At 46.0% G+C, this 72,089-nt stretch overlaps 1 protein-coding gene across 1 annotated transcript; it reads right to left on the bottom strand.

Moving 5' to 3' along the window:
- Positions 1-43,956: 43,956 nt before the first annotated feature.
- On the bottom strand, positions 43,957-65,682 carry KLF11 (KLF transcription factor 11). Its single transcript, XM_069235920.1, has 4 exons — positions 65,530-65,682; positions 60,750-61,007; positions 53,333-54,311; positions 43,957-47,604 (listed from the first exon to the last, which is right to left on the bottom strand). The coding sequence occupies exons 1-4, from the start codon at positions 65,545-65,547 to the stop codon at positions 47,306-47,308; spliced, it is 1,554 nt and encodes a 517-aa protein (XP_069092021.1). The 5' UTR covers positions 65,548-65,682; the 3' UTR covers positions 43,957-47,305.
- Between the last annotated feature and the right edge of the window lie 6,407 nt (positions 65,683-72,089).

Genomic DNA, 72,089 nt, shown 5'->3' with positions numbered 1-72,089 from the left:
CTGAATGCAGCAAGAGATCTCAAAGCCAGTATATTTGCTAGAAGTGCAGTTCAACTCTGTTTTCGAGTCCCTGCAGTGAGAAACGCTGCAGATGCTGGAGACAAAGCCCATCTAGCATAGGGATATACAGTCCAGCAACTTCAGAACTGATAATGCTGTGCAGAAGGATCAAAACAAATCTAGCTATTGCGTCAAGAATTTTCAATTCTATTAAGGACACGGAGGCGAGGATTATGCTTTAGCTTTCTTTACTGAATCAAAACAGCAGCCAATGAAATACAAGTAACTGAAAAAACTACACATCCCATGATGCTTAACATCCCATCACATGGTCCAATCACTATCCATGTCCTTGCTATAAGTCCTTTGACCCTTGATGTCACTTCCTCTTTCTTTGGTCAATACAGATAATATCAACTTGGAAAACGAAACTTCTTACGCCATCACGAACTCCGATGACCATAACTTCTAGACCTCCAGGGAAACCTTCTCCTGGTCAACTCGATAGCGGTCAACAGCCGATATAGAACATGAGAACCAAACTATTCCTGCAGAGAATAACTTCAGGAGTTTTTCTGATCAGATCCTGTAAAATAAAACAGGTCGGTAATATCCTTGCAAAAGTGAAATGTCTTCATCAACTAATGGTTCAATAAAAGACAATCAAATGGGAGGGAAAAATTGACAATAATCATAACTATTCACAATAAATTGACATTCATAATAATCATTATATACATTTTTTTTAAAACAGGGAGGGATAATCCTCGCCTCCGTGTCCTTAATAGAACTGAAAATTCTTGACGCGATAGCTAGAATTTTTTTTATTCTGTGTCAGGACCGGAGGCTCCGATTATGCTAGTTTAAAGCTGTTCCATTACCACAGTAGCTACATCCAACACTGGTTTGTGATAAAACTTACGAAAAGTATTCTCTGAAGACCAGTCTGCTGCCTTCATAATGTCCTCCAACCGGGAACCCAGTGCAAAAGATTTGGAAGCCATAGCTCCTCTCACAGAATGAGCTCCGAAAACAGAAGTGTCAATACCTGCTTCACTCATCAACCATCTCAACCATCTGGCCAGAGTGGCTGAAGTCACTGGTTTAAATGTTTTTTGCAAGGAAATTAATAATTGACCTTTAGAATCCTGTCTAAATTCTTCAGTGACTACTTCATAAACTTTTAAACATTGTACAACGCACAATTTTGAATTTTCCGTGTATATAGGATAAGATACTGACCTGCAATTTGTTTTAGTTCTTCTTGTCACTGAAAAAAAAAACCCTTCTGGGGAAAAAACTCTACCCGCTAGATCTAGCGCTCTAACGTCTGAAACCCTCTTGCAAGAGATAAGACATAAAAGCATTGTCAGTTTAGCAGAGAGTTGTTTGCGAGATAAATACTTATTAGAGGGCCAAGAGTCAAAAAAATTTAAAATAATGTTAACATCCCATAAAACAGAATATTTAGCTTGAGGAGGTTTAGAAAGACGTATACCTCTCAAAAGTTTGCAAATTAATGGATGTTCACCAATGGGTTTACCCTCAAGATGAGTGTGTCCTGCTGATATAGCTGATCTAAAATTATTAACTGTACGATAAGCCATACCAGAACTTGCCAGTTCTGCTAAAAAATTAACAATCATACCAAGGTGTGCTTCCACCGGATCGGCACCCCTTCCATCACACCAACTAGACCATCTGCGCCAGGCTGAATCATATCTTTTATGGGTACTAGTTGCCCAGGCCTGTTTAATGAATTCCGCAGCTTGTTTCGAAACATCTGGGGTATTCCATCTCGACCTGAAATTAACCAGGCTAGTAGAACCAACTTCCCTGACATGATAAGTGGATGTTGAAGGCCCTTCGGACTCAACAGAAGATTCGGACGAGGTGGAATCAGAAGAGGATAGACACAAGCTAAATGAAGAGCTATAGGGAACCAAGGCTGTGCTCTCCAAAAAGGAGTCACCAGAACAATTTCTGTCTTCTGTCTCCGCACCTGAGCCAAAACCCTGGCAATCATCAGGAATGGAGGAAAAGCATAACCTCGAAACTGGGACCAATCCTGAAGAAATGCATCTGTCTTTAGTGCATACGGGTCTGGACGCCAACTGAAGAATTTTGGAAGTTGGCAATTGATCCGTGAGGCAAAGAGATCTATCTCGCAGCTGCCCCACTCCCTGATTATCTGTGAAAAAATCAGAGGGTCCAAGTTCCAATCGCTGGAGTCCGACAGGTATCTGGAATTCCAGTCTGCTATGACATTCTGATCCCCAGGAAGGTATTCTGCAATAACCACTAGACGCTGAATTAGGCAATTATGCCAAAAATCTTTGGCAATCTCCGCCAGAATCCTGGATTTCGTGCCCCCTAGTTTGTTGACATATCTTACTGCTGATACATTGTCCATCCGTAAGAGTATGCAACAATCTGTTTTCTGAGGGGAGAGGCTCTTTATGGCAAACGATCCCGCTAGAAGTTCCAGGCAATTGATATGTAGGGTCTGTTCCCATTCCGACCATCTGCCCCCCAGTCACTAAGGAGTTGCAGCGAGCTCCCCAACCCCATCTGCTGTCATCGGATTCTATCACCACTTCTGGATGAGATCCGAAAATTGCCCTGCAGTTCCAAGCTTCCATGTGATGAAGCCACCACTGGATCTCTGATCGAACTTCAGCAGTCAACGGAATCTGTTCCGAGTAACTCAGACCCTGTTGTAGATGTCTGATCTTGAGTCTTTGAAGTGCTCGGTAATGTAAGGGAGCAGGAAAGATCGCTTGAATAGATGAAGCTAGCAAGCCCACTATTCTGGCAATATTCCTCAGGGAAACAGTCTGACTGGATAAGGTCGCTCTTAATTCCCTCTTGATGTTGCGGATTTTCTGAGAGGGAAGAATGAGTTGGCAAGATATGGAGTTTATCTTGAAACCCAGGAACTCTATCTCCAGAGAGGGTATCAATAATGACTTCTGCACATTGATAAGGAAACCTAAGTCCTGCAGAAGATTGATGGTCCAATCTAAGTGAGTCCTGAGGACTTGGGGGGACTGAGCCATCAATAGGATGTCGTCCAGATAAATAATCAATCTGACCCCTTTGGCTCTGAGCCATTCCATCATAGGTCTCAGGAGCTTCGTGAAGCACCACGGGGCTGAGGACAGGCCGAATGGAAGGACTAGAAACTCCAAGAACTGTCCCTTCCATTGGAACTGTAGAAATCTCCTGTGAGGGGGAAAAATTGGAATCGACAGATATGCATCCTTTAGATCTAGACGAACCATCCAATCTCCTTCTAATCGGATATCTCTTAACAAGTGGATGCCTTCCATCTTGAAGTGTCTGTAAAGGATCCACTGATTGAAATCCTTCAGATTTAAGACTAAACGGTGTCCTCCTCCTTTCTTGTCTACTACGAAAATAGGGCTTAGGAAACCGTAAGGATGAGGGTAGGTAAACTGTACGGCTCCTTTGTCTAGAAGGGCTTGTACCTCCTCGTCTATAACATTTTGATTTGCTAGGGAAAAACACATTTGTACAGGAGGGAATAGTTGCTGAGGGGTACTGACAAACTCCAAGTGAAAACCCTCTACTGTTTGGAGAATCCAGGGATCCCCTGATATCCGTTTCCAATTTGTCAGGCATAAAGCCACCCTGCCCCCAAGTTTGACCTGAGAAAATTGAATAATGCTCACCTGTGAAACTTGAGTCTTATATGGCTCCTTGTTGCCCTCTGCGTTGACCTCTGCGGAAATGGGGTGTCCTCCCCTAGAACGTGTGGGGTAGAAGGTGGAGTCTTGATCTCCGTACCAGCCACTTCTGCCTCTCGGATAGTAGTTCTGGGGACTATTGTAAGATCCTCGGCCTGGCATACGTCCTCCATAACGACCGGCCCTGAGAAAAAGGCCTCGTTTAAAGACCTTCTTGAGGGACATTTGAGCCTTGTCAAGTGTAGAATAAGTGGAGCAAAACTTGTACAAATCCCTAATAAAAGAAGATCCAAATAGCAGTCCTTCAGCTGAAGGTCCTGCTTCCGAAGAGGCAAGATCAGATAATTTAGGGTCAATACGCATTAACACGGACTTTCTGCGTTCTGCAGAAATGGCACAATTCGAGTTCCCAAGTAGGCAAATGGATCTTTGTGCCCATCCTATAAGAACATCAGTGTCCACGGGAGATCCAGATTCTTTGGCCACATATGCCATCTCAAGGATCTTGGTCAAGGGACCAGAAAGGTCTAACAACTTGTCTTGGCAATTATGCCAGGAACGATCCAAGCCTTTTTTGGGGTCTTTGGAAAATTTTCGCATAAATGTGACCATTGTGGGGTCTATTTCCGGGGTCTCAGAAACCTTGCCCTCTAGATCAGGTCTAGGGCATTCCGCTTTTAAGCGTGATCGCACTTCCTTGTCGAAGCTTTTACGTAGATTAGAATGTACATATTGAGCCACTTCGAGAGGGGGAACCCAATTAGATGCTCGAGGGTGAATGATTTCTGTGGGATCAAAATCTAGAACCTGACAAGGCGGCGTTGTCTTTCTAGCCTTCTTACCAGGTCTAGGTGCCTCGGAATCATCTGAAGCATCAGAGGAGGAATCTTTATCGGAAGACGAGGAAGGGAAGAAGACCTCCTTTTTTGAACTGTAGTTATGCTCCCCACTACGTTTTTTACGTAGTTTTTCAAATGCGTCTGCGTGCAGGCTACTAACTTCTGCCCCAGTGTCCAGATTTTTAGCTTTGTCCTTGACTTTTTTGGACTCGGGGAGAGGTTGCTGATCTTGTGTCCAACCTTGTGTACGGGCATAGTCAAATAATTGGCCTGAAAAGGGGCCCAATGCTCTTACCAGTGCGTCATTTACCGACTGTTGAACCCTGGAGTCAAGGGCTTCAACTATATTAACTTCTAGTTGATTACTCAAATCATCTGTATAATATTCAGCTCCTTGATCATCCCACTGAGCCATGTTCTGAACAATATGGTAAATACCTTAAATGAATAAGATAGGACTCAAGGAAGGGGGGAGTGCAAAACCCCCAGTTCAGGCAATATATAAATATAACCCCTAAATAGAATGTGGAGGGAGCTGCCTGAAAAGCACTCTAGGCAGAAGCCTATTATTTATTTATACAACCCAGACAGTCTCTCTACTGGGCGTCAGGGAGCAACACAATTGAAATCCTCAAAAGGGCACTTGAACGCCCTCGCTGCACTTCCCACGAGCTGAACGATTCAACAAGAAGAAATCGGCTCGTTGGGACATGCGCACGCGCGAGTAAAAATGGAAAGGAGACTGCCGAGGCAGCTCCGCTCCCGCTCCACGGTGAAAGGGGCTAGACAAAAATTGGCAAAACGCCAATAAAACCGAGCGTAGAAGTGCTCGAAGCACATCAAATAAAGCGCGCTAAATCGCAACGCTTAACAACATTCAAATAACATTTTACATCAAAATTAAAACATTCAAATACACGAGAGAGACAAAACATGTACTTATCTGCTGCGAAGTAGCAAAGAAAGAGGAAGTGACATCAAGGGTCAAAGGACTTATAGCAAGGACATGGATAGTGATTGGACCATGTGATGGGATGTTAAGCATCATGGGATGTGTAGTTTTTTCAGTTACTTGTATTTCATTTGCTGCTGTTTTGATTCAGTAAAGAAAGAGAAAGCATAATCGGAGCCACCGGTCCTGACATAGAATTCAAGGAAAGAACTTACAACAATGCTGTTAAACCCAGGAATAGGATTGGCTTTACTACAACCGTGGTGAGATCCCCTCTGTCTTTGCGATCCAATAGCATTCAGCACTAATTACCCTCATCAGAACTCAAGCTTGCTCAGTTTATCTCCTTGGCTTGGGAGCGGTCAGGGGTTTCTATGAATCCTAAGCATGCATTCCCTGCAAACCACGTCCAAAAACATGTATCCGTTGCTGCCTCTGTGACTCCCTTTGTGACTTGGGAAGTCCTGACTCTGTGTGACAAGTCCCTTGATATTGATCCCAAAAGACTGTGACTCTCAAAGAACTTTCCCACAATTGTGGAAACTAGAGCCAAGCTGGATTGCAATCCCAGGTCGATCGTTTCCCTGCCTCACTCAAGGTATCTGAAGTATGTGACTGTGGCCCCATTTCACCATCAGAGCCAGGGATCCTAGTGTGTGGTGCTATTGGTGTTATTCTCCTTCCATGGACTCCCCCTTTGAGACTACCTCTTCCCTCCATTTGTGACCGGCGACTGCGGAGCCAGGGTGAGTTTGTGACTTTGTTTGGGGTGTGAGGGGTAGGGTTCAGCAAGTGGCATCCGATTCAAACAGAAGGTCAAAGCTCACTAAGGACCCAAGGGTAGGCTGGAAGTACACACATCTGCTCTCCTGTGCGATCTCCAATCTCACTGCCATCTGAGTGGGGTTGTGCACACCTCATCAGGTGAGTGCAGCAGAAACAGCCTGAACAACTCAGGAGAGTTGTTGCTAAAGCTGTGCTGTCCATGTGCAGCCACCTGATTATAGAGATCAGACAGTTGTTAATGTAGGAACTTTAATAGATTGACTTCTCTGTGTGAGAATCCTTTTATGATTTCTGCTCATGTTGTTTCTTCCTGTGAGCAAGTGCATTCATACTTCATATATAGTAGTTTTTTTACGTCTAACTTGACAGCGCAGCTGATATTAGACCTTATGTGATCAACAGAAAAAAAACTTTAGAAAGCCCTACTGAGAGAGAGGATTTGGCCCGCCCACATATTGCTGGCCTTGAGTACAGATTTGTATTGCGCAGAAGCTGTGTGCTTCCACTCAAAAATACTTCTTGTACTGCATGTTTGCCAAGTGGGAAAGCGTATACTCAATAGAGCAGGACTGAGCTGGTTATGGTGACAAGCCATTGCTCAAGGCTATAAGCTTGAACTGTTAATTAAGAAAAGTTACAACAAAGGCAGTAGACTTTACTTATTTATTATGAAACGTGTATGTTCAAGCCAACAGGCAGGTGTTTTGTTACACGTGTCTCAGATTAACGTGGTAAGCAAGGGCCTTGGGATGGAAGATTTACACTTTGCTTGTGGGAAACTTATACACAATACAACGGGACTAACACAGTAATGAAGAAAAGCCTCTGATCAAGGTCTAGGTATAATCTGTTTATTATTAAAAGTTTTGACAAGGGCGATAGGACTGTCTTGTTTGGTGAGAAAAGCATATGTTAAGGTCTTTGAGGGTGGATTGTCATTACAGTGTGTAAAAGCTTATATAATGGCATGTACTTAGAGAAAATCTTACATTTCACTGTAGTAGGCAAAGGTTTTGATATTGTTCCCTGTGAAAAACCCGAGGGTTTGCACTTGTAGAATCCCTTATAGGAAAGGTTGTATATTGTTTTGTCAACTGTGAATTTGTATATATTTGTAACTTTTTGACTGTATGCCAATAGTTGCTTTGTGGCAGATCTTGTGGTCACTACAGTAGGCTTGATTTATTTTATGATGACAAGCCAGATATAAAGGCTATAGTCCTGATTGATTTATTGTGAAAAGGTATATCAGATGCTGTATGTCTGATTTGTTTCTGATGAAAATTTATGACAAAAGTAGTGGACTTGGCATATTTATTGTGACTAACATGTTAAAATTAAAAAGTCAAAAGGTCTTAAGGGTGGAATACAGTGTGTTAAAACCTGTAGATTGAGAAATATATTGTTACACAGAATCTCACAGATTACAAAAGTAGTCAATCACTTGGTGTTGGATACCCCTTTGGCAAATGCTTGGAGTAGAAGGCCCTTTCAATAAAAATAAAAAAACACTACACGAAAATGCATACATATACATAAAAAGTCATTGGGTCAGGCCTCTTCTGTTAAGTACCACTCACATTCTGCATCTTCCCATGACAGCTTAATACATGGGAATGGGCTAGCCACTTTCTGCCACTGGCTTTATTGTTCTGTAAGTAACGTCATTTTGCCTGATCACATGTGCACATTTGCCTGAAAATAAATGTACTTTAATGTTGGGCAGGTGACCAATCCCTTAGTTTTAAGTTATATTCCTTTAATCAATTTTTTGCCAAGAGCGCCATGCAAATTCTTTAACGGTCCAGCCAAGACACTCGTATTCCGCTCATTTCATGTACAGTATGCGTCATCTTGTGCGGCCAATGATTCGAAACTGGTTGGTAATCCTGGAATATTGTTATTACTAATCTATCTCTGTTTTACTGTTTCAAGATGGCTATCATGTTTAGAAGCACTATAGACACTACACACTTTAGCACTCGAAGTGGGCCATCCAGTGCAATGTTTTAACAGTAGCTATCTTGGAATGCAAGGGTACACAGTGTGCCATTGTTACCGCTCCATGATACTCAACAAGTTGCTTCTACGCATGACAACTATGTGAAATATTCACTGCTTTGCTTAATTTTATTTTTGTATTGCAAGCATATGCCTGCCAAGTTTAGATGGCGACGTTTTCTTTGTTCTATTTTTATTCTTTTAATTTATCTTCTATATGGTTGCTGAGTTTGTGTGCCTGTTTTAAAGTAGATAGGTAAGTTCGAGGACGCAGGGGTAGGTGTGTGGATGAATGCATATACAAGTGCAAGTGCAAAGAATAGTGACAGAGTGCATGTATGATACGTTATTGAGTGCTTAAACTTATTATATAAACTGCAGAGTCACGTTTTATTACAAACCAGACCTATTAACCTATTAACATTGCTAATGCCAATTCTGTATCAGCAAAATCGTTATTGCCTTCTGTTATGCTGAAATGAGTTCTAAGTCTCTAACCCCCACCTACCTGAGTAAGCCCAGACCACTTCGAGTACCTAGCTAGAGGGTCATCTGCTAGAGGAGGGTACTTAGTGTCAAGTTTTTAGATCCATTACAATGGTAGCTTCAGGATAACAAACGTAAAAATCTCCAGTTGTTGCAACTGGAGCCCAGTAACCCCTACATATCGTTGGACCCCCCCCCCCCACCACCACACCAAACTAGTTCTCTGACTTTAGTGTGTTATTTTACTTATCACATTTTTATCTAACATGTTTTAGATTTTTGTGTCTTTGAGTGTACTGTGTGATTGTACTTTGTTTCACATAACATTCAAAGCAGTTCCTATTGAGTGGGCTCATGCCTTGCTACAAAGTGAACGTAGGTTATTGCCTTTCAAAGCAGGGGCCTCATTTCACAAGCCCTATGTGCTACTGCTGCATCATATTTTTTGACGCAGCGGTGGTGCTAGCAGTGCACTATACTACTCCATATTTACAAACTGGCACATTGGGCCCAATGCGTCAGTTTGTAAAGCCTTGCCTTACATTTTACCTGCGCCAGTTAAATTGTATATAGGGTAAGCATTCCCTCAGAAAAAGCCACATAGAACTGATGCAGTAAAATTTACAACTTTTCACTGCGTAATTCTACGACTTCACTGAGTCAAAAATTGTACCGCCTGCTCAGAGCAGGTGTAAAATTGAAGCATGGCTTTTTCCTATGGAACTCTCCTCCCACTGCTAGAGCTGTGGCAGTTTAATGACACAACTCCAGCAATGTGTCAGTTTAGCACCAACATATGCGTCAGAAATACTGATGCATTTGTGAAAACGTGCGCCATTGATCTCTGTATTGTAAATGCAGTACATCCATGGATGTACGGCAGGTGATTGAAATCTGACGCATCTATGACGATGAGTCAGATTCTTGTAAATGAAGCCCTAAGTGTTCTTTGTGGTTATTCAGTCTGGGTAGCATGGGAGCTCAGTCATTACTTATACACAGCCTGTGACGTGGCTTATTAGCATGTTTTGTTCTGAATTTATAGCAATCAAGATCTCCGAAGACTTCACCCATTCAACAATAGAATAAGGCTGTCAGACGATTACTACTTTGGACCATTTAAGAATGGCCTATAAATTCCACTGGGCCCTGTCGTGGTGAATACCAGGTCCATCAGAATGACAAGTTTTGGTTTTTCACAATGAGAATTGGCTGGTGATATCAGCCGAAATATCTGTGTGAAAGAGCGGGGGAGAACATGCGGGAATCACCACAGAGACTGAGATTCCCAGATGTTAGTACTTCCAAACATATAATCCCTGTTATTTTCTATTCCCTGTTATGCTGTTATGGCATGTTGATATAATTTGTAATGCATACAAGTCATCTGAGCAGTAAGTACTTAATTAGAACAGCACTGCAGAAGGCAATAAGGCATTGCCATAATCCAGTGGACTAATTACCAACACCTGTACCAGAGGTTTCCTCTGTGAGAGTGGGAGGAAGGTACAAACTCTCATCAGGTGAATCATACAAAAGCAAGTGCCAAATGAAGAACTGTCCTGCTCTTTAGAGCTTGTTCCAAACGGGCACCCATGTTCTTGACTACTTGTTTGGGAATCGGAGCCGTGCCAAGTTTGGGGTGCCACCAGTCAGAGGTTGTTGGACCTTTCCAAACAGCATAATCTCTGTTTTGCCTGGAGGCATTTCCCTGTCATCCAGTCTGCGATTTCATTCCTGCAGAAAAATATAATTTTGCTTTGACCAGATCTTCGTCAAAGGAGATTTTTAGCTGCATATCATCAGCATAAGATATTAGTTTGAATCCAAAGGCTTTAATGATCTTGGCAAGGGATGCCACTTAGATGTTAAAAAGGAAAGGGCTAGGACAAGAGTCCTGTGCCACCCTCTTGTCCAGTTTCAAGGTACAGGATTTATAAGAACCCAGAATTATGGTTTGGGTTCTGTTGGTAAGAAAATCCTCGAACCATTGCAATGCTAAGCCTTGGATTTTAACCTCCTCAAGCATGTGTATAAGCCTGGTATTAGCCAGTCTAACGCTGCAGATAAGTCCGGCAGTACAAGCAAGGATGGAATATTGGCATCAAGGGGGCATCTAATATGGTCAGTGACTGCTACCAAGGCTGTCTCTGCACTGTGAAAAGGCCTGAACCCAGATTGTAATGGATCTAGGATCTGATTGACCACAAGATATCCATACGTTGCTTATTGGTTTGACCTTCCAGCAGCTTGCCTAGTAAGGGAAGCAAAGAAATTGGTTGATTGTTTTGTAGGAGACACACTGTCCTTTTTTGGATCGGCATAACCTGACCTACTTTCCAAAACCAAAGGGATCTTCTCGGTATTAACAGATAAATTAAGCAAGAGTATATGGCAGGAGGAAGCTGATTTGACACGATAGCAGAGATACTGGGACGGGGGATCCTGATTTGGCTGTGGCAAGTGCTTTCTGGGTTGACTCAGGTGAGAAAGTACTAAACTTTTGTTTATGGCACAGTTAGAAGAAGGTAAGCTCAAATTAGTCTCCTCAGAGACTTGGTCTGATGAGCTAGGGAAGTTCAGATGGATCACTTTGATTTTTTCTTCAAAATAGTTGGCAAGAGAGTAGCACAGTGCTTGTGACGTGAGTATTTCTTGTGAGCAGGTACAGGGGATGACAAAAGCTTTAAGCACTTAAAATTAACTCTGTAGATGAGTTACCGGCCTGGCTAATTTGGTTGGAAATATGACACTTGGGGCTCTTTTGATATTACAGTAGTTAGCCAATAAGGATAATCTATAAGCCTCATTATCACAGGAACTATGTGTCTAATGCCATTGTCTCTCCAGATGTTTGCAGGAGATCTAACGCCATTGTCTCTCCAGCTGTTTGCAGGAGACTTTCTCATTTCTCAATTCTGATTCATACCATGGTGCATGGGCTACATGTTTAGATAAGAAACAAGATTTTAGAGGGGCAATCTTATCAGATGCCAAGTTTAAGGCTCTGTGATAGTGTAATAGTGTTTGGTCCATGTCTAGATGTACGGATGCAGCATTAAACTCATAAACTTTAGCAAAAGAGTTGGGAATGATTTTACATCAGGGTCTTGATGTGTTTTTAGTAACTGTTTAGTTTTTTCCATCTTTATTTTCTTAGGAATCTGGAAGCGGATTAAGGAATAATCCACCCAGAGTGGAGGTTGGGAGGAGGTTACAAGTCAAGGATGCGGAGTTTGTAAAGATTAGATCCTGCGTATGTATGAGTAGGTCCATTGACTTTCTGATAAAGACCAAGCGTGGCAAGGTCAGAAATCAATTGTACAACCTCTGCATTTAAAGAGTCCTTACCATGAAAATTAAAATCTTCAAGTAAAAGAACTTGTTGAGAAGCCAAAACATGGGTTGCAATATATTCCATAAGGCACTGGCTGAATTATTTTTTGGGCCCTGGAGGGCGATACACTAGGGCGCCTTGCCAGTAATCATTGGGAGAGAGTTCAGGCTTGAAGATACAAATCTCACCCCAATCAGCGTGGAGAGCATCTAGGAATGATAATTTAAGATTATCTTTAAAAAGGATGGCTACTCTTCCTACTGTCCTGCTGTCTCTGTAGCATTAGTTGTCCAGATGAGCTAGCTAAATAGCTGGTAGAGTGATGGGAGTCAGCCAGGTTACTGTGAGGAAACCGTGAGGAAACCGTCCTCAGGTGACAATGAGGAAAAGAGATCCTAGAGTTCACTTGCATGCTTTGGCAGAGACCTAACGTTACAAAGAAGGCTATCTAAATGCTGAGACCCCTGGGGCTGGAAAAGTAAGGGGGAACTATGTATATGATTACTGACAGGCAATATAGGTACACGCATGTCACTCCATGTATTAATGTATTATGGAGGCACTGAAATTTGCAATTTCTACAGGTAACAGGGCTTTCTACTGTGGCCAGAATGAGTGTTGGCTCTATACAAATTGTCAATTTTAAAGAACTCTTCAAACGAATAAGTAATTCTAGCAGGGTACCTGACTTCAGATATTAAAGATGCTGGGCTCCTGGCACCTTGTGACAGCCAGGCGTGGGTGAGCATAGGCGGGCTTGCCTTTGGTTCACTACTGGTGCACCAGCTGTGCACGTCCGCTATGCTTCTGCATCAAATAGCCAACAGGATGTCAGCAAAACCAGAAGTGGGGGTAACTACAAAACTAAAGCTTTCTCCATACAAACTGAAACCACTGTAGATCGGAAAGCTGAGATGGCACAAAAATTAAACCATAAGGTAGGCATAGATTCAAACTTCTATTAGAAGCAATTTAAAAAACAATGTGACTGCTTGCTTGGGGATTACTAGCAGCACGTCGCCGCTGGCATCGGCAATAATTAGCCAACAGGATCTGAGCAGCTAGACTGATGAACTCCACTCTAGTGGCAAAACCGGAAGTGGAGTAGCTACAAACTAAAGCTTTCTCCAAAGAAATTGCGGTGGACCGGAAAGCTGAAATAGCACAAAAATTAAAATATAAGGAAAGTCTAGGTTCAAACTTCTATATAGAGCAATCCAAAAAACAATGTGACCGCCCACTCAGGGACCACCGGCAGAGCGCAGGCACCAGCACCAAATTGCCAGGTAGTGAGCGGCCAGACCAGAACAGGAAGTGGGGTAAATGCAAAAACGGAAACCACTGCAGACCAGAAAGCTGACACAGCGCAAAAGGAAAACGTCACTTACCCAGCGTACATCTGTTCGTGGCATGAGACGCTGCAGATTCACATGCTTTTCATTATCCTGCCATCTAGTGTTGGGCTCTGAGTGTTACAAGTTGTTTTTCTTCGAAAAAGTCTTTTCGAGTCACGAGACCGAGGGACTCCTCCCTTTCGGCTCCATTGCGCATGGGCGTCTACTCCATCTTAGATTGTTTTCCCCACAGAGGGTGAGGTAGGAGTTGTGTATATAGTAAAAGTGCCCATGCAATGGAGTGAGTATGTATGTACATAATGTGTATAAAAGAAGTATATATTTACAAATCTACAAATGTACAAGTTTCATCAACTTATAACGGCTACAGGCTCCTGGGGAGGCGGGAGGGCGCATGTGAATCTGCAGAGTCTCATGCCACGAACAGATGTACACTGGGTAAGTGACATTTTCCGTTTGATGGCATGTGTAGCTGCAGATGCACATGCTGTGCATAGACTAGTAAGCAGTTATCTCCCCAAAAGCGGTGGCTTAGCCTGTAGGAGTTGAAGTTGTTTGAAATAATGTTCGTAATACAGCCTGTCGTGTTGTTAACACATCTACACAGTAATGTTTTGTGAATGTATGAGGCGTAGACCATGTGGCTGCCTTACAGATGTTTGTCATAGGTATATTTCCTAGAAAGGCCATTGTGGCGCCTTTCTTCCTAGTGGAGTGCGCCTTTGGCTTAGTAGGCAAATCTCTTTTTGCTTTAATATAGCAGGTCTGAATACATTTCACTATCCATCTGGCAATGCCTTGTTTGGATATTGGATTTCCTGCATGAGGTTTTTGGAAGGCTACAAACAATTGTTTTGTCTTGCAAAATTGTTTTGTTCTATCAATGTAATACATTAGTGCTCTTTTGATGTCTAATGTATGTAAGGCTCTTTCGGCTACTGAGTCTGGTTGTGGAAAAAAGACCGGGAGTTCCACTGTTTGGTTTAGGTGGAACAGTGATATAACTTTTGATAAGAACTTCGGATTTGTACAGAGAACCACTTTATGCTTGTATTTCGCTTACTCTTCTAAGAGATGTGATAGCTATTAGGAAGGCTACTTTCCAGGTTAAGTATTGCATGTCACAAGAGTGCATGGGTTCAAATGGTGGACCCATGAGTCGTGTTAATACAATATTGAGGTTCCACGAGGGAACTGGTGGTGTTCTTGGGGGTATGATTCTTTTTAAACCCTCCATAAATGCTTTGATGACTGGGATTCTAAAGAGTGATTTTGAATGTGTAATCTGCAGGTAGGCAGATATTGCTGTGAGATGTATTTTGATAGAAGAAAATGCTAGATTTGATTTTTGTAAGTGTAATAAATAGCTTACAATGTTTTTTGCAGAAGCATGTAGTGGTTGAATTTGATTATTATGGCAGTAATAAAAAAATCTTTTCCATTTGTTTGCGTAACAATGTCTTGTAGTAGTTTTCCTAGCTTGCTTAATGACCTCCATACATTCTTGTGTAAGGTCTAAATGTCCAAACTCTAGGACTTCAGGAGCCAGATTGCTAGATTGAGTGATGCTGGATTCGGGTGTCTGATCTGTTGCTTGTGTTGAGTTAACAGATCTGGTCTGTTTGGTAGTTTGATATGAGGTACTACTGACAGGTCTAGTAGTGTTGTGTACCATGGTTGGCGAGCCCAGGTTGGTGCTATCAGTATTAGTTTGAGTCTGTTTTGACTCAATTTGTTTACAAGATAACGAATGAGTGGGAGAGGGGGAAAAGCGTAGGCAAATATCCCTGACCAACTCATCCATAACGCATTGCCCTTGGACTGAGGGTGTGGATACCTGGACGCGAAGTTTTGGCATTTTGCGTTTTCTTTTGTTGCGAATAGGTCTATTTCTGGTATTCCCCAGTGTAGAAAGTAAGTTTGTAGTATCTGGGGATGAATTTCCCATTCGTGTGTTTGTTGGTGATCTCGACTGAGATTGTCGGCTAACTGGTTTTGAATCCCTGGGATGTACTGTGCTATTAGGTGAATGTGATTGTGAATCGCCCAATGCCAAATCTTTTGTGCTAAGAGACACAGTTGTGATGAGTGTGTCCCTCCCTGTTTGTTTAGGTAATACATTGTTGTCATGTTGTCTGTTTTGACAAGAATGTGTTTGTGGGCTATTAGCGGTTGAAATGCTTTCAATGCTAGAAACACTGCTAACAGCTCTAGATGATTTATATGCAGTTGCCTTTGTTGAACGTTCCATTGTGCCTGTATACTTTGGTGGTTGAGGTGTGCTCCCCACCCTATCATGGAAGCATATGTTGTGATCACGTATTGAGGCACTGGGTCTTGGAATGGCCGCCCTTGGTTTAAATTTATAGGATTCCACCATTGAAGCGAGGAGTGTGTTTGGCGGTCTATCAACACTAGATCTTGAAGTTGACCCTGTGCTTGTGTCCATGTTGTTGCTAGACATTGTTGTGAGGGACGCATGTGTAGTCTTGCGTTTGGGACAATGGCTATGCATGAAGACATCATGCCTAGGAGTTTCATCACAAACCTCACTTGATAGTGTTCGTTTGGGTGCATGTTTAGTATTACATTTTTGAAGCCTTGTACCCTTTGTGGACTTGGAGTGGCAATCCCTTTTTGTGTGTTGATTGTTGCTCCTAGGTACTGTTGTATTTGACACGGTTGTAGATGTGATTTTTGGTAGTTTATAGAGAACCCTAGTTTGTGAAGGGTTTCTATAACGTATTTTGTGTGTAGAAGACACTGTTGCTGAGTGCTGGTTTTTATTAACCAATCGTCTAAGTAAGGGAATACGTGCATGTGCTGCCTCCTGATGTGAACAGCTACTACTGCAAGGCATTTTGTGAATACTCTTGGGACTGTTGTTATGCCGAACGGTAAGACTTTGAATTGGTAATGCACACCTTGGATTACAAACCTTAAGTATTTCCTGTGGGAAGGATGTATGGGTATGTGGAAATAAGCATCCTTGAGATCTAATGTTGACATGTAGTCCTGTTGTTTGAGTAAGGGAATCACGTCTTGAAGTGTCACCATGTGAAAGTGATCTGATTTGATGTAAAGATTTAGGGGGTCATTACAACATTGGCGGTAAAAGCCGCTTACCGCCGTGCAGAAGACCACCAATACACTGCAGCGGAAAACCGCCACAGCTATTATGACCCACATCTCGGAATCTGCTGAAATTCAGACACCCACACAACTCCGCCACACCAAAGGTCAGTGATAAACTGTCGAAAACAAATCCTCCACCGTCACGCCAACAGAAACACGCCCATGCTATCACGACCCACGAATTCACGCAGTGGTCTTTCAACGACGGTATTCCATTGGCAGTACACACCGCCGCGCTCAAAATACACACACATCTCCAAAACACCGCCACATTGGACAATTCGAAATACACACAACTGATACACATACAAACACCACTCCCACACACCCAACACAATATAAAACACACACCCATATCACCCACAAACCCCAACGACCAAAAAATAGAGACAAAGTCGACAGAGAGAGCACAGCAATAGACAACCCCACCACACAGAGGCACACAACACCATCACCCACACAACATCCACGCACAAAACACCACACACCACTACACATCACCACACTCATCACCATATACACCACCCCACACATCACCTACACCACCCCATGGCACGCCAAAGACACCCCAGGTTTGCGGAGGAGGAGCTCAGGGTCATGGTGGAGGAAATCATCCAGGTAGAGCCACAGCTATTTGGATCACAGGTGCAGCACACCTCTATAGCTAGGAAGATGGAGCTATGGCGAAGAATAGTCGACAGGGTCAACGCAGTGGGACAGCACCCAAGAAATCGGGAGGACATCAGGAAGAGGTGGAACGACCTACGGGGGAAGGTGCATTACATGGTCTCCAGGCACAACATCGCGGTACAGCGGACTGGCAGCATACCCCCACCTCCTCCCCCACAACTAACAACATGGGAGGAGCAAGTCTTGACCATTATGCATCCAGAGGGCCTCAGAGGAGTCGGTGGAGGAATGGACACTGGTAAGTCAAATCTTAACTATCATATCCCCCACCCTACCTGCATGCTATCACACACCCCCACCCTCACCCCCTCCCCTATCACTCAAATTCCTCACTAATGTACTAATTACACAAACCACCCATCCCAAGACCAAGCCCTGCATGACACAACAAAGCATGGACACCCATCACTAAAGCATGCCCACTGCACATACCCATAACAACTCCTAACCATCATCACACAAGCCCACACACAGGAATGCTAGCACTGGGGTACACTCTCACCCACCCATTGCACACCATGAGACACACACATGCAATAATCATGCTTTTATACCCCTGCAGGTCCACTACCTAACGTCACCAGACAGGAGGGTCCAGACATCTCTACCCCACCCACAGAAGAGGCCCACAGTGATGACAGCAGCTCTGGCCAACTGGATCCAGATGACCAGCCCTGACCATCGTGGGCTTCGGGACATTCGGTTCCCCTCGCACAGGCACAGCCCAACACTGACCTTCCACCCTCTGGTAACACCAGCACAGCACCCACCCAGGGGGCCCATACCTCCGTACCCAGGACACGTCATTCAGCTGTGTGTCCACCACTACAGGGAACCCAGGATAACCCACCACCCCAACAACAACAGGGACCTGGGGGCAGTGGTAGTGGGCACACGGTCCAGGGGACGGAGGCACAGGAACACAGGGGAACTGGGAGGGCTGCTGTGCGACAGGGGGCAGACAGGCCTAGGGAACCCACTCTCCACGAGGCCCTCTCCTCCATCATGGGAGCATACCACCACTCCTAGGAGACGATGGCGACGGTCCTGGCCAAGTTTCAGAAGACCCAGCGCATGCAGGACGATCTGTATTTGGGGTTCAGGGAGGAGCTCAGAACCATCAGCTCTGCCCTGGGCCCCATCGTAGGGGTGCTGAAGGACATACAGAAGACCATGAGGGACACCGTGGCACTCCAAGGGGCCCCTGACACTAGCCTGGACGATGAACTGCCCACCACCTTCGCCGGTGCTAGTGGACAGGGCGCCCCGCCACAGGACCACCACACCAGCACCCCACCCCCTGCAGACGGAGAACCACCCTGCAAGCGGTCCCTGAGATCCAGGAACAGGACAGAGCAAGATGGCAGAGGAAATGAAACCACCCTGATTGTCATCCCACTGTCCCACTTTGTTACCCTGTCCAGATTGGAATCAAATCAAATCAAATCATTAGCATTTATAAAGCGTGCTACTCACCCGTGCGGGTCTCAAGGCGCTAGGGACAAAGGGGGTGGTTATTGCTGCTCGAACAGCCAGGTCTTTAGGAGTCTCCGGAAAGTGGAGTGGTCCTGGGTGGTCCTGAGGATGGTGGGGAGGGAGTTCCAGGTCTTGGCCGCCAGGAAGGAGAAAGATCTCCCACCCGCCGTGGAGCGTCGGATGCGAGGGACGGCGGCGAGTGCGAGGCCAGAGGAGCGGAGGGGGCGGGTGGGGACGTAGAATTTGAGGCGTCTGTTGAGGTATTCCGGTCCCTTGTCGTGGAGGGCTTTGTGTGCGTGGGTGAGAAGTCGGAAGGTGATCCTTTTGCTGACTGGGAGCCAATGCAGGTGTCTCAGGTGTGCAGAGATGTGGCTGCTGCGGGGTATGTCGAGGATGAGGCGGGCCGAGGCGTTTTGAATGCGTTGTAGGCGATTTTGGAGTTTGACTGTGGTCCCGGCGTAGAGGGTGTTGCCGTAGTCCAGGCGGCTCGTGACGAGGGCGTGGGTCACGGTTTTTCTGGTGTCGGCGGGGATCCAGCGGAAGATCTTGCGGAGCATGCGGAGGGTGAGGAAGCAGGCGGAGGACACGGCGTTGACTTGCTTGGTCATGGTGAGAAGAGGGTCCAAGATGAAGCCGAGGTTGCGGGCGTGGTCTGCGGGGGTCGGTGCGGTGCCGAGGGCCGTGGGCCACCAGGAGTCGTCCCAGGCGGACGGGGTGTTGCCGAGGATGAGGACTTCAGTTTTTTCAGAGTTCAGCTTTAGGCGGCTGAGCCTCATCCAATCTGCGACGTCCTTCATACCCTCTTGTAGGTTGGTCTTGGCGCTGGCGGGGTCCTTGGTGAGGGAGAGTATAAGTTGGGTGTCGTCGGCGTAGGAGGTGATGATGATGTCGTGCTTGCGTACGATGTTGGCGAGGGGGCTCATGTAGACATTGAAGAGTGTCGGGCTGAGTGATGAGCCTTGAGGTACGCCGCAGATGATCTCAGTGGGTTCTGAGCGAAACGGAGGGAGGTAGACTCTTTGGGAGTGGTTTGCGAGGAAGGAGGCGATCCAGTCCAGGGCCTGGTCTTGGATCCCGGTGGAGCAGAGGCGGGTGATTAGGGTGCGGTGACAGACGGTGTCAAAGGCAGCCGAGAGGTCGAGAAGAATGAGGGCGACTGTTTCACCGTTGTCCATCAGGGTTCTGATGTCGTCTGTGACTGAGATGAGGGCGGTTTCAGTGCTGTGGTTGGTTCGGAATCCGGTCTGTGAGGGGTCGAGCAGGTTGTTGTCTTCCAGGAAGGTGGTCAGCTGTTTGTTGACGGTCTTCTCTATTACTTTGGCTGGGAAAGGCAGAAGGGAGATGGGGCGGAAGTTTTTCAGGTCGCTCGGGTCAGCCGTAGGTTTCTTTAGAAGGGCGTTGACTTCGGCGTGTTTCCAGCATTCGGGGAAGGTAGCAGAAGAAAAAGAAGAGTTGATGATGGTCTGGAGGTGCGGGGCGATGATGTCGTCAGCTTTGTTAAAGATGAAGTGCGGGCAGGGGTCCAAAGGGGCGCCGGAGTGGATAGAGTTCATGATGGATTTGGTTTCTTCCGTGCTTATGTGGGTCCAGTTGTTGAGGGTGATGGTCGGGGATGTGGGTTCTGTGGTGTTTGGTTGGGTCTGGTGTCCGAAGCTGTCGTGGAGGTCGCTGATCTTGCGATGGAAGAAAGTGGCGAGGGATTCGCATAGATCCTGTGAGGGCGTGACGGCGTTGGCGTTGGCGCTGGGATTGGAGAACTCCTTGACGATGCTGAAGAGTTCTCTGCTGTTGTGGCTGTTTTTGTCCAGTCTGTCGGTGATAAAATTCCTTTTGGCAGCACGGATCAGGTGGTGGTGTTCGCGGGTAGCGTTCTTGAGGGCGGTCATGTGGTCAGCGGTGCGGTCCTTGCGCCAGGCTTTCTCAAGTGCACGACAAGTTTTCTTTGATTCTTTGAGGGTGTCAGAGAACCAGAGGGGTTTCTTGGTGTTGTTCTGACGCTGCGAGCGTTTGAGGGGAGCAAGGTTGTCTGTGCAGTTGGAGATCCAGTTTGTGAGGTTGAGGGCTGCGTCGTTGGGGTCGGTAGTGAGGGTGGGTTGGTTGGCGGCGAGTGCGGAGAAGAGTTGCTCTTCAGGGATCTTGTTCCACTGTCGGCGAGGGATGGGTTGAGTGCGGAGGTGGCGGGTCTCGCGTCGGAATGTGAAGTGGACGCAGCTGTGGTCGGTCCAATGAAGGGCGGAGGCGTGGCTGAAGAAGACGTGTTTGCTGGCGGAGAAGATAGGGTCGAGTGTGTGTCCGGCGATGTGGGTGGCAGTGTTCACCAGTTGTTTGAGGCCGAGGTTGGCGAGGTTGTCGAGCAGGATGGTGGTGTTGGGGTCGTTGTTTTGTTCCAGATGGAAGTTGAGGTCGCCTAGGAGGATGTAGTCCGGTGAGGCGAGGGCGTGCGGGGAGATGAAGTCGGCGATGGCGTCGCTGAAAGGGGCGCGAGGTCCGGGAGGACGGTAGACGAGGGATCCTCTGAGGGTGGTCCTCGGGTCGGTGTGAATCTGAAAATGCAGGTGTTCAGCGGCGAGAGGGGAGTCTTCAGTGGAGGTGGTGACGCTGATGGAGTCTTTGAAGACGATGGCGATACCTCCTCCTACTTGGTTGGTGCGGTCTTTCCTGGAGATCTTGTAGCCTTCGGGGATGGCGGTGGCGATGTCTGGAGCAGAGGAGGCGTTCATCCAGGTCTCCGTGATGAAGGCGACGTCCGGTGCTGTGGAGTCTAGGAGGTCCCAGAGTTCAACGGCGTGTTTGTGAACGGAGCGAGCGTTGACTAGGATGCACTTGAGGTGGTTGATGGCGCGTGGGCTGGTGGTCGTAGTTGTTGCGTGGTGGAAGATGCGTTTGCAGGAGTTGCAGGCGAAGGGTCCATGGGTGCGTTTGGGGTGAGCTTGGAAGCAGGTGTTGGAGCGTCCTGGGTTGAGGGCATGGAGGGTGGTGGGGTCGTAGCGGATCAGTGGGGCTTGGGGGAGCTGGGGACCAGGGGTCGTGGCGCTGGGCGCGGGCCAGGCGCGGACGGGCGCAGACGGGCTTGCCTCTGGCGTGCCAGCGGCGCACCCGCTGCGCGGACGCGCAGCGGCCGCCATATGAGGTAGGAGGGGGGGGAGGGGTCAGCTGGGGGCGAATGGGAGCTGGGGGGCGGGGGCGTGCAGGAGGTCGCGGCGGGAAAGCGTGAGGGTGGGGGGGACAGGTAGAGTGAGAAGAGCTGGGGGAGGGAGGTTTAAGGGTGGAGGGGGGAGAGTGTTAGAAGGTTTAGGAGATTAGGGAGAAAGATAGGTGTAGGGTTGTGAAGATAGGGGAGGGGGGGTTGTAGAGGTGGGTGAGGGTGAGAGGTAGAGTGAGGGGATAGGAAGATAGGTAATAGAGGGGGTGGCGGGAGGGGGGGAGTGATAGAGAAATAGGTAGAGAGAAAAGGTAGATAGAGAAATCGATAGATAGGGAAAAAGATAGAGAGATAGGAAGATAGGAGGAGGTGGAGAGTGAGGGAGTTGGATAGTGGGATAGAGAGATGGAGAGATAGGTAGATAGGAGGAGTGAGGGAGGTAGAAAGTGAACGGGTTAGATAGGGGAGATAGATGGGGGATGCGAGTGGGGGAGGGGGATGAGGCAGGAGCAGGAGGGCAGGCGCGGGGAGAAGAGGACGGAGGAGGCAGAAGAGCCGAAGGCAGAAGACAAGAAGACAAGAAGAACAGAAGAACAGAAGAAAAGAACAGAAGACCGGAAGGACTGAAGACCGGAAGAGCAGAAGACCGGAAGAACAGAAGAAACACAGAAGAACACAGAAGAACAGAGAGGAATACAGAAGAACACCGAGGAAGACAGAAGAACAGAGAAGAATACAGAAGAACACAGAGGAAGACAGAAGAACACAGAGGAAGAAAGGAGAACACCGAGGAAGACAGAAGAACACAGAGGAAGACAGAAGAACACCGAGGAAGACAGAAGAACACCGAGGAAGACAGAAGAACACAGAGGAAGACAGAAGAAGACAGAGGAACACAGAAGAACACGGAGGAAGATACAAAAAACGAAGAGACAGAGTGCAGAAGACCACAGCAGAAGATGAGGAAGAAGAGAAGAGGAGAGAAGACGGGGAGAAGAGAAGTACAGAAGAAGAATACAGACGAGGAGAGAGGAGGAAGAACAGAGAAGAAGAAAAGAGGAAAAGAAGCAGGAGAGAGGGTGAGTAGCGCGGGGCAGAACGAGGGGCTGGGAGGTGGGGGGTACGTACTGTGAGGTGGGTCTCAGGAACTCAGGAACCTGGAGGAGCTGCAGCGGCAGGGGGAGCGACCTACCCTTGGGTCAAGGGTCGCTACCACTGTCGTGCAGCGGCCGCCATATGAGGTAGGAGGGGGGGGAGGGGTCAGCTGGGGGCGAATGGGAGCTGGGGGGCGGGGGCGTGCAGGAGGTCGCGGCGGGAAAGCGTGAGGGTGGGGGGGACAGGTAGAGTGAGAAGAGCTGGGGGAGGGAGGTTTAAGGGTGGAGGGGGGAGAGTGTTAGGAGGTTTAGGAGATTAGGGAGAAAGATAGGTGTAGGGTTGTGAAGATAGGGGAGGGGGGGTTGTAGAGGTGGGTGAGGGTGAGAGGTAGAGTGAGGGGATAGGAAGATAGGTAATAGAGGGGGTGGCGGGAGGGGGGGAGAGATAGAGAAATAGGTAGAGAGAAAAGGTAGATAGAGAAATCGATAGATAGGGAAAAAGATAGAGAGATAGGAAGATAGGAGGAGGTGGAGAGTGAGGGAGTTGGATAGTGGGATAGAGAGATGGAGAGATAGGTAGATAGGAGGAGTGAGGGAGGTAGAAAGTGAACGGGTTAGATAGGGGAGATACTGTAGATGGGGGATGCGAGTGGGGGAGGGGGATGAGGCAGGAGCAGGAGGGCAGGCGCGGGGAGAAGAGGACGGAGGAGGCAGAAGAGCCGAAGGCAGAAGACAAGAAGACAAGAAGAACAGAAGAACAGAAGAAAAGAACAGAAGACCGGAAGGACTGAAGACCGGAAGAGCAGAAGACCGGAAGAACAGAAGAAACACAGAAGAACACAGAAGAACAGAGAGGAATACAGAAGAACACCGAGGAAGACAGAAGAACAGAGAAGAATACAGAAGAACACAGAGGAAGACAGAAGAACACAGAGGAAGAAAGGAGAACACCGAGGAAGACAGAAGAACACAGAGGAAGACAGAAGAACACCGAGGAAGACAGAAGAACACAGAGGAAGACAGAAGAAGACAGAGGAACACAGAAGAACACGGAGGAAGATACAAAAAACGAAGAGACAGAGTGCAGAAGACCACAGCAGAAGATGAGGAAGAAGAGAAGAGGAGAGAAGACGGGGAGAAGAGAAGTACAGAAGAAGAATACAGACGAGGAGAGAGGAGGAAGAACAGAGAAGAAGAAAAGAGGAAAAGAAGCAGGAGCAGGAGAGAGGGTGAGTAGCGCGGGGCAGAACGAGGGGCTGGGAGGTGGGGGGTACTTACTGTGAGGTGGGTCTCAGGAACTCAGGAACCTGGAGGAGCTGCAGCGGCAGGGGTAGCGACCTACCCTTGGAAGCTGTTCCAGCTCCACTTCCTATGCCCTTATGGGCAGTGCACCTGTGAGACTAATAGACTGGACTCTGCCATGGACATTCCTCCACCCTCACCCATCACCATTTTGCCACCCCTCCAATAATTAGCACTTCAATAAACACCCTTGAACCACAAAACAATCTGGAGTCAGTCTGTGATTATGAAAATGTGTATTAACCATGACAATGGCCAAATCCGTTCGAAAATGTAATGTCAACATACCTATGTCACACATCACAAGTCCATGAAGGATGCAAGCAGATGACACACGTTGGTAACCACACCTGTAAAACCGTAATGGAAATGTACCACTCAGTTAGCAAATAATGCTTCAAATTGACAGACAGGATAGAGGTAGAAGTGTGAAAGTAAATGTAATAGTAAAAAAATTGTTCTCACCTGTGTGTCACTGGAAATATTGCTGTATGACTGAGTCCCTGTTATCAATGTCTTCTTCCTCTGCTTCCTCCTCATCACTGTCCACAGGCTCCACAGCTGGCACGACACCGTCATCTGGACCATCCTCCTGCAGAAAAGGCAACTGGAGTCGCAAAGCAAGATTGTGAAGCATAGAGCAGGCGATGATGATCTGGCACACCTTCCTTGGTGAGTAGAATAGGGAACCACCTGTCATATGGAGGCACCTGAACCTGGCCTTCAGGAGGCCGAAGGTGCGTTCGATCACCCTCCTAGTCCGCCCATAGGACTCATTGTAGCATTCCTCTGCCCTGGTCCTGGGATTCCTCACTGGGGTCAATAGCCATGACAGGTTGGGGTAACCAGAGTCCCCTAATAGCCACACCCGGTGCCTCTGGAGTTGACCCATCACATAAGGGATGCTGCTATTCCGCAGGATGTAGGCGTCATGCACTGAGCCAGGGAACATAGCATTTACCTGCGAGATGTACTGGTCTGCCAAACATACCATCTGTACATTCATGGAATGATAACTCTTCCAGTTCCTGTACACCTGTTCACTCCTGTGGGGGGGGACCAAAGCCACATGGGCCCCATCAATGGCACCTATGATGTTGGAGATGTGTCCAAGGGCATAGAAGTCACCTTTCACTGTAGCTAAATCCTCCGCCTGAGGGAAAATGATGTAGCTCCTCACGTGTTTCAGCAGGGCATACAACACTCTGGATAATACGTTAGAAAACATAGGCTGGGACATCCCTGATGCCATGGCCACTGTTGTCTGAAATGACCCACTTGCTAGGAAATGGAGTACTGACAGCACCTGCACTTGAGGGGGGATACCTGTGGGATGGCGGATTGGTGACATCAGATCTGGCTCCAACTGGGTACACAGTTCCTGGATTGTGGCACGGTCAAACCTGTAGGTGATGATTAAATGTCGCTCCTCCATTGTCAACAGGTCCACCAGCGGTCGGTACACCGGAGGATTCCACCATCTCCTCACATGTCCCAGCTGACGGTGCCTAGGAAGGACAACAGCGACCACAGAGTCAACCAATTCAGAGGTATGTACCCACAGCTACACAGAACACGACACAAAATACAAAAATCTTCCTGTATGTGTGTTGAGTCCAGGCCTAGGTTTATGTGACGCAGTTGTAAATAAAGCCATGTGGGTCCCTGAAATGGCGGATGCCTGACCTCTAAAGTGGGACAGTGGGATGTGAGGTAACTGCGCTGGCGTTGAACACCGTTGCGGTAGGCGGTCGAAGACCGCAACGCAATGCTGCATTGGTTAACATTGGACCCTATGGGTCCCAGGAGCAAATGACGAAGTGCGCCGGCGGTGATGATACGCACCGCCGCGGATGTGACCGCCATTTTCTATCTGTTCAATCACTCGATACCTGATCTTCGACAGGAGAGGACCTACACTGCAAGTGCTGCTGTGACCTCGGTCTGGAAGAGACAATGGCACGTGCGTCTGGGGAAAGGGCACCTGCCTTCACTGCACAGGAGTTGGAGAAGCTCGTGGATGGGGTCCTCCCCCAGTACACGCTACTCTACGGTCCTCCAGACCAACAGGTGAGTACATAGGGTGCAAGTTGTATGGGCTATGCCTGGTTGGAGAGGGCTGGATGTAAGTAGGAAGGGGGCAGAGTAATGTGAGCATGAAGGATTGTGAATGCATGTGCCACATGGCAAGGGTAGGGATGGGGGCCACTCACTTCGACAGTGCAGTTGTTAATGACTTCTCTTCTTCCCCTGTACATTTCATGTAGGTCAGCGCCCACCAGAAGAAGGATATTTGGCGTGCCATCGCCAAGGAAGTCCGGACCCTGGGGGTCCACCAGAGACGGAGCACCCATTGCCGTAAAAGATGGGAGGACATTCGCCGCTGGAGCAAGAAGACGGCGGAGGCTCAGCTGGGGATGGCCTCCCAACGTGGGAGGGGTGCCCGTCGCACCATGACCTCCCTGATGTTCCGGATCCTGGCGGTGGCCTACCCTGAGTTGGATTGGCACATGAGGGCATCACAGCAGACACAAGGGGGTGAGTACACTCACAATTTCATGACTTTGCGCGCAGTGGAGGGGTCTGGGTGGGGAAGGAGGGCTGTGGGTTTCCCCAGGCCAGGGTGAGTTCCGTAGGCTAGGCCCCTCCGTAATGCAGGCAATGTGCCACTCCACCCCACCTCTGTAGAGTGCCAAAAACAGGTATACATGCCCCTGTGTCATCTATGTGGGCAGATGACACTCATAGGCAAGTAGGAAATATCCCAGGAACTGCATCAGTAGAGGCCAAGAGCACGGCGTAGTGCATGGGGCTGCTGTGTCTGTATTGTCCACCAACGGTAGCGGTAAGCCATGCACTCAACCTGTCTTTCTTCTGTTTCCCCACCCCTTTTTGTGGTCTCCCTGTTCTTTTGTGCATCAGCATCATCAGGCGGAGGTACAGGGGCACCGGAGCACGAGGGGTCTGCGTCCCACATGGCCATGGAGGGCCACACCACGGACTCCGAATACACCAGTGGGACGGAGGGCGAGGGGAGCTTCGTGGCTGTCAGCAGATCTGCAAACAGCGACACGGACACGTCCTCCGATGGGAGCTCCCTTGTGGTGGCGGCACCATCTGTGCCCCCCACTTCTACAGGTAGAGCCGCCACCCCCCCTACCAGCACAGCCCTCCCAGCAGCCCCTCAGCCTTCGCCCCGTGCCCACTCATCCAGGAGGGTGGGCATCACCTTCGCCCCAGGCACCTCAGCCCCTGCCCCTGTCACCCCTGCTGCCCTCAGTGAGGAGGCCATTGATCTCCTCAGGTCACTCACTGTTGGGCAGTCTACCATTGTGAATGCCATCCAGGGTGTAGAAAGGGAGTTGCAACACAGTAATGAATTCCTGGAGGGCATTCATTCTGGTCAGGCTGCCCTTCATCAAACCCTGCAATCTCTGGCCTCAGCACTGATGGCAGCCATTGTCCCTGTGTCTAGCCTCCCCCCTCCAACTTCCTCCACCCAGACCCAATCCCCTGTACCCCAGCCTATCCCAGGCACACCATCAGACCAGCCTGCACACACCTCACCACACAAGGGCAGCTCAGGCAAACATAGGCACCACACATCCCACAGGTACTCACACAAGCATCACCCACATACAGACACAGCAATATCCACTGCCTCCACTGTGTCCCCCTCCTCGTCGTCTCCCTCCTCCCTCCCAGTCTCGTCTACACTCTCACCTGCATGCACTACCACAACAGCCACTAGGACTCGCACCAGAACACCCAGCACCACACCCCGCTCATCTGCACTCACCACCCCCACTACCATTTACACGTCCCCTGTGTCCTCTCCCAGTGTGTCTGTGATGCCCCCTCCCAAAGTACACAAACGCAGGCACACACACACCCAACATCCATCCACCTCACGGCAGCCTCCAGAAGATGCACCTGCACCCAAATCACCAAAAGTTACACCTCCTACAACCACCTCCTCTTCATCCACTCCCAGACCCCCTCCAGCTACCCGTCCCAGTGTTCGTCAGAATATTTTCCTGAGCAACCTTGACCTCTGTCCCATCACCCCCCCTCCAATTCATAGGTCCCATAGTAGCACCTCAGCCAAAAAGATTCTGGTACCAGTGGTGCCTGTTCGAGGTATGTGGAGTGCACCGGGCACCAGGGCAGCCAGTGTGACACGGAGCCAAAGCACAGCCAGTCCACCCCCTGTGAAGCACCAGAAGTTGGACAGTGCCCGACGGGAGAGGGGGAAGACACTTGCCAGCAAAGCCGTCCCCAAGGGTCCCGGGGGGAGTGTCGAGTCAGCTGTGACTCCTCCCAAGGTGGTGAAGGGGCAGAAGAATTCTCCAAAGTCTGGGAAGAGCAGCACGGTGGAGAAGGCCGCCATCCTCCCCGCTGCCCAAGACGACAACGCCAGCCCCATCGTCACTGGTCAGGAGACCACCGCCGGAGCCAGTGCCCAGGAGGGCAGCACTATTGTCACTGGTCAGGAGGCCACCGCCAGAGTCAGTGCCCAGGAGGGCAGCCCCATCGTCACTGGTCAGGAGACCACCGCCGGAGTCAGTGCCCAGGAGGGCAGCCCCATCGTCACTGGTCAGGAGACCACCGCCGGAGTCAGTGCCCAGGAGGGCAGTACTATCGTCACTGGTCAGGAGACCACCACCGGAGTTAGTGCCCAGGAGGCCCCCGGCTGCCACAGCCCCGCTGAGCAATGAGGGACCGCCATGGCACACACCACAGCACAGGTCAGAGACAGCAAAGTCAAGCACCGCTGAACAGGGCAAAGACCGCCATGGCAAGCACCGCTGAACAGGGCAAGCACCGCCAACTCAAGCACCGCTGAACAGGGCAAAGACCGCCATGGCAAGCACCGCTGAACAGGTCAGAGACAGCAATGTCAAGCACCGCTGAACAGGGTAAAGACCGCTATGGCAAGCACCGCTGAACAGGTCAGAGACTGCCATGGCAAGCACCGCTGAACAGGGCAAGCACCGCCAACTCAAGCACCGCTAGCCCATGAGCGGCAGGGGCAGTGACGCAACAGGGACCGCCACGGGGTGAGTGATGCACTCTGGGCACCAGTCCCCCTCCAGAACCAGTAGAGACATGCATCCACTCCATCTATCCTTGGCAGGATGAAGCACTCTGGGCACCAGTCCCTCTCCAGAACCAGTGGAGACATGCATCTACTCCATCTATCCTTGGCAGGATGAAGCACTCTGGGCACCAGTCCCCCTCCAGAACCAGTGGAGACTGTTATCCACTTGAGAGACTTTGGCTTTGCACTCCCCAGGATGGTACAGTGGGCAACCCACCCACTGTAGAGACTTGTGAGACTCTGGCTTTGCACTTCCCAGGATACAGCAGTGGGCAAACCACCCACTGTAGAGACTTGTGAGACTGTGGCTTTGCACTCCCCAGGATACAGCAGTGGGCAAACCACCCACTGCAAAGACTTGTGAGACTGTGGCTTTGCACTCCCCAGCATGGTACAGTGGGCAAACCACCCACTGCAAAGACTTGTGAGACTGTGGCTTTGCACTCCCCAGGAAGGTACAGTGGGCAAACCACCCACTGCAAAGACTTGTGAGACTGTGGCTTTGCACTCCCCAGGATACAGCAGTGGGCAAACCACCCACTGTAGAAACTTGTGAGACTGTGGCTTTGCACTCCCCAGGATACATCAATGGGCATGGAGCCCCGTCGTGGATCTGGCGTGGTGCAGTCATCCGGCTGAGGTGCCCCCCCTTCCCTTCCCCATGAGGTGCCTGTTGTATTTCTATCTGATGCCCCTGCAGTGTTCTCTCCGTTCCAGGACAGGTATCGTGTGTGGGCCTCGCCCATGCATTTGGGGCCCAGTGGTCCACGGACATTGAAATGTGCATACCTGTACTACTAATCGTGATGTATATATTTGGAATGTGTATATATTGATGTATATATGTGCTAACTGTTTTTTGATGCATTACAATGGTTGAACTCATTTCCTTTTGTCTTAGCATTCTTCCGGGGGGGGTTGGGGGTTGTTACTGTGATGTTCGAAAATGTATTGGTGTGTGTGTTGTAGTGGGTGAGGGTCGGATTGGGGGTGGGGGTGTTGCATGTGTGTGTCCGTGACTTTTGCCTCCCCCCTCCCCTATGTCGTAGGTGCAGTACTCACCGTTGTCTTCGGCGACGCTGTTGCTGATGTTCGTAGAGGAGCAGGAAGACAAGCGCAGGGAGTATTTGGAGTTCCGGCTCCATGGTGCCCTCCTTCCTCATGGAGTTTGTTCAGGTGAGCGTTTTCCCATTGAAATGGCTGTTTGCGCCGTGTTTTTATCCACGGTGAATCCGCCCCGGAAAAGGTGGTGGATTGGCCTGTTGTAATACTGTGGGCGGTACTTTGTCTTCCGCCTGTCTATTGGCGGTGACCGCCGCGCTGCTTGTCTGTACCGCTGTGGCGGTCGGACTGTTAAAGTGACTGTCTATGTTGGCGGTTTCCGCCACGGTCATAATTCCCTTTTTTTTTTCGCCGGCCTGTTTGCGGTATTACCACCGCTTTAACACCGTCCGCCAGGGTTGTAATGACCCCCTTAGTGTTCTGAGGTCTAATATGGGTCTCAGTGTTTTGTCCTTTTTGGGAATTAGGAAATACAGGGAGTAAACACCTGTTCCTTTTTGATGGTTGGGTACTAGTTCTATTGCTTCTTTTTGTAACAATGCTTGGACTTCTAGTTGTAACAGATCTAAGTGTTGTTTGGACATGTTGTGTGCTCTTGGAGGCACATCTGGTGGCAAATGTAGGAATTCTATGCAATAACCATGTTGGATAATGGCTAGAACCCACGCGTCCGTGGTTATGTGTTCCCAATTGTGGTAATAATTTGTGAGTCTCCCCCCCACTGGTGTTGTGTGGTAGGGGTTTGTGACGTTGAAGTCACTGTTTTGTTTGTGAGGTTTTTGGGCTCTGGAATTTCCCTCTTGTTTTAGGGAACTGTCCACCCCTATTGTCGGGAAAAAATATATATTCACATGTATGTACCTATAGATATGATACTTTAGTTCCAATTCTCTCCTCCATTATCTGAATCCCAGTAAGACTTCCCTACTGACCTCTCTGACACCTATGCCAGTTGTACAAACAAACCTCTCCAAGCCTTTGTTAAGTTTAGCTCAGTCTCGCACTTTTAGTTCAGCCAGTCAGCAAACCAGCCCCCTTCTCTTTAGGGACCACCTGTCGTCTGTTCACATGTTCATGCTCACACTGCATTATGTATATTTTTACACTATGGACTTTAAGTTTTGAGTATGCAGCATTTCTTTTGTATGTGCGTGCCCATGTTTGGACTGTGTTCCCTTTTGGGGTTGTGCTGTGACAGCACTTATTAACATATATAAGTGCCTGACTTATATGCTTCAGGGCAGAAGATGCCAGCTTGTAAGACGTAACACTGGGATGTGCGTCTGCCTTGTGCCTTGGCATGCCAATAAACCTTGGTACCTCAAGGCACATTTCATCTGTTCCGGAGCCTTACCTGGTGTTTGTGTTTTCTTTGCGCTACTCTGGGGAGGGTTGAAAAATAGTTTCCTAACAAATGGTGTCACATGTGGGATGCGTGAAATGCCACCACCGGTAAGTTAATTAAATGCCTGTTGTTGTGGCCTTACAACGCGTAGCTAAGAGTTAAACTGGGGATTGATGTAAATAAAAATATAGCTGGCTATTTAAAATGGTGACTGAGGAGTAACTAAGTTACCCGTATCATTACGTTAAATGATAGTGGCAAATTCGTACGGCAAATTTTAATACCACGCAGGAGAACCTGGCCAGACAGAAGATCATTTTTTTCTTAAATAGGTGACTGAGGAGTAAGAAAGTTATCCGTATCATTGCGTTAAATGATAGTGGCAAATTTGTACGGCGAATTGTAATTCCACGCAGGAGATCCTGAACAGAAAGAAGAGAATTTGGTTTTGGTTTTACGGGAATCCCAGAGAGAAAATAAATAAATTAATTAATTAATTAAAACCCTCCTGGAGTGTAGCTTGGGAAGCATTTGATCAGCTGGCACCGGAACACAGGAAATGATTTTGAAATGTGCACAAACAAATAGTCTGTCATTGATCAATGGGTGTATTTGAATTATGTGTTGTTTAAGTGTAAATGTGCTACTATGTTTCATTGCAATGTTTTTGAATTACATGTAAAGTAGTGCAGCACTGCATTAGACAAGAAAAATGTTTTATGTTGTGCCTCTAAATTGTCAACAGCTCCTGTTTTCTCTATCTCTTTGTCTATCCACCACTGCATAACTTTTTTTTCCTTGTTTAACAATTTTTTTGCAGGATACAACCATTGTGTTTATTTTTTCCAGATTGTAAAATTGAGAGGGAAGGGCACAATGGGCAGCGGCAAGTCTAAAGGAAACGTAATGGTGGTAAGCCCTAGAATGCTGAAAAAGACAAAAAAGTTGTTTAAACAGATGACAGGAGAAAAATGTTTTGACCAGATAGCCCCATAGAGCAAGGTAAGAAGGACACAGACTGTGTAACAAATGTAAACTAGTTTGCGTGCTAATGTGGACAGAAAGAGGGAAAGCAGAGTGCAGCTGTAACAAAGCCTGGGTATTAAAGACAGGCTGCATGCACACAAAACTGTAACAGCAGACAAATATCTACATTTTAGGAGTGACATTTATAACATAGTGATGATAAAACTAACTTTAATGGTAAAAGCGCACTCAATTTAAGATGAGTAAACCTCACAGTAGTGAAAGAAAGAAAAAAAAACCAACAACAACAAAAAACGAATTTGTGCGCGACACCACCAGGACATGTAAACTTAAAAGTACATGCCCCACCAACCTAGCGACTACCTTAGGGGAGACTCATATGTAATAAAAAGGGATTTTTACAGATTGGCAAACAGTTTTAAATGCTAGGTCAAAGTAGCAGTAAACTGCGCCCACAGGCTGCGGTGACAGGCCTGAGACAGGTTTTGAAAGGCTACATCTGGGGGTGGCACAACCAGTGCTACCGCCCACTAGTAGCATTTAATTTACTGGCGCTGAGCACTTGGTAAACTACTTTAAAAAAAAAAAAAAGACCTTTCAAATATATTTGTGGTTGGATGGGAAATAATTACTTATTTCTAAAGGATAAAATAAACATTTCTATGATTCAGTAAGGGATCATGTTCGCAGCAATAAAGAGATCAACATAAAATGAAAATTCTGAATAAACACTTATTACAGTGTGAAGCTACAGCTTGAAGACCTTAAAACATTATTCAGTAATGACCAAGGCTGAATATGGCCAACTACCACAATGTTTGCTCAACATACACACATGTAAATTATTCTTAAAATTAATTTTACTAAAATCGTTTTTGCATTTTCATGATGTTTATTATGTCTAATATCACTACTGTAAATATGAGCTATGTAACTAATTCCCATAAATTTTTGCAACCCTTTCTTCTCATGGTGTACTACAATGTAAGGCAACAGAAAGGCTAAGGCACATCATTAGAGTTGCATTATTCGGTCCACATAATGATTTTAAATCGTCTTTTTCATAAGTATTCTGTTATAACATCTTATTAAGAAACAGTTAATGTTTTGCATTTCAAGCACACTTTTAAGGTGCTGCTACTTTTCTGTGTCATTTTTCACACATTATACACTCATATTTCTGGATCTGAATAGGTAACTATCTTGAGTACAAAATAGGATAATTGTGAGCTCTAACAATGCCAATATTTCTGTATCTTAGAGACAAAATGAAAATGTGAGCTTTAGTTTCAATGTGGCCTCATGGCTGCACTGTTTCTCAAGTACCCCAGCTCCTGGCCTGTTTTTTGCACAGGATTTCTATGCGCATACTGGCATTCTAAATATTATTTAGCCAGTTCTTTGTAAGGTTACCTTTCCCTACTGATGTTAATTGGTGGTAGAGAGTGCATGGCACAGAAATACAAAAACAGCATAGTTTAAATCCTACCTTTCCAAAGACTGAAAATGTGGATGTTAAGCAGTCATGCTTCTGGCCCTGCAGAGCTCTGATGGGACTCTCACATAGGACAAACACTAAAACACTAAAAAGCTGTTTTTAACTGTGCTGGGACAGGGGATGTGAATTTAGGACAGCAGGTTTAAGTGTCAGATGCTAAGCTTCTGTAATTAGCCCTGACTTGCCCTGCTGTTACCAAAAAAAAATAAAAATACTCAAGGGTAGCTTTGACTATTTCCTCAAAGTTATGCAAATAAGTAATGACAACTGTGGCAGTCCTATTTTACACCAGATTTTTAGCAGTACACTGATTAAACTGGTTTTATCTAAATAATTTGAAAGGGACACATGCACATGCGTAGCTTGGCAAACTGCTGAAGGGTCTACATTAGACTGTGAAAGCATGACTGCAGGTCATCACCATATTTTAAATATGAGATAAATATGTATATATACATGTACATTTTTAATTGTACTAATGCAATTTGCACATTTAGTAAATACCACTTGTAATAATATTAAAGAAAATGAAAAGGCTCAGCTAGTTTGGGAGGACTGGCTACTTCTTTTCAGCAGTTTTGCTTCTATTTCTTATGGTTTGCAACAGATGCTTTGTGTAGGGAGGCTTGCAGCTTTGTCCTCATTTGAGACGGCTCTCTTCCACACACGTGCAAACAGTGCAGTGTCATGTTAGCCCTCACCACACTGAATGAGCACAATTTCCTAAAAGTTTTTTTTTTAAAAGGCACACTGGAGTGCAACTTGTTCTAAATAGGTACTACAGACCAAAGAAAAAATATATAATGCATGCTTGTAATTTTGAAGAGTAGGTTAAGAATAACTTAATTTCTTACATTTTCTAACTATTCCATGGTAGGAGAACCCACTTCGAGTAATATACAAACCAGAACATACTAGGTAAAAAGAGCTAATATATGAAAGAAAGTCCTTCTGCTTAGTAAAAAGAGGGTCACATTGATGCTGAATACATGTAAACTGTTTTAGAATATCATCATTAGTAATTTAAATATATTTAATGAATGGAAGAATTTTGCTGAGTTGTAGCAATACATTTCTGGCTTTGGGTCAGCCCTCTTGAAAATAAATTGAACACCATAGGTCCATTCTAGGTCCTCGAATGAAACTGATTGACCTCCTTATGATGCATTTTTCAGTGTCAATAAAACATAACTAAAAGAAGGAGCCGGTGTCTCACTGGATTGTAACTTCCTTGAGGGACCGTCACTATGCAACCAACAAGACTGGATAAAGGAAGAATTGCAGATTCTATTAAGGACAGGGCAGAGTTTTTGCTGTTTTCTTGAGGAATAGTACCTTTGTAGGAGATATGCAAGGTAGGACTTACATTATTGAATAACATTATCAAGGGGCACAGTATAGATAAGATGGAGGGCAAGGATACCAGCAAGGAGACAAGAGTAGGGATCAGTGTTATTCTTGCCCATGCCAAGAGGCTTACAGAAGAAAAAGCACTACATGAGGCACGCTTTCCAGAGAAAACAAGTAGGAACATAGGATGATGCAGAGAGAGACATGACCCATGCAGCGGAAAACCGATGAACCCGGTGCTTTATGATGGAGGTATCTGACACATCTGAAGAGAATATAGGGGCTCATTCCTAGATTGGCGGGCGGCGGTCGCCACGACACCCGTTCCCGCCAGCCAGGTTCTGGCGGTGAAAACCGCCAGAACCATGCTGGCGGGAAGGGGGTCGGAATCCCCATGGCGGCGCTGCTTGCAGCGCCGCCGTGGAGGATTCCCTGGGGCAGCGGGAAGCCGGCGGGAAACCGCTGGCTTCCCTTTTCTGTCAGAATGCCCCCGGAAGCACCGCCAGCCTGTTGGCGGTGCTTCCTCCGTCACCTACCCTGGCGGTCATAGACCGCCAGGGTAGGAATGACCCCCATAATGTTTCCAACTAAGGTAGGAGATAAAATGGTTGATTTCTTAATTTCAATATGGATGTGCCCCACCAATCAGCTGGGGGTATACCTCATCTGCCACAATTTCTGCAACAGTATATGCTTTCAAGAAATGGGATTTACTTACAAGCACCTGAGCGCAGGTTAGAATTGATTAACATAGCGCAAACTGCAGCAGTGAGCATTGACCTAGGACCACAGGAAGAGAAATTCTTATAGGGCCAGCTTCAGAACAACACGTCTATAGCTGTAGCACCACGATTCTACCCTACAAATTTGGGCCCCATGGTAACTAAGAATTTTACATTTCCTTTGGGAGTTGTGACTGTGTTGGGAGATGGAGAAGGATGGTGTTGAATGTTGTGTATGCTCAGAAACGACAGGGCTGTAGTTTTTGACAAGCTTGAAAGGAATATGACTTTACAGCTGACTGAAAACAAGGTCCTAGAACAACTGAACTCAGAGGTTTGGGCAAACACAAAAATGAGGCAAGATAATTAAAAACACACCCTCCCCATAAAGTAACGCTTAAGGAAAATGCAGAACTACCTTGTGTGCGTAGCCCGTGTAATAGTCCAATAATTCCATTGCACAAGGGCAACAGTGGGCAATATAGATTCATACAGGATTTACGCTAGATAAACAACATCGTGGTTCTCTTAGCACCTATTGTGCCTGACACCAATACTATATTATCTTCTATACTTGCAGAAGCAAAGTACGTTTCAGTTAAGTCTCGCAAGTGTGTTTTTTAGTATGAGTCCATCCAGAGAGTGAGTACCTCTTTGCCTTCACAATAAAAGATACCCAGTACACTTTCACAAGACTGGCCCAAGGTTTCACAGAGAGTCCCACGGTCTATGCACAGGCAGTAAAGAGAGACCTGGACAGCCTACACCTGGAAGGCAACAGTGTCATCTTGCAGTACGCTGATGATCTCCTTGTGGCATCCCCATCACTAGAGGCTTGTGAAAAAGACACTGTAGCTCTGCTGAACCACCTCCAGGAGAGAGGACACAAAGCCTCACTGTCAAAATTTCAGTGCTGCCAAAAAGAGGTGATTTACCTTGGTTATGTGGTAACCAAAGGTACGCGCTGCATATCACCTGACAGAATAAAAATGATTCAAAGCATGCAGCCACCGTCCACCAAGAAAGGAATGATGTCCTTCCTGGGGATAATGAACTACTGCCGCCAGTGGATCCCTGAGTTCAGATCCTATGACGCATTCTTGAGGAAATGCACACTACAAGATGCACCCAACAACATTGTATGGACTAATAAACTTGCAGAATGTTTCAAGAAACTGAAAGGGACATTATGTACTGCGCCAGCATTGGGGCACCCTGATTACAAACTGCCCTTCCATCAATATGTGTCAGAGCAAAATGGCAATGCAAATGGTGTACTGACACAGCAGCATGGCTCTGGAAAAAGACCTGTGGCGTAGTACTCTGTGACTTTGCCTTCTGCAGTGACTGGGCATCCAGCCTGTTTGAGAGCAGTGGCGGCAGCCGCTGTGATGGTAAAGAGGGCGGCTCCCATTGTGATGGACTACCCTTGTTTTGTTTATGTGCCTCATTTGGTATAGTTGTTGTCATCAGCAGCAACACAGCATTTCTCAGCAGCCAGGCACACAGGTTATGAGGTCACGTTGTTGTCTAACACTAATATTACCATTAAAAAATGCCCCCTGTTAATTTGGCAACATTATTACCTGCCATAGGTGATTCTGATGAGACCCCTGACCATGATTGTGTTGAGGTTATAGAAACATACACCACCCCCAGACCAGATTTACAACAGACACCTTTAGAAAAGGCAGACTATGAGTGGTACACTGATGGTTCCTCCAGTAGACTAACAGACACCGATTACAGAGCAGGGTATGCGATAACAACAGTAGACACCATAATTGAAAGTGCAGCTCTGCCCCCTGGCACATCTGCCCAGCAAGCTGAGCTGTATGCTATAACAAGAGCATGCATCGTAGCCGAGGAGAAAACTGTTAACATTTATACTGACTCACGTTATGCCTTTGGAGCTGTCCATGATTTTGGCCAGCTGTGGCAGTATCGTGGTTTCATAACAGCAGCAGGGCGCCCCATCCAAAATGTCCTTTTAGTAAAGAACTTGTTAAAAGCAATACTACTACCCAACAGCATAGCAGTCATAAAATGCGAGGCACATACAGGGGCTAACACCAAGATAGCCAGAGGAAACTCCATGGCTGACACAGCAGCAAGAGAAAGCATGTTACAGCCAGTACAAATGGTGCCCCTAATGGCAAAAAGCATTCCAAAAATTCAGCTTATTCAGAGACAATTGTTGCTAGCTGATGTAAAGGAAGCACAGTGGTCTGCAACACTAGCTGAGGAAAGAGTGTGGATTGATGCTGGGTGTTTGCAAAATGATGAGGGATTATGGGTCCACCAGGATGGGAGACCTGTGGCTCCACGTAGTATGTTCCTTCCCCTTACAAGGCTTGCTCATGGACCCACTCACATGGCACAAGGGGGGATGAATGAGCTAATTAGACTGGAATGGTTTGCACCAGGGATAACAGCCTTCACTGCACAATTCTGCTCCCAATGTCTTGTCTGTGCCCAACATACTAAAGGCCGGTCCCCTGCTACACATGATCACTTACCAGTACCACAGGGGCCGTTTACCAATGTCCAAATAGACTTTGCCTGTATGCCCCCTGTGAATGGATTCAAATATTTGCTAGTGTGTGTGGATCAATTTTCAAAATGGGTGGAGGCATTTCAAACAAGGAAGAATGATGCGGCAACTGTGGTGGGATTCTTGATGAAAGATATCATACCCCGATTTGGGGTCCCCCACGGTATTAATAGCGACAGAGAGGGTGAATTTGTGGCTGCAGTGGTGCAAAAGATGTGTGAATGTTTGGGAAGAGTGGAAACTGCATGCCCCTTACCACCCCAAAGTTCAGGACAGGTGGAGAGGATGAACTCCACTATAAAAAATAGATTAGCAAAAACAACTGATGCAAAAGGCCTGAAATGGCCTGATGCTCTTCCTTTAGTGCTGCATGCCGTAAGGGCAACCCCATCTAGGACAACCCTTTTGTCCCCACATGAGGTACTGATGGGGCGGCCTATGTCTGTGGGGTTGAGGTTGCCTCTCCTAGCATCTCAAGCAGCACTGCTGTGGACAGATGAAAACATTTCTGACTATGCTATAAAATTGTCATCAGTCTTGAGGCATAACCATCTCCAGGTGAAGGAAGCTTTACCCCATCCGTCCTCAGAGCCCACACATCCTTTTAAAGCTGGAGACATAGTAATGGTGAGAAAAATAAAAGATGTTTCTCTTAGTTCTAGGTGGACTGGACCACACCTCGTACTCCTGGTGACGTGGATGGCAGTGAAGGTACCGGGACGTCCTGAGTGGATTCACGGCACTAGGTGCTGATCCGCACCAACAACAACCAAGACTGACGTGCCTGCAACAGATGAGCAACTGCAACCTGTGCAGCAGCGCAACATACCAGGAGAGGGGGAGACAGACCAAACCATTCCTAAGAAACACACTGAGAGCTCATCATCAAGTGTCAGGTGACACCAACTGATGCAGTTGAGGGAAGCACACAACGTAGTCTCGAAGAAAGGTGATAGTAACACTTGCAGAAAAATAGACTGAAGAGGACACCGCAGGGCAGGTCCATGAAGCGGCCCCTGAACAAAACGACTGCAGACCAGTAGGAGAAGCAGAGGACAGCACACTGCGTGCCATTGCTTCACTGACAATTAGAGAAAGTAGCTTAGAAATGAGTAACAGAAAGACTTCATATCTATATCTATAACTTTTGCCGTGCTCCAGCAATTCTGTAGTAAAAGCAGCTATTCAATTTCTGCAGTTAAAGTTCTCCCTCCTACAGAGCAGGAGCTAGCCCACAGATATCTTAGAATACAACAGGATGTAGAGGAAGCACATAAAGAAATGTTTGATTTAATGGCTATAGACCCATAACACATGAATGCATTGGATACTAGCATATCATTTTGTCTATGTTTTAATAATGAATACCTCATAGGTGTATACCTAGATGACAAAATATGTGTTTCATCTAAACAAAATGTGTAACGCCATCCGAAGATCTGTATTTTATTGATACGTTATTACTATGCTTCTGCAATGTATATATATATTTTTTGCAATCAAGTATGATATTACTATAAAAAAGGAGAGATTGTCGGGAAAAATATATATTCACATGTATGTACCTATAGATATGATACTTAAGTTCCAATTCTCTCCTCCATTATCTGAATCCCAGTAAGACTTCCCTACTGACCTCTCTGACACCTATGCCAGTTGTACAAACAAACCTCTCCAAGCCACGTTGTTAAGTTTAGCTCAGTCTTGCACTTTTAGGTCAGCCAGTCATCAAACCAGTCCCCTTTTCTTTAGGGACCACCTGTTGTCTGTTCACATGTTCATGCTCACTTCGCATTATGTATATTTTTACACTATGGACTTTAAGTTTTGTGTATACAGCATTTCTTTTGTATGTGCGTGCCCATGTTTGGACTGTGTCCCCTTTTGGGGTTGTGCTGTGACAGCACTTATTAACATATATAAGTGCCTGACTTATATGCTTCAGGGCAGAAGATGCCAGCTTGTAAGACGTAATACTGGGATGTGCGTCTGCCTTCTGCCTTGGCATGCCAATAAACCTTGGTACCTCAAGACACATTTCATCTGTTCCGGAGCCTTGCCTGGTGTTTGTGTTTTCTTTGAGCCACTCTGGGGAGGGTTGAAAAATAGTTTCCTAACACCTATATTGTCCTCGAAAACATCCTCTCTGATATTGGCCCTGATATGTGGGTCTGATTTGTGAGGTGGAAAGCTCTGTGGTCTGGGCCCGAAACCCCCCTCTAAAGTGCGGCTTCCTAAAAGTGCATCTGCTCTGTGGGGAGTAGAGCGCGCCCATGCCTTTGGCCGTGTCAGTGTCCTTTTTCAGTTTGTCTGTAGCTGTATCCACCTCCGGCCGAAATAGTTGTTGTTCATTGAATGTCATATTTAGCACTGCTTGCTGAATTTCGGGCTTGAATCCGGAGGTTCGTAGCCATGCGTGTCTCCGAATGGTTACCGCCGTGTTTATTGTTCTGGCCGCTGTGTCTGCTGAGTCCATGGCCGACCTTATTTGGTTGTTGGAGATACTTTGGCCCTCCTCGACAACCTGTTGGGCACGTTTCTGGAACTCTTTGGGAAGGTGTTGGATGAGAGTTTGCATTTCATCCCAATGTGCCCTGTCGTATCTTGCTAGAAGTGCCTGTGAACTGGCAATTCGCCATTGATTGGCTGCCTGTGCTGCCACCCTTTTGCCTGCTGCATCGAATTTCCGACTTTCTTTGTCGGACAGTGGTGCGTCTCCAGAAGTTTGTGTGTTCACCCTTTCGGGCTGCTCCTACCACCACCGAGTCTGGAGTTAACTGTTGTGTGATGTACACAGGGTCAGTAGGGGGTGGTTTATATTTTTTCTCCACCCTAGGCGTAATGGCTCTGCCTTTGACTGGGTCTTGAAACACCTGTTTAGCGTGTTTTAACATGCCTGGCAGCATTGGTAAGCTTTGGTATTGGCTGTGCGTAGATGACAAGGTGTTGAACAGGAAGTCATCTTCTATGGGCTCTGCATGCAATGCTACATTATGAAATGTAGCTGCCCTGGAAACCACTTGCATGTAAGCAGTACTGTCTTCAGGTGGTGAAGGTCTTGCTGGGTAGCATTCGGGACTATTGTCAGAGACCGGTGCATCATACAAATCCCATGCATCCGGGTCATCTTGATTCATCCCTGTGTGCGTTGGTGACTGCATCATTGGGGGTGTTGCTACCGGAGACAGATGTGGCGAATGTCTTGGTGATTGTTGTGGCGAAACCTGTGGTGGAGTTTTGTCTTTTGCCACTTTTGCCTTAGGCTGCATTTCCACCTCTTGGAATGCAAGCTTCCATTTCATTTTGTTTGGAGGAAGAGTTCTGATTTTCCCCTTGTCCTTTTGGATATGGAGCCTTCTTTGGGTATGGTCCAGTTCATCCATGCCCAGCTCTTGTTCGAATCGGTGGCCTTGTAATTGTGTGGAAAGGCCTTGTTTTTCAGTATAGGAGCTTTGTTTCAGCTCCGACGAAGAATGTTTCGGTACCAAAATTTTCTCGACAGTCTTTTTCGGTTCCGAGGAGACCTTTTTGACTTGCGGTGTACCGAGCTCTCGGTGCCGAGTCCTTTCGGAACAGGAATCTCGTTGCCGAGTTTTTTCGGAGCCGGTATCTCAATCGGAGTCGGATGTTTTCGGCTGCTGGGAGGCCTTTTTCGGTGCCGATGTTTGGTCACCGTGTTTTCGGGTAAAGCCATGGCCTGCTGGCAGTGGCGTCCCCTGGGCCTTTAATATCTTTGAGTGGGCTTTAGCCGGGGCTGGTTTACTCACGGTTTGCTGCGTCTTCGGCTGCTCACTCTCGGACTCGTCCGAGTCCGAATCTAGAATGGAGAATGTCTCCTCTTCCTCGACGTCAGTGTGTCCTGCCGTTGTCGACGCCATCTGGAGTCTTCGAGCTCTTCGATCCCGCAGTGTCTTCTTGGATCGAAATGCCCGACAGGCCTCGCAAGTATCCTCTTTGTGTTCGGGGGACAAACACAGATTACAGACCAAGTGTTGGTCTGTATAAGGATACTTTGCGTGGCAGTTGGGGCAGAAGCGGAAGGGGGTCCGGTCCATGAGCGTTGAAGATGGATGCGGTTGGGCAGACTAGGCCCAGCCGAGGCGTGGAAACCCTGAAGGGCTGCCGGAATTTCTCTTTCTTCGGTGTCGATGTGCTAGCACTAACCCGGTACCGAACGCAGACAATACCGTCGAATTTTCCGATTTATAACTAGCTTTTCTGAACCGAAACACAGAGCGTAGAGGAACACGTCCGAACCCGATGGCGGAAAGAAAACAATCTAAGATGGAGTCCACGCCCATGCGCAATGGAGCCGAAAGGGAGGAGTGACTCGGTCTTGTGACTCAAAAAGACTTCTTCGAAGAAAAACAACTTATAATACTCCGAGCCCAACACTAGATGGCAGGATAATGCACAGCATGTGTATCTGCAGCTACACATGCCATTGAACATTAAAATATAAGGTAAGCCTAGATTCAACTTCTATAAAGAGCAATTTTACAAACAATATGACCACTTGCCTGGGGATTACTGGTCTACACTTACTGCAGTTACTGGTCTACATGGTACTGTGTAGCAGGGAGATAATGAGGATTCTAAACGGCTGCACTTAATGGGGAGTTATGTAGCCGGGCATGAGCGTACCTCTTTGCTATCTGGTTGACATCCTGAAGCCCGTTGCTAGTGCTTTTTAGATTGATTTCTGCATCATCAGCACTCCGGCAGAAGTATCGGGAACTTTTAGGAGGTGAGGGGAGAAAACGAACTAAAAAATAATCTCAGCAACATAACAGCCAACATTAAAAATACATTTACATTACTACTTATGGAGAATGTACTGTATATTACATAATGCAATATAAGATTCACTTGTATGTTCCATTCACTCCTGCAGTACTGAATGACCCTAGAGTGACCTGAGGTAAGTGTGATGGGACAACGCCCAAACGTTTTTAGTACTTGTGGTAGATTTTATGCATATATGTTTAGAACATTTTAACACTGAATATAAAAAAAATAATCAAAGATACAGTTACGCAATTTTGTTTTTTATTAAATACAAGTTTCAAAATTCAGTTAAAAAATACAATACAATTATGAAACATGTGTCAATTCCAGAAATACTTATACTGAAGGCTCAAAGTATAGATATTAAGCAAAATTGCTCAGGCTTTAAAGTGCACTAGGAAAGTTTGTCTGATCATGCTTAATCCATATACATTGTAAGACCATGAAAAAGAATGAAAACTGAAAGGGTCCTGTTTTCGTTATCTGTCTGCACTGGTAATTATGGCACTGCTTCCCAACACAAAAGAAAATCCCAGACTATAACAAAGATTTTCAACTGTAGATATTGCGTGGAACACATAACTCCGCCATAATAGTTTTAAGTACAAAGCTTGTTTAATTTAAGTAAAAGGAATATTGTGTGCCCTGCACATACCAGGCACCGATGCAGGTAGCAGCACATGTTTATTGTGCAGTGGTGGTCACATTTATTTGTAATCGGCATTCAGTCTAAACCTTGTGCGCTTTGGCAAAGATTTTGAGTTAGCGGCCCAATGTTGCGCACTAAGGCTCATTCTGAAGAGAACACACCTAGTTTTATTAGTTGCAGATGTTATATTATTAAATCGAATGTGAGATAATTCTGTAAACGATATTTAGATCATACGAATTTTGACTATGGAATTCTGGTTCCATATCTAAATTATTGGGGCCAAGGTCTCGAGTAAAAAGAAAGAAGACATGCTTAGGTAAAAGAATCTGTATAGAGTGGCATTTATATACGTTAAATGAAAGTATGTACGCATTTACAATAAAAAATAACGTGTTTTTTACATAGCCCATCAAACTGCCTTTTTGTAAGGGCTGCAAATATCAGTTCTTACTATAGCCTAATTTGATGGTACTCAGTTAACTAAACTCGGAAAGAGTAGAAGCACAGTTGGCCTTGACATGATTCAAATTGTAGTCTGCAGCTCGCAACACATCTGTATCGATGATGTAATCCAGCGAGCCATCTAGTTGGCTTATGGCATGTGTGTAGTCTACAATCTGTCATTAACATAGCCCTACTGTACTTTTTCAAAGCCAGTGTAACAAAAAAATTTCGTCTTACTTATTTTTTTGCCAGTGTAACCCAGCCATTCAGCAGCTCAAAAGTTGGACTATTTTGAAACATAATTCTTAAACCTTTACAATTTAACAAAGTATCAAAGGGAAATAAATCTAGTTTCATTTTAATATTGTCAATTTTACAAAAGAGAACTTTACAATAAAGCAATGGGTATGTTCTTTATGCCTTCGGACGAATTTAAGATAGTGTAAAGGACTGAACACCAACACGGAGATTTGCAAGCCAATGGTTGAATCCTAACAGACTGGTCTCAGCTTTTTCTTTTCATTAATGTGAGCAGCACCCATCTGGGTAACTGTCATGTCTATTACTCAAGAGTCTGCCGGAGGGCATTTAGTTTGCACAGCATGCTATGTAAAGCCAGTTGTTTTTCAGGTGTTTGGTATTTCTAATCTGTTAGGTTAAGATATTTAGCGTGACGCTTTTTTCAAATTCAAAGGCTACAACACTATTTTGTATTGATCGTCGATGCAGGTCCTTTATGTAGTCAAAGCTATAGGACATTTATATCAATAACTGGACTATGCACATGAACAACTAGTGGTAATGGCTGCCCATTCTACACATATTTCTTTATGAACAACTTTTGGGGACACCCATGTAATCATTTTTTTCTGCCTCCTACAGTATGTGTTTCCTCTAAATCAGAAGCACTTTCTTATCACATGTAAGTTGGGCGGTATCTTGAACGAAATGCCACGCTATGCACTATTTGGTAATATAAGAGTTACTGTACCACTGTAAGTGTCGGGTACACGAAGTTAAAAAATGTGTATACCACGGACTGCTTCTGTAAACATTAGACTGGGATCTCTTGCTGGTAACAAACTGATTGTGCATCGATGAATCCCCCAAATAAATGTAACTGAAAATACGCTTTTAAATATTTTTATGCTGACACCACAATTCTCAAAATTAGCATTCATTAATGTAAACAAGGATTCTGTTGTTGTATTAGGGCCCATGCACTACTAGAAATGTATAATGAAATTATTGTTTGACAAATGGCAATTCACCTATCGAATAAGGCAAGCACTTGACAAATTAAAACAGGGAAGGCAAAGTCCGATATGTTTTATTATTGGCTTGTTGTCTCCCTCTAGAACAAAAAATGGACCACTACCAACATGGGACCACATTTTGAAGACATTATCACTATCATATGTATCCTTTTAATCTTCTTGCTTCATAACCTTTAAGCATGCTTGTAGTTAAATGAAAGGGCCAATGTGCTTGCTGTACGAAATGACGGTAAGGAGAAGAAATGTGGCATGTTGGAACACTTCTGGGTCACGCTCCTAATGCTCTTTAAATGGTGCATCACAAGCCTGCTTAACCATTTATAAGATAACTAAAGGTGTCAACCTTAGCCTCAACATCTAACAATACATGCAGATCCACTTTAAAATGTATACTGAGTCAAAAAGCATGAGGGCACACAATATTCTATACCACGATACAGCTGAGTGCCAATATTTCAACTATATCTAGACCTTTGAAGGCTAAGGTGCCAACAGTTATTTGCAAAAGATGTACAAATAAAGAACTGTATCATACAACAAAATCAGTTTTCTATACATTGGAAGAGGAATAGTGCAACATACACCCTGGCCTTATAGCTCCAAGTCCCTAGAAAATGTCAGTGGGTTTTCTTCAGTTAACGGGCTTTTGTCAGTCATATTTTATGAGAGCTTCATGCTTTAAAGCATTTAGAAATATTAAAAATAACAGTGGAAGCCATCAAAACTTGAAAATTATTTTTACTATAAAGTTCCTGATGAATGACAAGATAATTTCTAAAGAGGGCTAAATAGTGAGAAACTATTTTCAAGTTAGGACTACTTGGGGAAAAAAACTGATCACCACTTTTTCAAAATTCTTTGAATAAAAAATGTCCCTTTCCTCTTAATTCATTGCAGGGCTAACTGGATGCGTTGTTGTAATGAGTTAACTTGATGAGTTGGTCTACAACGACTTATCCTGAGTTAATGAAAATACTTTGCTTTGAGGATATGGGTGGCTTCAATGCTGAAGTTCGAATGTAAATAAAAACATGGCAATTCGCTCGAGAAGCAACTCACTGAATAGGACTCAAACCGGCAGGACAGATAAAGTCATAAATATAACTTTAAAACAGAGTAAAGCTTTTAAAACAATCCCTTGTTCGGCTCTTGCTGAGTTGCTGCAGATTTGCAATACTTCTTGAAGTTCATTTATGGTGATGTTCATCCTTTGCTCTAACTCACACTGAGGACGGCATGGGAATGAGCATGCTCACTGAACTACCATTACCCTTGAGTTTGTCCGAAGTAGCAATTCTGTTCAGTTTGCCAACCTCTGTCTGCCAACTGGGGATTTTCTTTGTTGTCATGTGCCTCCGGGCATGTTTTGTCAAGTGATCACTGCGCATGAAACGACGATCACACACAGGACAGGCAAACTTCTTTTCTCCGGTGTGAGTTCTACGATGGCGAGACAGTTCATCTGAGCGTGCAAACTTCTTATCACAGCCTTCCCAACTACAGCTGAAAGGTTTTTCACCTGGTGGAAATCAAAGAAATTCAGTGTGTTAACTCTATAAATAGGACAGCGTTTATAAGTACATATGCAAAAGTATTGAAATGGCCTCCCATTCACTCATACTGGTTAAGAACTTATATGTATGGTACCCATTTGTTCTATTAAAGTTTCCGGCAACTTCCTCAAAGATATTTGTTCTTGTGCAACACTAAAACAATGATGACTTTACAAGATGTCTAGAATAATTGTGCTTCGCTTGATCCAATAATTACTCTGTTGTCAGCTGTGGATATATTTAAACAGGAGTACAAAGGGATCGGATGAATGTATGTTTAATGAGCCAATGCATCAGTAACCTACTGAAGCAGTAAAACTATACCCTCATCTACCATCGATTGTCACACTAATCCTACCCGAGCTGAACCTGTCAAAACGTCGAAGCTCCTGTAGCTGTGGTCGGGCTGCGATGCTTCAATTGCAAGTATGGAGGGTGGAATTGTTACCAGACTTTACAGACCTTGATACCGTGACTAGAGATCTACAGTGTTTTCCTAAAGAGGGTCAATTGGTTTCACAGATTTGGATGAGCAGTACTACTGCAGACAGCAGGGCACTCCTTTCAGCAATTCAGCTGGAGTCAGCTCATTATGCAATACTGCAAAGAGCCCACACCGTCAATCATATATCCAGATGAGGCCAAGTGTAGAAATGCTGGCACTAAAAACCGTTACAATATAGGAGCGACTGGAAGAGGAAATGTTGGTGAGAGTGCAGATGTGGAATCAAGCCATCTCAATCCAGTTCTTCAACAGGAGATAGGATTACAAAAAACGTTGTGTTTGACAGGGAATTGGCGTTGAAAGCTCTTTGAGAGACTATGGGCCTACAGTCTAAAACTGTGCCTTGAATGTTCTGTGCTGCACACACTGGGTGATTTGGTCATGCATATTCACAGTGCAGCATCACCAATAACCCTAACGAGCTTACCTGGATAACTATCAGTAGAGCTTAATATATACCAGCCAGTGTTTTGAGGAAAAAATAGAATGGCACAGCAGTGCACTTTTATGACATTTCACCTCGTCCAAATCCATCAGGTTTTGGCAGGGGACCAGAGTTTCTTCCTGAGTGTGCTGGTCTCTCCAACAGCAACCGTTAACTCTGGACATCAGTAAAAGCCTGAGTACCACTCAACGACGCCTTTGTCTCCTGGCACTAATGAATTTTCAGACAATCAAGTAGGTAGTCTGAAAATTATTGCAAAACAGCTCCATTTTACGTGTTACGGAATAATCGCTGATTGAACTAGTGCTTTCAACAGAATCTAAGACCATTTCGGATCATGGGATGATGCTTAAAGGTTGCTGGCCTCCACTGGTATTATAGTATGAGTTTCTAGTATAGGAGGCAAACACGCTTGGACCATAGTCTGGGAACCATACATGCAGTTTGCTTTTCATCATGGTGCATAAAATATCCAACTGATGCTTTAGCGTAGAGGGCATTCCTGTGCTGGGGTATACTCTGGGTTGAAGCCCAGCAGGGGTAGAGGCAAAACTTAAACAGACCTGATGAGGTATAATGTGGATTGGTTGTGATCATCTTGTACACGTGTAGGTCAAGGAATAGAATAACATCTTCATTAAAAAGGTTTAAAAACACTCAAGGTTGTTTCCTATGACAATAATCTCAACTCAACCCGGCCACTTGATTGTTTAATAAGTATTTTTTGTATTTGCACAAACCATTAAATGAAAGTTTGGATTATTAAAACTGTATGTTTAAGTATACAATAATGTTGTTACTGTGACCACTTAGGGATGCTAACATGGAATGTTAGCCTCTCTGTAAATAACACCAACTGAGTACCATTTACAATGCACTACAGGGGTATACATCAGTGCAAGGGGTGAGTTATTCTGACCCTTCCCCAATCGGCAGTAGTCTGGAGTGACAGGTGTCTGTACTATAGAGCCTCCTTCCTGTAGAAATAGAGGGGGGGGGGCTGTGCGTGCCTGTCTATGACTGGGAAACGCTGGGCATGACCCCTCCCCTGCCTAGTGACACCGACACCAGTACTCCGTAAATACTGTATTGGTTATATAGTACCAAAGCACCATAAATGTCGGCACTCACTGGTGAGCACGTGCCAGTGGAGATGAGTGCCAAGGTTACTGTTGAGGTCTACCTCCATTTTCTTAACTGTCCCTATCCCGCAGCTGCTATGGACCAGGCTGGAGCAGAGTTACTGAAGAAACGTATGAACTAAGAATAGTTCCAGAACCAGTCAGTTCTTCGCTCTAATGCTGCGTGTTAGTGCTGTAACTCACGAGGATTGGTGCAGTCAAAATACTCCTACATGATATACTTGTACAAATATAAAATGTTCAATATTCAATAAAGTACTCAGTACAGCAAACGGAATTTGAGAATCAGGAGGACGAGACCGATTATTGAATGTGCGGTTAAGGAGAAGGTCATACTCTGGCCATGCATTATAAGAAATAAAGTACCCCGTACCGCAATAAAAATAAAAAAAGACAGTGCAAGTTGTCTCAGTACACTCAGGTTACAACAGATGCTCAGTAACTGCCTATTCTGAAACCTGCTAGGCGGATTCGACCTTTTCACTGAATACAATATTTAGAGGAACTGAGGAAAATGCAGCTCTCTGCTGGGACTGCGTGTCACATGCCACTGTGGTCAATGCAGTAATGCTTACTGGAGTGATTATTTGCGTATCACTAGGTCTCAAATAGGTGTGAGCATCTTCTATGAAGTATTGCAGGTGTTAACTGCTATTCAAGCGGCCTTTTCCCACATTTTTGCAGCAGCAGTAGAAGTGAACGCCGATTACTGTACTAGTTTGCGCAACCACCAGAGACTCCCATGATCCTTTCTCCCCAGTCTCTTTACTGTTTATGGTTGCTCCAGACTGGCTTTACTTCATTGATTTAACAACTTGACCTTGGCCATTGTTTGCCATGCTGTACACTGTTCTTCTTATTGCACTGTTCCTACCTACCCTAATTCTAACCCACTGTTGGTTTATATGTCTGTCTGGGGCATGCATTGCTACATTTCACCCTACGTGCCGTTCTTTCTCTACTATGTTTAACTTTGCAAAGGACCCACTATGTGTTGTCGACGAGTGTATAACTCATCCTTTCAATGCAGTGGATGATATAGCGTTCTGTTTATGGGTACTGATACTGAAGGAATCATGGGCATGTCTCCAGCCATCCAACCTGTTCATCATCCAACCTAGAAGAGTGCTGTCACTGCACAGTGCGCACTGGGCTTTGAAATATTCTCGGCTACTGCTTAAGAAGGTTGATATTGAGGCTCAGTCATGAAGTAGAAAGCCACTGTGAGTCATGGAAAGAGGTTGTAATATGAGTTCAGAATCTGCTTCTAATTAGGAAGAGTTGCTCGTGTGAAGAGAATTGACCTGACAATGAGAAAGCAGTTGCTCTGCAGTGAGAAACTGCAATAAGCTTGGCTGACCAGGCGTTCAAGAGGTAGACTGATCTTAGGCCTCTTGATGCATTGAGAGGAGAATGGCCCCCACGTGACCCTGTAAGGTGAAGGGGCTGCATTGCTGATCGAAGTATACAAGACACTCCCCTGTCGAAGAAAGCTGAGCATGAGGATGTTAACTGGCCAACACCAGCAGAGATTACCAGGTTTATCCAGGGGCTGAGCATTTCCAGACGATTACCCCATAATGCCCTTTAAACTTACTGAAAGCCCTTAGTGTAATATTGCTAATGATATTGTCGGTCGTGTGAAAGGTCGACCAATGTGGTGCATGATACTGATGCATTAGTCTAAATGAAGTAAAGTCCACTTAACTACATCATTCTTTTTAAGTTAGGTAGTCTAAAGCAACTTCAAAAGCACACAACAGCAGATCGTTCCAAACCCCAAAAGAATAATTTTCAGTTCTTTTTTTAACACCCTCAAACCCGACACTCTCAAATTAGTATTGAGAAAAACACAGTGCCTAGGATGTAAACTGCATCTCACTGAGGAGACCAAATAAAGCTGAAACCAGTCTGTGGTAGCTTGTGAGCCCTTAAGTCCTCTAATTAACAGGATGCTGCTGCAGTCGCAGTAGTACCCCACAATAACCTGAACAATGACAGCACATCCCTCTTTCTTTAGGTGCGGATGGAGTTTCGAATAAAACCACATAATTCTGTCTCCCGAGGCTTCCCTGGTATTGTTATGCTCATTGCTGATAAACAAAGCCAAGGGAATTAACTTTCCTAGAACCATTAATAAGCATCACGTCAAAGCACAACTGCATGCAAGCAGAGCCCAGCTTGGCAAATGAACAACAGGGCCAGACTGGCATAAACGTGGTCATTTTAGCACTAAGAATACGACAGTTTGCATCCACTCAGTTCTTACTAACTCTGGATTCGGATGCAATGAATCCACCACATTGGATATTGTATCCTAAAACTTAAAAAATTACCTAAACCATCCAATAGCATCAACTTCCTGACCTACTCGCTCTGCATGCTATGTAGGAGGAGGTCACTGTCAGCGGACAGCACGAACAGAGCAACTGCCCACTTGTCTACTGCCCACAGCAGCTACTCCCTCTGATCGGTTACAGAAGACCCCCGACCCTCGATTGCCTGTCGTTTAAAGGGACATTTAGTTCTAGATACCACGTGGCTGTAAGCGGTACACTGTAACTTTCTCAATGAACCACTGCAGTGATGTATTGTAGGCCGAGAAGGCGGTAGGTTCCTTCTCAGGGTGCTGCTGCCAGATCATACGCATTCCGCAAGCGAAAGAGACATTTTTCATTGATGGCCAGCCGGTTTTGCACAGAGAGGCCAGGAAAAAAATCCCCTAATCACCGAAGCAAGGCTTTAATCAGCACCCTGGTTTATACATGAATGAATACAGTGGCACAATATACGTTTCTAAAGTAACATATTTACTAACCTAAACCATACCTTACGTCTGAATTGCTAACAGCTGTGGAAGCCACTGAGAAGGCAGAGCTGTGGTACACAATAAAATAAATAGATAATTAACTAATGTACCTAGAAGACTAGAAGAAGTAAAATCTCTAACCTGTCTGGCATTTGGTCTCAGCACTTTGGTACATTGGCTCGAACTACACGGTAAGCTCATAATTAGGAAGAGGAACACAGAAAACGTGGTAAATGGTATTGCAGGCTCCTATGTAATGCTTTAAATGTTAATAGATACATGGCATCATCTCCAAAGTAAGGCAAATTTTGTCCTAATGGTGGCAGGCAGAAAATGTGTGCGTTACTTTGTTTTTAAAAGCAAACTTGTTGTAAATAAACAGAAAGTAAAGACAGCAGCAATGTGGGAAAACAGTAGCTAAACTCTAAGCATAAGTGAAACGGCAATATAAATAAAAAGCTCACATAACAACACAACACAAAGAATGGAGTTGAACTGAAAGTATGAGTTGAACTACACAGTCGAAAACATCACGAGGGATATTTACTTTTACCAGATCACCTGTACGGGAACAGCAAGGTTCTTCCACAGATGATGACTCAGGCCTGATGTAATCTACTGAAACTACAATGTAAACTGAACAAGCACAAGGTTCCTCTGCAACTGAAACAATAGCATGAAATCCTGAGCAACAAGATTGCCCTCTACTGCCATCTTCTACGAAGCGTGTAACCCCATACAAATATAATAGTAGATGACAGTACGTTTCTGTGCAAAGGTCTGATATACTAACCTGTGTGAGTGCGGAGATGAGCTTTCAGATGGGAACTTTTAAAATAAGTCTTTCTGCAACCAGGAAAAGTGCAAACGTAATTCCGCCGTCTGGAGAAATCCATTTGCGGTGCACAACTTTGCCCAGAGGCAATGAAAACAGGCGCTGGGGCTAGAGGCAATAACTTTGTGTGGCCAACAGTCATTAAAGGTGGCTGGCACTGTGGCTGCGTGACAGAGGCTTGAGGAAGAACAAACATCACAGTTCCCCGAGGCACCGACGTTCCCATGAGGATTGGCTGAGAGGCTGCAGCTGGTCTGGGTATGACTTTTGTGCTATTTGTGCAGGTAGTCTGTGCTGGTGGGTTAATGAAGGCAGAAATCATACCTGCTTGTCCACCAACAGGAATCATTTGGCAGAGAAGTGGGGGGCTCGAAACAGGCACGGAAACCAGGTGCGGGACCTTACTTTGTTGATCATGTTCAAAACCATTTAAACCCTGCTCTTCCACAGGACACCTAGGTTCCTGGTTTTTAACAAAAGGATGAATAGGAGAATTGTGCAAACAAGGCTGGCATTCAGAAAAACTGTCACTAAACGAACCTTCCTCACTAGACACATCTTTTGGATGTCTGGAATGATTCAGATATTGTCCTTCACAAGGCTGAGTGGCATTATGGTTACCCAAGGAAATTCTAGTTTCCACCTGCGGCGTGGAAATGTGATGGTAAGTGCAAGCAGAACTGTCCGCGGTGTGACGTATCACGCTTGTTGCCATGGCTCTGCAAGGGTGATATGCAAGTTGTTCAGTGGTATCGAGCTTCCAGGAAGTCTGTGTCTCCATACTTTTGGCTGGTGCTTTGGCTCTATCGGCAGATATGGTTGCACACATAGCCGAGTTTGCTGTGACGGCTGCTGGCTTGCAGTATGTGACTTGTGAGGATGGAAGCATTGTTGCTGAAGGTTCCACAAATTCAGGACTGTGTGGTGGAGTCATACACTGTAAAGAAACACATTTCATAGAATTAAACGCTATGTAAAACTAAAGAAGCCAACAGTTTTCATTCTGTCTAGATACACTGTAGCAGGCAAATTGTTGAGGGTGGAGGACTCCCCCAGCTTTTCCCAACCTATGAAGAGTGTCTGCCAAGCTTATCAAAGGTCAGCTTAAGAACACCCTTCATGTTCGGGTCAGGCAGCCAGGCACTGTATATATGTGAAATGCAGAGCAGCCTGGCTGCCAGAGCTCAACTTTGCCAGGCTGAAGATTTCATAACCTTTCGGTGGGATCTCCTTAGCCCGTCAAAGCACTGAAAGGTTCTCCCCCTCAAGACGAGGTGATGCAACACCGATAGATTTGGATCTGGGAGCTTCAGTTTTTAGCCCTGAAGTGCTGAGGCTGAGTGTTCAACAGTGATGCTCGTCAAAGAGTGAGGTGCGATCAGTAGGTCTCACTGACCCAATCCCACTCTGTGACAGAGTAATGGAAAGTCCTCCTCTCTTTGGTAAACCTATGGCAATGTCAGCCATGGCAGGAGGAGGCTGGACTTTCCTGTTTTCTCTTTCCTGAAGCCTCCAATAACCACTGAGGCTTCCATCCCGCCACCTGAATTTACCGCCCCCACAGTATTTTTTTTATATAATGTTGGATGTGCACATGCATGTGTGTGTGTAGGCGTGGATGTTTGTGCATTTGTGCGTGCAAGTATGCTGTGAACGGGTGTTTGCGTGTGTCTGTGCTTGTTAATGGTTGGTGCAAGTGGGCGCACTTATGAATGGATGGGTGTAACTGTGTATGTGGATACCTGCGAGAATGTGTGTGCGTGTAGGAGACTGTGTGCATGGACTCCCCATCACTACTACTCTTTGCGGGCTGCTATTACAGTACTTTAACCTTTACAGAATTCAATGAGAAGGATCATGGAAGCAGATCAAACAAGTTTCGGCAAAGCCAATAGGTCTCGCATATGCAAGAGCTATTGACTTTGCCAATGTGTTTTAGCCATGTTGTTCAGCAGGAGGCTGCTGTTCAGCATGGCTAAAAGTTAGTGGCATAGAGGAGAGTGGTGTGGAGTACTGTAGAGTGGAGTAGAGTGTTGTAAAGTGGAGTGACAGAGATTTGTGTATTGGAGTGGCATAGTGTGGAGTCGTGTACAGTGATATACATTGGAGTGGCATAAAGTAGAGTGGAGTGGTGTACAATACATTGGCGTAGAGTGTTGCAGAGTATAGTAGCGTACAGTGCATTGGCAATGAGTGCAGTGGAATTGAATTCAGCGGTGTAGAATGCAGCACTGTAGAATAGAGTGGCGTAGATTACAGTAGTGCATAGTAGAATATAGTGGTGCAGAGTGGAGTGGCACTGAGTGGAGTGGTGCAGAGTTGAGTGATTCTGAAGGCAGTGGCACAGAGTGAAGTTGAGTGGCTTGCAGTGCAGTGGCGTAAGATGCAAAGTACAGACGAGTGGCACAGAGTGCAGTGGCGTACAGTTGTGCAGAGTAGCATAGAGTCGTGCAGAGCAGAGTATAGTTCCATAGAGTGCAGTTCCATAGAGTGCAGTGGCATAGAGTGCAGCGGCGTACGTAGAGTGGAGAAGTGCAGAGTGGAGTGATGTAGAATTTAGTGGCAGAAAGTGCAGTGTTGCAGAGTAGAGTGTCAAAGTGCAGTGGTTTAGAGAGAAGCAGAGTAGCGTAGAGAGCAGTGTCATAGAGTATAGTGATGCAGAGTGGAATGCAGTGGCATAGAGTGCAATGACAGAGTGTAGTTGTGTAGGGTGCATTGGTGTAGAGTGCAGTGGCTAAGAGAAGAGTTGCGTAGTGAGCGGGTGCATAGAGTAAGCCAATTTTTTTTTCCTTCACAACATATTTTATTCACATTTAGCAGGGAACGAGGCCAAAACAGCCACATACATGTACAGAAGAATGATATAGAGTGCCTGCATAACTGATTAATAAAACATAGTAACTGACACAGTTTACCACTTTTCACTCACCCACCAGCGCAACAATTTTACATCGGCAATCAGTTATCATGAACTTTGTCTTAGGGTATTTGACTCTCATGTAGGTCTATAGTTCCGCACTTTGGCCTCCAATAAGAAGTAAAGGTGCAAACTGGTTGTAGGATAATGCCGAGGTAGTTGGCCCAGCAGTGTCAAATATTAGGGTGCTACTAGGGGCAACCTCTAGCCCGGAACACTGTGACTTCTAAGCTCATACAATGGTCCATATCCGTCTGCCAAACCTCAACAGTTGGAGGGAATGCGTCTTTCCATAACCTGGCAATATCTCTTTTGGACACTGTGAGGCCCAGGTATTACAAATTACGTTTGTATCGGTTTCCCCCACCCCTTCTGTGCTGTGAAAAAGGATTATTTTGGGCTCTAATGGAATGGGCCAGGCAACAATTGTTCCGAGGCAGGATGCCAAAAGTGTGTCATGGCAGTGCAACTCCACACAGTGTGGAGGAAGGTACCCACTTCTACTACACATCGCAGGCATGTTGGATATTGTATCACGCCCATGCGCCACAAGCGTTGCCTTGTATAGTATGCCCTGTGTAAATATATTTTACATGTATAATTCTAAGGCAGGTGGAGGTCGCCGCCGTGCGTGAGGTCGCTAGGGCCTCTGCCCAGTCGTCATATAAGTTAGTTATGTCTGTCTCTCAGACCTTGCGCAATGTTTGAATGGTGGAGGTAATGTTAGTGAGATGATTTTTAAGTGTGAACTTGTACACGTCTTTCTGTAGGGCAGGAGTGTCTAACGTTGTTGCACTATCAACGCACTGATTCAAGATATTTAGAAAGCTACATAAGCTATGTTTACTCGCAATTAAAGAAGTTCCACTCAACAAGTTTTTTTCAGCAATTAATGTACCACAGTACAAAATCTGATCATCTTTTTCCAACGTAAATTCCTGTATTGCCAACTTTAACAGCTGAAAATGACCACTTGTCTTCTGGCATCTTTCTCCCTCCCTGCTCCCTACTTTCCCTGACACATTTAAAGTGCAAAAGAGGTACATGATACTTTGTTTTTTTATGTGGATACGCTGGCATACATAAAGCACATAAACAAAGATGGAATACTTTATTGGTCAAAACAACGTCATTGGTAGAAGTAGCAAACTGAAAAGTAGAGACAAAGAGACGCCAAGAAATGTGAAATTTGCCAGAACCTTTCTGCTGCCTTTCTACAGCATGTTGCCCATGAACATGTATGATAAACTGGCTATGGCCTCTCAAAGTGTTAGAATTATAGCAATACTTGAGGTCTCTCGACCATAAGACACTAGGGCATTCCGATTTTATTTGGAGCATCTTATTTTAAATGAGAAAACCTGTTCCTATTGTGAATACACACCTGTTATTTTTTTTAAATACATGGGTCTGATTTGACACTGAACACTGTGTGAATACTCTGTCTACTGTGGCTGCTGTCACTGACTTCCTATTCCAAACCTACAAAAATGCAAGCCTTACTGCCAGCCATGCTACACTTGGGGAGTGCAATGTGCTAAGTACTTGGTCAGTCTTACTGGAGTGAAATAACAATCAGTCCACTGGTACACCTGTACACCTGTAGTAAGCGGCAGCCCCTATGGCGGGAACCGCTCAGTAAGGGCTGACGTTCCCAGGCCTTTCAAAAAAGCCTGCTCCACCAGTCCCAAATGCTATAATGCACCATAATCTACTTTGTCAGGAGCTGCATGGTGGTAAAAAAAAAACTGTCAGAGGTTTTATACACTTTGTTTCATAAAAACGTTTCTCATCAAGGCTGAGATTGAAAATATGCCCCGAGTAACTGAAGGGTTGCTTATTAATATTTCACACCCATCTTGCTGCAGAACAACCCACTATCGGAATACTCTCTGAATCTAAACGTGTTTAAGCACTGTAGAGAAATGATTTTTTTTCTGTACAAAGGCAGGTAAATATGGCCTTGGTTACTAAATTAACTTTACAGTACTAGACACTGTAGTAAAAGAACAGCATGAAAGAAATTAACTTATGCAGATACCATGTTTTTGCTTTATGTGCAGAATAAACCTCATTGGTGCCCCTGTCCATCAAAACAACAGCGGTGTACGAAACAGCTGGTATTAAGTTGCTACATTTGTTTTTAAACGATCTTGATTTCTTGTGAGCATGGCCCAACCACTGCAAGTCCTTACTACTTCAAGCACTCAAGTAGCTCTTTTCTAAAACAATTCTCAGTGATCAGGCCCGACTTCAGGGCGTAATTAAGCTTTGTCAGGCTGAAAAATATTTTCCATTTCGGCCCCCAGGCCTTCCCTGTCAGTTACAAACTGGAAAATAATGAATGTACGTTAGAATGTCTGCCCTAAATGAGTAGACAGTTTGAAGTACTTTTACCAATGAACTAAAGCCAGTCAGTCCAGTAGTCAAAATTTCCACAGGTGAAGCCAACAGCCGCTCCACCAGCAGAAACATGATGGTTTGCCCGACATTATATAGAGAGGGTAAACCAGATGTTTGTCCAAAGGATACACCACCACGTTTGTGGTAGAGTACCAACAACAAACTATAAATTAAGGCCCTTCGGCTTTAATTTCCGGGACTAAGCCACGCCTTCCCATGGAAAAAACGCTGTGAACTAGGCCCCTAGGAAAGAAACATTAGCACTAATATGTTGTTAGCTGGAAGACCAGGGGATTGTGAATGCAGGAATGCTCTTCACAAGAATGCTGCCTAACAAATGGGGTTAGTGTGCTGAGGGACACAGCCCTAACAACTTTAAATGAGAATACACTGTGCCATTAATTTTTGTGCTCAAAAATTGTAACTCTACTTTTGTTTTGGAAAGCAATATATCAGAACTGCAGTATTTATTTGATCTGGTTTCTGTATTCATCGATGTCCATGATCAAAGTAATGCTATAACTCTTAATATTGTATGCATGAAAATTTACAGAAAGGTGATGGTTACATAAAACTGAGTTGATGGAAAGTAAGGGTGTGGGCAGTAGACATGCATGCAGACAGTAAATCATCTAGCATGTTTACAGTGAATTATACTTACACATTGGTGGTAGTCAGGACTTAGGCGGTCATTCTGACCGCGGCGGGCGGCAGTCGCCGCCCGCCATGCGGTCACCGCCAAATGGCCGCTCCGCGGTCAGGAGACCGCGGATGCCATTCTGGCTTTCCCGCTGGGCCGGCGGGCGACCGCCAAAAGGCCACCCGCCAGCCCAGCGGGAAAGCTCCTGCAACATAGAAGCCGGCTCCAAATGGAGCCGGCGGTGTTGCAGGGGTGCGACGGGTGCAGTAGCGCCCGTCGCGAAAATCTTCGTGGGGCCCTGTTAGGGGGCCCCTGCACTGCCCATGCCAGTGGCATGGGCAGTGCAGGGGCCCCACGACACCCGTTCCCGCCATCCTGGTTCTGGCGGTGTAAACCGCCAGAAACAGGCTGGCGGGAAGGGGGTCGGAATCCCCATGAGGATTCCCTGGGCCAGGGGAAAACCGGCGGGAAACCGCCGGTTCCCCTTTTCTGACCGCGACTTTACCGCCGCGGTCAGAATGGCCCTGGAAGCACCGCCAGCCTGTTGTCATGGACCGCCAGGGTCGGAATGACCCCCTTAGTGTGGGAAGGGCACATGGACACAGGGTGGAGAAAAGACAGTGTTAGGAGTCTTGGCTTTCGAGTTCAAGGGTACATGTGTTATGGACTCATTTGAATTCTGTGATCAAGTCATAGATAACTCAAGCTCTGCACACTGCAGTGCATGCTTGCTGTGTTATGTTATGCAGCTTTGCAGTGCGCACTATCACCCAGATGGGTATGCTGGCGCTGGGCAGGTGTGAGTCTAGCCTATGGCCTAGTAGGACTTCCAGAAAAGTCAGGTCTTCAGCTTCTTGCAAAATTCAATAACTGAGGAAGAGGCTCTTATGTGTAGATTGAGGTCGATCTGTGCTTTAGAAGCATTGTAGAATGCTCAACCATATGTAGCATTTCATATTCATGGGATGAGTGCAAGGAGGAGTCCTGACGAGCAGAGGTGCCTGGAAAGTTTGTAAAAGCAGATGTGATTTCTGAGGTATTCTGGGCTAGTGTTATGTGGTGGCTTAAAAGTGTGGGTGCAGAGCTTGAATTGTGTTTGTTTGTGTTTTTTGTATATAGAGAACCGGGAAGCTGTTCAGGGGTGGTGTGATGTGAGTGAGAGTGATTCTGGCCATTGAGTCCTGAATGGTCTGCAGCCTTCTGGTGAGTTTTTTGTTGAACCCTGCATCCTTGCTTGTAAGTGCATAGTTAAACATCTCCATTGTTGGCAAAAAGCCTTACCCAATTTTACGTTATATGTGCTCAACTTTACTGAATGAAGAGGTGGCCCTCGAATACAATGACATATAAAATTCAATACCACATATACAAACATAATAGATTTAATAGCTTATCTTAAAAAGCAAATCTCTTACCAGGGTAGAGAGTGAATGAAAATCCTTTAGACGTTCTGATGCATTTTCACTATGTATTATGTCACACGAATCAGATGCAGGGGTGAGTGGTCTCATCTTTAAAATGTCACATTTCTGTGACCTTTGCCCCCAGGAGCTCATGCAAACCAGTGCCTCCACGGCTTCAATGTCATTCTGCTCCAAAGTGCTGCATGTAGACCTCTCGCTGTCATGGCGCTTTCTTTCCATTATGGATTCACAAATATCCATGAGGTCAACCTTTGGAGAAGCAAATCATTTAGTTATGAGCAAATATCAAAACCACATACATTTTATTATCATTAGGATAACGAACAAGGCTGATCATGGGGCATTTCCAAAAAAGTCAGTGGATATCACGCCTACCCTCTTCCACAGCCACCCTTTATTTACAGTGCAGGGGACGTTGTAGTTCTGCTATTAGGGACACTCTCTTGGCAGTCCTCCTGTTGACAAGACTTGAAAAACTGTTGAAAGGACTGCTGAACAGGGTGAGCTCCGCGACATCTAAGGGGCTACCATGAAAAGAGAAAAGATAGACGGGCCCAGGCAAAAAATACCCCCATTCGCTGATAGACAACTTTCACCAAGTGGAGGATAATTAGTTATGTGAGCCTTGCAAGGTGGACCAACGTGCTGGGAGTCTATGCCAGCATTGGCTCGCAGAATTTCTCTCAAGTGTCCACACTAGGTAATCGCCGGGCAATGGGCACCGTTAGTGACTCAAGAGCTGGGCTGCGGACGGCGACGGAAGCGTCATGACCTCAAGGGAAGGCGCCAATAGAAGCAGACTGTGCTATGCAGTTACCCATACCATGGCACAGCATACATCTGAAATAACAATGTGCATAAGATGACTGTCGCAATAAGAACAAATCAAAAGGCTTATTGTGTACGACTTTAAATTGTGCTGCAGTGCGTTCAAGTCAGGCTATCATAATTATAAAATGCTGGAGCTCCGACGCCAGGAGGCTTCAGCCGGCTTGTGCCTGTACTGCATTGGAAACCTGGGCAGCGGTTCACGGCCTTGGATGAACTGGCGCGTTTACAGCATTGTGAGGATAAGTGAGACGGGAAGCTGTATAAGCGCAGAGCTTGGGCTGCTGGGTAAGAACGTGTAAGAGACACAAACAGTCTGGCCGAGCAGCCTAGTCTGAGAGACAGCGATTGTCACATTTGCAACAAAGAAGCCCTTCTAAATACAAGGAACAGCAGTCAGTACCGGTCCAAATTGGAATCAACAGTGTGGCAACGAGGCATACATATTTTGGGTTTTGCAACGACGCAGCCAAATGTCTAACCTGGAAGATATAAAACGCTTTCTAGGATACGCTAAACAGCACGCAGACACTTAGCAGTCCTTCCCTGGAGGATTTCATCCCAGCATAAAGACCCTGTCGGAGACTCTTAGATTCAGTGCAAAGGCAATATCCCAGAATAATGTAATTTTCTTTTATGGCAGAGTAAGTGTAAACATGCCCCTTGCAGCCAAAGATGGGCATCTCTCAAGGTGTTCTCCAATCTGAGACTATCTTTGACCTTTTTGGTGTAGTCATGGACACTGCGCTTTAAAGGGACAGCTATTGTAAAATACCACGGCACGTACCTTTGATCGTTTAATTTGAGAGGCAGAGTACCAGAATTTACCAGCGAGGGTTTAATACTTCAAGGCCCTCATTACGAGTGGTGCAGAGTAATCCCATTATTTCCCTGCCCTTGAGTCACCATGACCAGGGTCCTAACAATTCCAGAGGCAGGAAGATAACAAGAATTTAAATGTTTAAGGTAATATATGTGGAAATTGATTACACCGTGCTGAGTTCCACATGATTTTCTCCGATATTCCAACCGGAGACTGCCTGCTTCTAGCAGGTGAAATTACCAGTGGAAAATCAATCACTATTGTTGATCCAGCTAAATTTATAATTCGGATGGGCCAAGTAACTGCAGTACCTTGGTCCACTGGAAATAATGGGCCATTCGTAATTGAGTCAAGAGAGTATTCTTAGCAGGGTACACCTGAGGAGTATTCAAGGCATGAGTAATTATCAGCTGTCCCAGCATCTCACATCTGAAAAGTACTGATGAGGGACATTAATTCCTAGATACCAGTGCATCTCATATCTGGGAGGATCTCATGAGACTTCTGAGGTGTACTTAAATCTCATCTCTCTCTCTAAATGTCCCATCCTGGTGAACCCAGTTCAAGTATTTGAGGCCTCAGCAATTCTCAGATCGCTCCATATTTTATCTAGGCTGAGCGTTAAAGGGTATTTGAGGCCTGAATAATCAGTTGTTACTCCTGCATATCATATTTAGGCGGACGTGATTAAGTTATCTGAAGTCTGACTAATTTCGCATAAGTCTCTCTGTCTCACATCCTTGTGGGCCAGATAGGGATTACTTACTCCAGTGTGAATCAAAAGTCATAATTTGTGAAATGCGTAGCTGTGCACAGATTTACAGAACCAGGAACCTAGTTCTGCCCAGTACAGCTCTTGCAGTAATGTTTTAGCAGACTGCACGCTCACAGCAACATCCTATGCAGTATGCCGGGAAGGTAATTAAAGAACACACACACAAAAATCAGAGCCATGCCACGTTCAAGTTTATTTTAATGCTCAAGCACTTAGTGTTTAAACAACAATAAGTCACATCACCACTTGTAGATTCCCTTTCCCTATGCAAGCACAGACCTACAACTTCTACATGCAAAACAACGGCCAAAGGTGATGTTCTTAATGGAAGAGTAGTTTTGACTGATTTTGTTTTGGATGTTTATGCATGTTGTTTTGATTATATAAATGTAAATCACTCTAACAATAAAAACATGTTTGTTTACTTATATTAGCCACTTGAACATGCAATGCCTGGAGCACCTTTTCAAAACTATGATGAGCGTAACTCACAAGGAAGTCAGTCACACTGTCGGATGAAAGGGGAGAGACAGCAAACACTCTTTGAGCACCAGTGACATCACAGAGCTGGCCTACCTGCCCAGCCCACCCTGAATTCCTCCGCAGCCTCCAATTTGCTAATGGAGTGGAAACTACAGTAAGACGGCACGGCGCGAGAATCCTGCTTACTCTCTGTGTACCTGATTCTGAGATCAGGGGCTGCAAGGAGTAGTGTCAAGAGTAGTAAATACCAAGCCAGGGTTAACAGAGCCCCTCCCCCCCCACCCATAATTGTGCTAACTCATTGAAATGATAAAAAACATGAATTTCAACAGCATCTATAAAAAATATTATAGATGGGCGTTGATATATATATGTATATATATATATATATATATATATATATATATATATATATATATATATATATATATATATTGTTTCACACGTAGCCACCTTAATTGGCTAGATCTTGCGTGCAGCTTGCATCATTACATCCCCACCTACAAGTCCCATTCTATCCATCAGAGCCCTACACTCGCTTTGCCAAACCTGGTCGTACAAACAATATCTAGGGTCACTGCCACACCCTCGCCTCTTTCCCCAGCCCCTAGCCTATTGCAGCAGTCCTATCGGGTCCTGAAGGGGAAGAGGGCGTGCAGCTACCGCCCACTCCAAATATAGCTCGAGCACGACGTCACGTATGAAAATAGCCGTGCGAGGAGTGCGTGCGCTGCGGGGAAGGGGCGAATGGAGAAAGGCGCTGCCCCGCAGTGACACAATAGCACCTGCACGGCCAACAATGCTGTCACTCCCAAAAAGCGTTCGAGTCATTTGCATTAAATTTACAATAACAAAATCACTGAAGTCCGACAGGCAGTTTGAACGCGAGAAGAGGTGCAGCACACCCTGTACCGTACAGAGCTTTCATACGGTTCACAAGTGTTTCTGAAGTTCCCACCCTGAAAATGCAGCGGGCACACGCTAACCACCCTTGGCATTCCCCAATCATATAATTTATGCAAACGTGCCGGGCACTAGCAACTGAGTAGCATCCACAAGATGGATATTCAATATTATTGTTTAGGTTAGTTTAAGACTACCCTCAAATGGCGATGGCAGGAGAAGGTACCACCACGCATACAAAGACTTTAATACGTGCCATGTACAAAGACATATTACATGTCTGTTGTGTTCTCGTTTCTAATGTCACCTGCTGCCACGACCCAAGCCATACTGCTGCGCTGATGCTACCACCACATCTAATGCGCCCCTCGACATGTTTACATAACATTAATATCTTCAGGGGAAAAAAACATAGCAAGGCACACGTCCTCGTACACACACTGGGCAGGTAATAGAACTAAGGCATGAATGGTGGGGATGTCAGTGCCATGCTTGGTGCCAATGGGTTTAAGGCGGTGTTATGGTCTGTTAGATGCAGATATGGAATCAGGTTACTGACTGAGTGCCGTTCGACGGTGCAGCTGGCATCGAGCTGTGATAGGCTAGCATTTTGTTTCAAAGATGGTAACGGACACCAACATACAAAGAAACACTTGTTGGTGAGATACAAGACTTAAATGTCACTCGCTTATAAGGATGGGGTAACGGGCTGTCAGGTGCATGGATGCAATGAGGCACATGGCTGTGACATGCAATGTGGCACTGCGCTATAAGGCGGCAGTGCGCTGTGTGGTAGCGTTGGCACTCTGCTGATATAAAGGAAATGTGGGCGAGGAAGTGTGCACTGGGCTATGGGATGAAAGGTGTGTGAGAGGGGCACAGAGTGGGCTTGGACCATGGAAGGATCTCTAGGATGGGGATACAGGATCTCTGGGGGTGGCAGGTGGCTCAGTACTCACAGAAGGCGATTCGTCCATGACTGCAGAGGGGGTCGCGCACTGCACAAAGAAACAAAGGAGTTGCCCGCCCCGGCCAGGATGAACATCAGCAATAACAACCGTGCCCTCAGCATGCAGGATTGAACCTCCTCCCAGTACCAAGAAACCCGGGGGGCGAGGCTAAGGCGCAAAAGGGGAGGAGAAAGCGGGCGGAGAGGGAAAACAAAACACACATCACTGCACAGACCGGTCGGAGAGGGTCCACCAATCACAGTTCTCATCTGCCAGCCGCTAACCAATGAGAGAGCCGACTAGCGCGTGCTCTAGGCGTGAAGGCAGCGTGGTTGCAGGAAGCCCGGAGCGTGCACCAGAAACGACGTCGCTGACGAGGCGGGCGGCTGAGTCTGCAAGAAGAACGGGGCTGAACTCGGTGAACCGCTAGCCTGGAAACTAGGGGAAAGGTAGCGGGGCGGGGAGCGCGTGTCAGTTACTCATGCTCCGCCCCGCTTCTGCCCTCGGCACCATGCCAGAGACTGGGGAATGCCCTGTACGGAGGCTGCAGCAACACCACATCAACAGGGAAGAAGTGGGCGGCGGCCACGCACTCCCCGAAAACTGGTGAAGATAAACACCGTGGGGGTGGGGCCGAGGTGGCGTTCAGACTGCAGCGGTGTTTGGCTTAGGTTTAGTGGGCCATTTTTTTTTTGTACAGATGCTCTCGCTACATGTGGCTGGCTATGAAAATATCGCTTTTATTAGGCCTACCATTTGAAAGTTTTAAAACTAAAATAAGAACAATGTTACAGCGGTGCCTCCGCGGAGTCTCTGTTAGATGGTGGGGAGGGAGCGGTGCGGCATTTGAATCCCTTGGAAAGAATGGTTTTGTCATGGCAGGTGTCCGCGTGCAAGTCAAGTCTAGTAGTCTTACCAGGGGCGCGTTAGTGACTCAGACCTGGAGCGGTCTAGTCTCTGTAGGACCTTGGTGCTCCCAGATTGGACCTTTCTCTTTTGCATATAAGCTTACATCATGAATCAAAACTATAATATCCCATCGGGCTGAAAAGTGAAATGACCACACACCTCACCAATAATTGGTAAAAGGCCGCTTTAATAGAACAGGTCTGGCAAAATACAACCTTGGCATATAGCCTCACAAAACTACCCAGACCTCACTAATACAAAATTCATCACCTAAACCCTCCCCCTCCCTCTAAATTGAACCAACCGCACTACCCCTTGTCCCATCCCCCACCTTGACCCGACTAACCATTTTACCCATCTGTCCTGCAATCACCTTATCCATTTACACTTGTCTGTGCAAATTCCCTGCCCTCTCCTCTTTCTGATCTACCCCTTCCCCCCCGAAAGGCCACACAGGAAAACCCAAAGGTGTTTTCCTGCCCCACCCCAAAAACTGTCTATTTATCCCATAAACGTTCCCCTAATAATTCTGCGATTAGCAACCTAAGCTCCAGTAAATAGTGCTCATTCCCCAAAAACGAGAGATGTACTCCATCCTGCCGAAAAAGATCAACATCAGACACCCCAATATTTCCATGATACAAAAATGAAAAACCCTGAGAATTACAAAAACTCTTCATTTCCCTATTGATTTTCCGCCGTTGCTTCTCAATACCCTTTTAATGAATTAGCACCCCTCCAAACCCTTCTCGGCACCAAACCCGTCCAAACTATATGTGTACCCGACCACCGTTCCTTAATCCGACATAAATCAATTTTCATGACCTTCAGTAACCCAATACCCGACAAAGCCACCAAATCATTTTCACCCAAATGTAACACCAACAAGTCTGGACAAACACCCCGTTCCATTCTTTTGGCCAAAACATAAAGTAACTCACCCCATCTCATCCCACTCTTTCCTACCCAACTAACTCTTATCCTTGAACCATCAAGCCCCAGCTGTCTCCCGAAATGACGTGATGCTGCTTGCTTCTCTGCCCAGCGAACAAAAGAGTGTCCAACAATCCACACGGCGCAAACTTTGTCTGGACCCCCGACACAACCTACAAAAGAGAATATGTTAAATAGCACATCCGTTCATCCCACTCACAATTTGAAATAAGAGGAAAATAACTAGAGAGGAATCAAAAGAATGGAAAAACAGAAAAGAAAATATACAGAAATTCTTCCAGGCGAAGAAAAGAAAGAAAACCTCACTGCTTAAAAGAACGCACATATTTTTTAAAACAGCCCGACCTCCACCTGCCCAAATGTTTAATTAACTGATCTGATTTACCTTGACGTCTTGCCTCCGTAGCAGCCCCAATCCTAAAAGAATGTGTACCATAACTACTAGGTTCTAAACCCACTCTCTTGATCGCCAACCTCAAAACCGCTAGAAACTGTGATGCTAATAACTTCGACCCATCCTGATGAACAAATACAAACCTTGAAAATTGAGACTTCAATGCTGAAAAAACAAACCAACAACGCACCGGGCAATCAATAGAATGAACCGCCGACAAGCATATTTCCTAGCTCCTCCCCAACTGATCCCCCTTTGAAAATGGCAACCATATAAATAAACCCCCTTTCCCCACCTGAACATTCTCACAAAGGACCCCATCCGTCCCTCTCACACCCAACAGCTCTGAAATCCGAAAGGCCCCATGAAACAACCATGACATGCACATCGAAATCAAACTTACCTCCCACTCAGAAAAACACAATTCACTCAAAACCCTTAATAAAGCCTGCAAAAGATCAAGCGTAATCGGTCGCCTTCTATCACACCTCACTCCCCCCGACCTAGCCCAACCCGATAAAATCCTCCTACATAGCTCACCCTCCACCGGATCATAGCCCCAAAAATACTTACCATAAAAGGAAATCCCTGATAACTTACCAGATAGGGTAACCGCTGCCAAACCAGCCTCAATCTGCTGCATGACAAAATGAATAGCATCCTCCTGTCTCCAATATCGCACATCGCCCCCACCCCATCACCTTACCGCACCTGAATCCAGAAACTCCAACCACGCCTGAAAATAAGTCCTCCTCGTCGACGGAGCTATAGACTGTTGAACTAGCTCCAACATCCTCAATCTCCTAGAGCCCATAAATCCCCCGGAATGACCGTCTTCAGAACATCCGCTCCCGGCGCCAGACCATGGAATCTCTGCCACTGAAAACGAGATAACGCATCAGCGATATCGTTATTGACACCAGGCACATGCTGAGCCTTGAACAAAATGTTGAACCTCAAACAAGTCAATAAGAAAATCCTCAACAATTTGAGTACCTTAACATCTTTTGTCTTCTGAGAATTGACCAAATGTACCACCGTCTGATTGTCCACGTTAAAAACTACATTCCTATTAGCCAAAAACTTACCCCAAATGGCCAGAGCAACAACCAAAGGGAAAAATTCCCAAAATGCGATGCTAAACTTAGCTCGCTTACAACGCGCAGGCCAGGCCTCAGATGCCCAATGACCGTCCCAAAACAAACCAAAACCATGAGCACCAGACGCATCCGAAAAAATCTGAACCTGCCAAAACCAATCCTCATCATCAACCAGCATAGTCACACCATTAAAGTCCTTAAGGAAATCAATCCACATTCTCAAATCCTCTTTAACTCCTGCCCTAAGGCGAATGTGATGATGTGGCAAAACGGCACCCCGCATGGCAAAACCGAGCCTGCGGCAAAATGCCCTGCCCACCCTGACCACTTTACAAGCAAAATTCAGATGACCCAGTAACGATTGTGCCTGCCGCAACTCCAACTTTGGTTTCTGAACCGCTTCTTCCAACAGGGAAATCAAGTGTTGAACCTTATTCCTGGGCAACCTCACCTCCATTTTGTCCGAGTCCAATTCAATTCCCAAAAAACTAAGACACGTCGCAGGCCCTTCAGTTTTGTCTCCTGCTAACGGAACTCCAAAAAGAGACATCAAACACTCAAAATCCTTCAAAGCTCTGCCACAATTGCCTGACCCGGCAGTCCCCACAAAGAAAAAATCATCCAAATAATGAGTCACCAAACCACAACTACCCTGTGCTACAAAGCACCATTCTAAAAATGAACTAAAAGTCTCAAACAAGGAACAGGAAACTGAACAACCCATGGGCAACATCCTATCCACATAAATGGCCCTTTCAAATTGCATACCCAATAATGAAAAATCATCCGGGTGCACAGGCAACAACCTAAACGCTGATTCCACGTCTGATTTAGCCATCTCTGCCCCTCTTCCGCACTTCCGTACCAATGCAATGGCTTCGTCTACAGAAGCATAATGCACCATGGAATCCTCCGCAGCAATAAAATCATTTACAGAAATCCCTGCTGGCCAAGACAAGTGATGAATCAATCTAAACTCACCCACCTGTTTTTTGGGAACCACACCCAAAGGAGAAATAGTCAAATTCGACAATGGCCATTCCAAAAAGGGGCCCACAATCCTCCCCAAATCCACTTCCTTCTTCAACTTGGCCTTCACCACCTCAGGATGTTCCCTTGCCGATTTCAAATTGTTGGCCCATCTTCTCAGCCTCGGGCCTTGGTAACGCAAACGAAAACCCTCAGAAAAACCACTGAACAAAACTTTCGCCTCCTCCTCTAATGTGTAAAACTGTAACCAATAAGCAACAACCTTCAAGTTAATAGGCGTAGGGCCCTTTTCCTGCAACTTGATGTACAAAACCTCTACCTCTTTCACCACCTCTTGTCCCTGGCCCATGCCAGGCCCATTGAACACCTCCAAAACATTGGTACACTGGGTGTTTCCCGCCACAGTTGGAGCAATCATGCCTAAATTTACATTGCTGTCTATTACACAATCCGCTGTTGTAAGACCAGCATGCCCCATTTGCTTGGAATTGCCCTCTGTGCCCAAAACCCACCCCAACCTGGGTGGGACGCCCCAGAAAGGGCTTATATTGAACAGGCAAACCACTCGCCGTATGTGTTGTGGGCGCGTTTTTTGCAGTCCTCAACCACTGCATCCATAACTCGTGATCAATTTCACCCCACATCTTAGATGGATCCACAGCCTTCCTTGCTCTAAACTCCTCATCATATCTGAACCAACCAAAACCACCAAAGTCCATTTGAGCTCTACGCACTACATCCATATATTTCAACAACGCCACACACGAATCCTGATGTTTTTCACAGTATACACTCGCATAAATCAAAAAAGCCAAAGTCCAATTCTCTATCGTGGTCGGAACTCTAGGTCTCCTAGCAAGTTCCCATTCCTCTTCTTTCGACCCTTCCTTGGCCTGAACCTCTCTATGCAACAACTTAAAAACGTCAATAAACTCACCCTTCCAGATCTTCTCTTTTAAACTCAGAGTGAGATGCGCCCCCAAAGGCATCGCCACTCCCATATATGGCAATTTCTTAGACTTAACACTACACAAAACCTCACCACCATTCGTATTACCTGCCCCAGACTTAGCACCATCACCAGATTCAAGCTTAGTTGATGACCCATCACCATCACCAACACTTACCTGTGACTTGCCATCCACCTTGACCGGACTCACCTGAATTGATGCATCCACCTTACCACCAAGTCCCCCTTCAAACATACACTTCAATGCCCGTGTCCCACGAACCGCCCTGACATTATCCCACCCTCGTTGGAATCTCAAAAATTCCACCAAACTCTCCTCACCTCTCGGTAAATTGCCCGCAGCCCGCACCGGAACATGGCCGCCCTGGACCACACCAGGCACTTCTTCCGCCACCATAACTCGCTTTGTAGACACCACCGGCTCCTCCAAATCTTCGTCGTAGTCGAGCAGCTCCTCCCAATCAGCCCAACCAACACCAGCGCCCTGGCTAGTAGATGGGTGAACCTCAGCAGCTCGCGTGGAATCCCCCGAAGTCAGGCGGACCGCTCCGGATCGCACTCTTTCTTCAGGCTGGTGTTCTGAAGGCGCTCTGGCCTTCACCAGCATGCTCCGATCACCAACCATCCGCCCAGATGGCTGATAGATCGCCCGATGCCCGCCCAAAGCATAAGGCGTGCCACACCCAGAGGTTCCCTCACCAGCACCCGGCTGCGAAACATCCATGCTACCATATGCCTTACCCACTGACCTGTCAACCATAACCTCACCACTAACCCTACCTCCAAACAAACTTCCAAAACTTCCACTACCACCAACCACATCAACCTGTTCACCTAACCCAACAACTGCCTCATTGTGTTTCTGCCACGATTGCACCTTATTTATCATAGGGCTAACTAGCCTAGGAACCAACTGTGGCTTCCACCCTACCCCCGCCTAACAACACACCCTGAACCACCAAAAACCTGATCCTCAGCCTCCTGACCCCCTTGGACGCTCTCCTCGTCATCCGAAATGACTACAATCTCTTTATCATCGATATTAATGGGCGCGGCCATTTTACTTGCCACGCCCAAGGATCTTTCCTCTAATGCCCCTCTCCTTGACCAATCAGAACCCGAGGAGGAGGCCATCTTAACCGCACCTCCCAAGGTTCTTTCTTTCAAGTGCATGGCTACGCGCCCAACGCCTGGTTCTAAAGGCGTTCGGGCTTGATTACAGCCCGAAGCCACTCTCGCATGCGCTATCACA

The sequence above is a fragment of the Pleurodeles waltl genome, chromosome 5, assembly GCF_031143425.1.
Source record: "Pleurodeles waltl isolate 20211129_DDA chromosome 5, aPleWal1.hap1.20221129, whole genome shotgun sequence".
Taxonomy (NCBI): Eukaryota; Metazoa; Chordata; class Amphibia; order Caudata; family Salamandridae; genus Pleurodeles; species Pleurodeles waltl.
This window is presented reverse-complemented; position numbering and strand designations above follow the sequence as displayed.

Excerpts from the sequence above, each read along its gene's own strand:
- KLF11 (XM_069235920.1), bottom strand. Across the intron at positions 54,312-60,749 it reads TTCATTCACTCTCTACCCTG|TGTATGACTCCACCACACAG; the intron begins GTAAGAGATTTG and ends GTTTCTTTACAG. Across the intron at positions 47,605-53,332 it reads TCATCTCCGCACTCACACAG|GTGAAAAACCTTTCAGCTGT; the intron begins GTTAGTATATCA and ends GATTTCCACCAG.